This window comes from Lolium rigidum, chromosome 2 (assembly GCF_022539505.1).
Source record: "Lolium rigidum isolate FL_2022 chromosome 2, APGP_CSIRO_Lrig_0.1, whole genome shotgun sequence".
In the NCBI taxonomy this organism is placed as follows: Eukaryota; Viridiplantae; Streptophyta; class Magnoliopsida; order Poales; family Poaceae; genus Lolium; species Lolium rigidum.
This window is the reverse complement of record NC_061509.1, coordinates 101418675-101488888: the sequence shown is the minus strand read 5'-3', so window position 1 is coordinate 101488888 and position 70214 is coordinate 101418675. Positions and strand designations below refer to the sequence as shown.

The 70214-nt window shown below is 43.3% G+C and overlaps 5 protein-coding genes and 1 long non-coding RNA gene across 12 annotated transcripts; 3 read left to right on the top strand and 3 right to left on the bottom strand.

The window, feature by feature from the left end:
• Positions 1-7682: 7682 nt before the first annotated feature.
• Positions 7683-20594, top strand: LOC124692156 (uridine kinase-like protein 3). Of its 2 annotated transcripts, none has more exons than XM_047225465.1 (16): positions 7683-7925; positions 8168-8339; positions 8449-8543; positions 9612-9681; positions 9783-9898; positions 10316-10412; positions 10837-10916; positions 11420-11614; positions 11765-11848; positions 11928-11988; positions 16282-16342; positions 16670-16763; positions 16843-16915; positions 19686-19768; positions 20079-20269; positions 20406-20594. In XM_047225465.1, the coding sequence occupies exons 2-16, from the start codon at positions 8177-8179 to the stop codon at positions 20413-20415; spliced, it is 1473 nt and encodes a 490-aa protein (XP_047081421.1). In that variant the 5' UTR covers positions 7683-7925; positions 8168-8176; the 3' UTR covers positions 20416-20594. The 2 variants fall into 2 exon arrangements, with proteins under 2 accessions (XP_047081421.1, XP_047081422.1); XM_047225466.1 differs by having other exon boundaries at positions 8165-8339.
• A 25844-nt stretch (positions 20595-46438) lies between these two features.
• LOC124692155 (TOM1-like protein 9) lies at positions 46439-50694 on the top strand. Its single transcript, XM_047225464.1, has 9 exons — positions 46439-46828; positions 47407-47485; positions 47658-47756; positions 47838-47951; positions 48185-48336; positions 48874-48955; positions 49058-49143; positions 49608-49772; positions 49973-50694. The coding sequence occupies exons 1-9, from the start codon at positions 46470-46472 to the stop codon at positions 50490-50492; spliced, it is 1656 nt and encodes a 551-aa protein (XP_047081420.1). The 5' UTR covers positions 46439-46469; the 3' UTR covers positions 50493-50694.
• A 1312-nt stretch (positions 50695-52006) lies between these two features.
• Positions 52007-52559, bottom strand: LOC124692154. Its single transcript, XR_006999358.1, has 2 exons — positions 52526-52559; positions 52007-52319 (listed from the first exon to the last, which is right to left on the bottom strand). It is a non-coding gene; the product is annotated as an uncharacterized LOC124692154 (long non-coding RNA).
• A 7-nt stretch (positions 52560-52566) lies between these two features.
• LOC124692152 (proteinaceous RNase P 1, chloroplastic/mitochondrial-like) lies at positions 52567-57172 on the bottom strand. 6 transcript variants are annotated; one of them, XM_047225459.1, is made up of 6 exons: positions 55549-57166; positions 54602-54688; positions 54344-54525; positions 53841-53961; positions 53298-53366; positions 52567-52710 (listed from the first exon to the last, which is right to left on the bottom strand). In XM_047225459.1, the coding sequence occupies exons 1-6, from the start codon at positions 57118-57120 to the stop codon at positions 52576-52578; spliced, it is 2166 nt and encodes a 721-aa protein (XP_047081415.1). In that variant the 5' UTR covers positions 57121-57166; the 3' UTR covers positions 52567-52575. The 6 variants fall into 6 exon arrangements, 4 of the variants coding, with proteins under 4 accessions (XP_047081415.1, XP_047081416.1, XP_047081418.1 ...); XM_047225460.1 differs by lacking the exon at positions 53298-53366 and having other exon boundaries at positions 55549-57170; XR_006999357.1 differs by lacking the exon at positions 53298-53366 and having other exon boundaries at positions 52597-52710; positions 53841-53966; positions 55549-57171.
• Positions 57173-58893: 1721 nt separating this feature from the next.
• Positions 58894-60463, bottom strand: LOC124687012. Its single transcript, XM_047220868.1, has 3 exons — positions 60348-60463; positions 60157-60275; positions 58894-59162 (listed from the first exon to the last, which is right to left on the bottom strand). Exons 1-3 carry the CDS (start codon positions 60461-60463, stop codon positions 59143-59145), a joined length of 255 nt encoding a protein of 84 aa, XP_047076824.1. The 3' UTR covers positions 58894-59142.
• A 916-nt stretch (positions 60464-61379) lies between these two features.
• On the top strand, positions 61380-64199 carry LOC124689990 (protein FERTILITY RESTORER RF2, mitochondrial-like). The gene is made up of 4 exons (XM_047223439.1): positions 61380-61449; positions 63208-63284; positions 63671-63752; positions 63853-64199. The coding sequence occupies exons 1-4, from the start codon at positions 61380-61382 to the stop codon at positions 64098-64100; spliced, it is 477 nt and encodes a 158-aa protein (XP_047079395.1). The 3' UTR covers positions 64101-64199.
• The last annotated feature ends 6015 nt before the right edge of the window (positions 64200-70214 follow it).

Below are 70214 nucleotides of genomic sequence, written 5' to 3'. Positions count from 1 at the left end.
CTTGATTTCGTCCAATTCCGAGAATATTTTGTTACTAGGATTTCTGAAACCAAAAACAGCAGAAAACAGCAACTGGCTCTTCGGCATCTTGTTAATAGGTTAGTTCCGGAAAGTGCACGAATATGACATAAAGTGTGCATAAAACATGTAGGTATCATCAATAATATGGCATGGAACATAAGAAATTATCGATACGTCGGAGACGTATCAGCCTCCCGCCGCTGCTGACGGTGTGCACGCCATTGCTCTTCCCGGGCCGCTGCTGAGGGGTCAGTGTCGACCTGCATTTCCGGGACTGCAAGTGGAGGAGACGGCGGTGGAGGGAAGTGGCCAGCGCCGGGGCGGTTCGCCATTGCCACTGGTGGTGGAGGAGACGGCGGTGGAGCGACGAGGGCTGTGTTTGTTGCCGGCGGGGTGTGGTGGCTACCATTGAGCCGGGAGACCTTTTATAGACGCCGGCGTCGGGAAGAAAGCGCGGGAACAGGCGAGAAGAGGCGGGAAGATCGCGCGGGAACGGGCGGTGGCGTGCGAACGCCGGCGACGCGTGGAGGCTGCGCAACACCGACGAGACGTCTCGCTTGCCCCTCCGTCGCCATTAAGGCAAAGATGCCGCCGTGTGTCACTGCGCGCGAATAACTTCCGTCGCGAGGTAGGCGACGGTTAGGTTAAAATTAACTGTGCCGCTGACGGGTCGACCCCGCCACTCCCCGCCTCGCTTTTCGTTGTGTCCGGCGTGCCCGGAGCCCCCTGTGGGACGGGGACGGGCTCGGGGCGCCGGACACCGCATGGGGGCGCGCCGGACAAAAATGGGCTTTGGGGGACGCGGCTGGAACGGTTTTTTTCCGGCGCGCCCCAAATCCCTTTGGGGGACGCTTTGGGGGACGCGGCTGGAGATGCTCTTAGTCTTTTGTTGGATGTACGACCACCTTTTTTGAATTGAAAGTTGGCTCGCTGTTACTATGAATTCCAAAGGGAGCATGTAGTCGACGCTCGTGAATATCTTGGGTGACCTTCCTCCAATATGCATTGCATTTCTACTCAGCACCACATATATGTTCTTGGCTAGTTTGCAGCCAAGCTTGGCACAACACGAGGTCCTCCTTGTCGGTGTACCCAACGGTCCTTTGGCTCGCTCCATTCTTCTTTCCATTGCTGGAGCCCTCAACCTCGGCCCCGATCTCACCCTCGTCAAAGCCAAAGCCCTCGCCGTCATCAAGCACAACTGTGTCTTGGTCCAAAGGTTGGCCAAATTGGAAAAACAATGGCGCCTCGTTGATGTCGTACCCTTGCGTTTGTCCCTCGGTCCCAGGGCCGTCATCCGAGATGAAGCCACCGCCATTGAGCATGGCCTGCATGTAAGTCTTGTCAGGACCGCTCTCTCCCCAGTCGTCATCTCTTTCTTTGGCACCTTGGCCTCCTGCTTACACCTGACGGCGTGATTTGCAAATTGGGTTGCGGCGCAGGAGCTGGAGTTGTGGCGGCGTAGGGTCAACGTCCATGGCGGTGATGATGTCCATCACGGGGTAGGGTTTGGTGCCGGCCAAATATTTCCTTTTGGATGGCGAGTGTGTCTGGTGGATGGGCCATATAGATATAAGAGAGATGCGTGTGGACGCGCTTGCTGTCTACGCTGACTCATTTTAAGTCTAAATTTTAACCACGAATGCGTCAAGAGACAAATTGATCACTTTGCGTCAAACAACGAAGGTTAAATTTTACCGATTTTATATCCACGTGAACTATAACGGACACATATAATTCGTTTGCATCGGGCTGCTCGACGTGCTTTCGTGTCGACGGAGTGGCGTAGGAAAACGAGTTGAAAAGGAAATCCTTCGAAATGGCCGGCGTATCTTATCTGTAAAATTCCGTGGTCATCTTGGATGGATCTGCACACGTGGTACGCACATAGCGCTAGATTGAGGAGTGTTTTGGTTTGGCTTGTGACTGCCGCTAGACGACATGATTCTACTTCCCGACCGATAGCACGTGCCTACAAGATGCGGTCATAGGCGTTCTCACCTCGCAAACAAATATCATTCACGTAGCAAGCATGTGACTAGGTGGAAGGTTTTTTTTAACCTTTCTTAATTGAGCACCGGTGTTACCGGTTACCAGAAATGCCGACACAGATTTTTCAAACAAAATTTAAATTCTGTCCAGAATTTATCTAAATTATAAAAAAATTGGTAAATACCGGTCGCTATTATCTTATACCATACCCGTAGGCACCAAAAAATTGGATACCGACAAAATTTTAAATATATCGTCCGGGAAAAACATATTGTACTTGTGATGCCCACAGGTGCCCGATCACTCGGCAAGACATAAGCTTTCTGACGGACATCACCAAAATAACACACGGCAAGAAGAAGACAACGTAAAAGGCCAAAACTCACAGAGGCCGCTGTCTCCACACACCACCAAGGAGCCGCCATCAGAGAGGGGATTTCCCCCACACACCAAGGCCAAGGGTGCCATCACGCAGATAAGCAGTACTATATGTGGAAGGAGAAACATATCTCACCGACGACATTGTCGTTTTAGACAAGGTTATGGTTAAGATTTTCAAAAGTTGGCTACTGATATTTTTGGATAAATTTGGATAGCTTACTTGGCAGGTTTGGAATTAACACTTTGACAATAGAATACTTGTTCATCTTCATCATATCTTCTTCGTGATCCAATAACTAGCATATTTCTTCCACGGAGCTAATGATTTCTCAACCTACATTTGACTGTGTTCAAACAACTCCCAACAATATTGGAGCACAAGGGTTTTCCTCTGGATGCCGACATTTGCTGGTACCTTTCAAGTGCATTGGGATCCTACATTTGCAACAAAAAACAAGTGTGAGCACATTCATAGTAACACGGTCACAAATACTTAAAACAAATCGATAGCGAACTCATGTGTAGGCATCAATGACGCGACCACTTGGAGGTGTCTTTCTCACTTGCTACGAATAGCGACTCCAGTGGCTATAGTGTTGCTTGATCTCATCATGCTTCCTTGGAGTGATATCAATGTGTGTGTCGATGGTATCGGCTTCAACAGATGAAACTTGTCTCAGATTTGTTGCCAATAGTTTCTTTCTGGATTGATCATTGCCTCTCACCGCATTAAGTGGCACACACTCTCATGCCTCAACTTCGTTGTGATTCAAAGGTCTATTTCTTTGGGTCAGTTGAGAATATCAAAAGCCTCCTCCTTGATCTCTTCCGCATCATTTTCATCAACCTCCTCATCATCACCCTCTTCCATGTCGCCATCAAATGCAGAGAGTAACGCACCATGGATGTTGGCAACATTCTCCTCCAACATATTCGCAAACGATGTAGGAACCAAATGCAACTTGAAGCTACACAACAAAAAACCGAGAAAGCTCATCCAATTTGGCACACACTCGGCGATGGGGCAAAAATTTATACCATTTTGATGTTTTCTCGAGCACATGTCGGTTGGCACATTCGTTGATGGTCGGGGCCGTCATCCCGAATGACAAATGTGGTGGAGCAGGTGTCGGTCCTTGAGTTGTCGCCTTCTTCGGGCAAAACGAGGCTTTTGGCCACCCCTAAGAGGGCCACGAGCACGGATGCGACGGACCCCAACACCACCACCGTGGGAGGAAGCCTGGATGACGCGAAAACTAGGGAACTAGCTCTCTTGACGATTTGGTTGCCTTGCCATTTTGAGAGCGACAGTGGTCGGAGCGGGCAGAGGAACGGGGAGAACGACGACGGAAGGTGCGGGAGCGATGAGAGGCTGTAATTCGGGTCGCTGGACCTCGGGGCCAATGGGACGGGCGCACAAGAAGCTCCATGGGAAAGTTTGGGTGGCACCACGAGGCTGGATTTTGTGGGGCCGATGACATCGGTGGTGGTGGTGTGGTAGCTAGAAAGGCAAGCTGAAATGTCCCTCCCGCAAAGTTGCTAGCGTGCATATGCGATACTGAAAATTCCGACAACAACCCCAACTATGTGAGGAGTTTCGCTCACTAGGTAATTTATTTCAAAGAAAACCGTATAATTGCCAAATTTTAAGGGTCGGGTCGTTTACGGATCAGCTAGAGATGCTCTAAGGGCATCCTAGCAGATCCGTTAAAACGTCGCGACTTTTAAAATACATATTATTTTATGTTTAGGATGAAAAATTGTCCCGACTAGGTATATTGAAACCGCCTGGCCCTTAATTTTTTTAAGGGGTTAGAAAACTCGATGCCCCTGCCCATATGTAGCATAGGAACCCTTAGTGACACATTTCAGTTTGAGTGCTTCCAACCTCCTTCACCGCTGTCACATGTTGCCTTTGATTTCAGCCTCCCTTCTTTGATTTTGGCCACCAAAAGGTTGTCCACCACGCCCATTCCCCACTTGTGGGAGCTCACCGTGCATAGTTCTGTGGGGTTCCATCTGAATAGGTGCTACCAAATTTTTAGTTCTTTTTCAATTTGGGCTTGAGACAAAGGTAAATTCTTTAGGTATGCATCTAAGTGAATTTACCTAGATGAGAAGATACACAACTAAGAAAGCTACCACTAATCAAGATACAACAAACACAATAAAGGATAGAGGTAACCGAGAGTGGAGCACGCAGAGACACAAAAGATAATTCCCGTAGTTTCATCCTTTTGAGGGGAAGTACATCTACGTTGGAGGGTGTGGTAGACACAAAGTCTTCACCCTATTTTCCGGTGAGCAACGCCACAAAGGTGCGGCCTAGCTCACTTGTCCACTAAGAGATTTCCTCGCGGCGAAAACCGGTCCTTTTCAAGGTTCTTGGGCACACATCCACAATTGAATTGGATGCTCCCAAGGCTCTTACAATACAACAACAATAAGTTATCAATAAAGTAAACAACAACTAGGGTTTCCAAAGAAACACTAGCCAAAGGGGCTCTCAAGGGGGAAATGCAAATCGCTTTGGTGAAGATGTAGATCAGAATCTTCTCCTTCGATTCTCCAAAGATCAAGAGGGTGGTTGTTGAGGGAGGAGATTAAGTGATTTTGGTGGCTCAACTATTAGGGTTCTTCTTATGGGGGACGAGTAGCTTGAAGTTTGGGGATGAAGTGTTGTATTTATACCCCCTTCGAAACGGAGCCGTTGGAGAAATCTGGGTCCGGATTATCCGGCCTGATGAAATCTCCAGCCTACTCAAAACATGCGGCCAATAATCCGGGGATATACCGAGAGCAATTTCGTTAAGTCCTTAGCAGGTTTTTAGGGACCGGATATTTCCAAATAATCCTGTCCACAATATCCGGCCTACTAAATAATCTGTCCAATAATCCTGTCAAAAAACGGGGGCCTATACCGAGAGCAAATCCGCATAGTCTTTAGCCGAAAATTGGAGGCCGGATATTTTGCAATAATCCGGTCCACAATATCCGGCCTGGTGAATTTTCCTGCATCTTCCATTTCAACATAGATTGAATACATTTTGAGTTCGATGCTCCTGAGCTAAATATAATATGCATATCCTACACCACTTAGCATATAGTTAAAACATCGCTAATGGTGTCATCTAACATACAAAACCATAATGGTAGGAAAATATTCTTTCACCATCCGCGGCGGAAGGTGATGATCTCGTGGCCGTCATTGATCCCCTGCATAGCCCCACGCTGTGCCCCAAATGGGTTGCACTGTATCAGACAGTAGCCATCATCGCTTCCGCTCATTTGATGGAAGTCGTTCCGAATTGTCCTCGACGGCTGTCGGTTCCCTGCATAGTGCGTACCTGAAGTTAATTTTTCTTCAGTTTCTCTATGTTTTAGGTTCCTCCATATTTGGGTTAGGTTTCTTGCTGCGATTTGAGTTTTGCACGGGATTTTTCACCTATTGTAGACGAGCTCAAGCTCAAGTCTGAGCGCCTAGTTTTTTTTTCCGAAGAATCGTCGTCATCAGACCGCTTTGACATTGAAGAGTTGATCGAGGATGATATCGAGCAAATGATTGTGGCCCTAACTTGCGGTGAAGGTGCTCAAGGATAGATAGAAAAAGAAGCGGTTGTCGGCCGTGTTTGCATCCCTTAGAACCGCGCGCTCAACCACAATATGCTCATGCAAGATTATTTCTCCAAGGTACCCACCTACCAGATCATCTCTTTCGTAAGCTTTATCGAATGCGGAAGCTTGTGGAGGCTAAGTCTTGCTTTTTTACTCGCCGGGGAACGCCGTCGGCCTTATTGGGTTTAGAGAGCGTCATAAGATCTCGCCAGCTATGCAAGGGATTACATATGGCATCACGATGGACTATGCCGACAAGTATCTTCGCATTGGCGAATATACTAATATTGAGTATGTGTGGAGGTTCGCGAAGGTCATGATCTAGGTCTTTGGTTGAGAGTATCTCTGAGCTCCCAAAGAAGGGGATACAAAGATACTAATGAAGATCAATGAGGAAAGAGGTTGGCAGAGCATGCTTGCGAGCATTGTCGATATGCATTTGAGGTGAAAGGACAGCTCAAAGGCATGGCACAAACAATAACGCTGAAAGAGTGGTGATCCAACTATTGTGCTTGAGGCTGTCAGTTCGAGGACTTGTGGATTTGACATTATTTCTTTGGTTTGCCCGGTTCTCTTAATAACATCAATATCACCATAGGTCTTTCGCTAGGCTAGATAATGGTGATGCTTTGGCTTGCAACTACACCGCCAATGGGCATTAGAACACAATGGACTACTATCTTGTCGACGACATCTATCCTTCATGGTCAACATTTGTGAAGACCTTCCCGACCCTAACAATAAGGAATCAATTTTTTTCTTTTTGCCGCAACCCAAGAGGCCCGCTGAGCTGTCAGTATTTTACAAGCTTGTTTTGCTATTGTTCATGGTCCTAGTCATTTCTGGGACAAGAAAATCCTCAACAACATCACAATGACATGTGTGATTCTTGCAAAACATGATCATCCAGGATGAGATGGATTTGAATTTGAAGTTCTTCTGTGATAATGTTCATAGTCATGTTAAGGCAACAAGAAATCCGCATTGTATCAAAGCACTTCTTGAGACACCTGCATATTGAAGACTCTGGCATGCTTACCTAGCATCAACATGATCTCAATGAGCACAACTAACAGTTGCGTTGGCCATTTGATTCATTTTCTTTTATTTTCATTCAAGTGTGATTTGAACCATTATTTGCATTAGGGATCATTCATTATTTGATTAATTATTTAGATTTAAACTATTGATGTAATTTGGATTTTGTTGTGTTATGTGATGTGTAAAACATTCACAATTTAGTTTATATTGCTATCATATTTACATTTTATTATCCTAAATCAGATATATGTGTTGACATGCTGAAAAATTAGTTTTCGATTTTATCATTTGCCTTTGTTGGATCTGTTCGTCCGGAGCCTGTGTGAAACCTTAAAACAGTTTTACCTCGGCCACAATATATGTGTTTTAAAGACCAGCATTTTAAGATGTCTTCTTTCAAACATATAGGTGAAAAAAAACCTTTCAAACCGAGATACCGCAAAATTCACAGTTCAAGCATGGGCATATCGATAACTGTTCATCTCTCTAGCTTTTGTCCTTGTTTAAAATATCAAATTTTCTGAAAATTGTTTTGCATTTTCTAAATCAGTCTATCTAAAGGAGAAAAATTAAAAAAATTGTTTTCTGCTCTCCATTCCATCCCCGTCAAAATCCATCTCTTCCACAGCGATTTTTCCTCTCCACCATACCGTGCTTTTCCTGTTCCTCTCCTCACCTATCTCTGTTCTGATCTCCAAAGTTTCAACCCGACTCAATGCGGCTATAAACTCTCTCGTAGTCTTCCGCCGCAGTACCCTAGAGCCGCCGCCACAGTGCTGTAGCTTAGCGTCACCGCCGACGCCTCACCACCAACCCATCCGCCTCTCGCGCGCGTCGCCGCCATCGCCGTTCCCACTTCGACATTGGTTTTTGAGGTAGGAGCTTAAGCCATCCAGTGATTATACTTAAACCCAACCCAACTAGCCTCCACAAATTTTTGCTGCACACCATGTATAGATCCGCCTCCGCCAGCGGTCACTCTCACGATTCGGTTCTACCGACTGCGTCTGTGGTTGTAGGCCTTGATTTGTGCAATTCACCTAATTGAGAGTTTGTCAATCGCTGCCATTCCGTAAGATTCCCTCTTTTTCTTTTGACATCCCTGTGATTGTAGCAGGTTCGTGGAATGGGATCAAAATCTGTGGACGAAGTGCTTGATGCCGCCGCTGCCGGGGTTCACTACTCAGCATTCCGTTTAGAAGAGCTGAACCTCCAAGCCTCTTTGTCCGGGGTGGAACAACCAACCACATCAGGCCTGGAGAATGGGCACCAGGAGCCATTTGTCATTGGTCAGTAGTGCTGATTGCTGCCTGGAAATGGATAAATCTGGACTTATGCATATACCATAGCTTATTTGTCTCCAAATGTGCTGCACCTTGATCTGGTTCCGGATTGCAGGTGTTGCTGGGGGTGCATCCTCAGGTAAAAGTACCGTATGCAAGATGATCATTGATCAGCTGCGTGATCAGCGTGGCGTCGTTGTTGTGACCCAGGTTCGTATTTTACAGCCTGGGTTTTGTTTATGATCGCAGTTTCCTTCCGATGGCACTTACACCACCACTTTTCATTCTATAAAATGCAAATGATGTTCTTAATATCTTCTTGTATTTTATTTGTATGTTTCTATGGTATTGAGAATTTGAGATGAAATATATAATTATTATCGCAGTTCTTTTTCTTACCTTGTTGCTGATGTCATGCATCACAACTACAAAAAAAACCTTTGCATTTCGTAGTTACTAGAGGTTTAACTGGATGAGACTAGGATTGCTGTAGCACGAAGCAATTTTCTGCATTAAATATAGTTCATATGTTGGTAATCATGTGTAGATCAAACCAATTATGGCTGCAAAGCTATCGTTGGAGCACCAGTTTTATTTTAAAATAAGTTTATGCTATAATTTTTTTATAATTTTTTACTCTAGTACTAGTATGCCACATGGCACCATAATTCAGTATGCTGCTGAAATTTTAGATCTTATTATTCTGTGAATGAGGAACTAGCACACAAAGTCTATCAAAAAATATTATTGGAGCAAAAAAGAGCAAATTTTTATATATTCTCGTCCCTGTCCTCTTCAAAGCACCATGGTGAAAAATACGAGATGTATTGTCTTCTGTGTTGACAGCGATGACCATCAATTAATTAAGACTCTAGGCTTTCATATTTCCAGTTGCTCCTTTGTTACTTCTTTGTACTGGCATTGTTGAGCTTTGCTTGCTACTTTATCGATGCTGTATCTGGAGAATTATTCCTGTTTAAAAATCTTGTAACATGGTTACTTGTGATGATCTCATGCAGTCATATTTGTATCCAGTTTTATCTGATAACCGTTGTTTTTTGTAATATACAGAACACCTGCTCTTAATGATCTGTACTGTGTGAAACTACAAAAAGTTAGTTTGATTTTATAACATACAAGTTCAAATATTTACTAACCGGCATATCATGCCATATTGCTGGACAACAAAATATACCCCTCGATGCTAAATATCACATTGTCACCATATGCCATTTTCAACCATACAAGCAATAAGACTGCCTATCTGAAATATTGCAGGAGTCTTTTTATTATGGACTATCTGATGAGGAATTGGTCCATGTTCATGATTATAACTTCGACCATCCAGGTAGAGTGCATGCTTTCACTAGAATTTTATGTCTTAGTATGCTTCTTGAGAGATGCAAAACTGATCCTGCCGCCACACTGTGGCTTTTCTCCTAATTTCAGATGCGTTTGATACGGATTTGCTGCTCTCTTGTATAGAAAATTTGAAACACGGCAAAGCTGTTGATATTCCTAATTATAGCTTTAAAACATATAAGAGTGCCCCGAGCGAAAGGAAGGTACAACTTTGCTTTTTGTGCTCTATGATTCACCCACCTAGTAAACTGGAGGTTTCCTGGTCCCTAGTTGGATTTACAGCCTCAAGTTTAACTGTTGGATTCCTTGTTCCTAGTTGGGTTTACAGCCTCAAGTTCCTGAATCCAATCCATAACTGTCCTTTGTGCTGGTTATTTTACAGTGTTATGTCTCTTTTAATGATAGCTTCTGCAAAAGTAAAATTATAATCCTAAAATATAGTGCGTGCTGCCAAAATATCTTTCTATAGCATTGCACTGTTATTTGCTTCATGATTCCATCTTGCTATATTTTCTCCAAGAATACCAGTTCACTGCTTACAAAGTATTGAAAACTAACTTTATTTATAATTTATTATTGGTACTATGTTGAGCAACCCTAATTTTATTATTGAATTCCAGGTTGATCCTTCAGATGTTATTATTCTGGTAGGAATTCTAGTTTTCCATGATTCGCGTGTCCGTGATTTGATGAACATGAAGATCTTTGTTGATACAGGTAATATTTTGCCTGGAAAGATATCTTCAGTTACAAGTTTTTTTTAATTCACAGAGGATTTGGGTTATTCTCTTGTTAATTTTGATGCGCTGTTGACTGTTCGCATAAAGTTTATTTTAGTCTTGATGGTCTATCTAATCTAAGATAAGAAACATTTTAGGGTTCAAGAAAGTTTCTGTTTTTTAGTGTGGTGCAGCCAAACATCTATAACACATTCCTTTCAATTCCTCGATCCAAGGTCCCACTGGCCATTTTAAGGGATATTGTTCCAACCTCTTTTCATGTAAATTTCCTTCTTTACAGTTAAGTTAGTATTGTCTCTCAGTAGACCACGACTTAGAAAGAGTTGCTTTGTACCATATACATTGCATTCTGAGAATGTTCCATCTCTGGTTACTGAACTTAATTCTTATTAACTTCCCAGATGCTGATGTGCGATTAACAAGGAGGATCCGTCGTGACACCATTGAGAAGGGCAGAGATATCAAAACTGTATTAGATCAGGTCACAGCCTCAGCTAGTATCTATTTCTTTTTTAGAGAAAAAGCACAAGGCCCTACTTTTTGATTAAAAAGCAATGATGTCTGTTACAAGAATTCTTGCTGGGGACGTTCAGCTTTTACAGATAAGATAACACAACTCATCGAACATAGACATCTCCACATTCAAATGCTTGCAGCTACAACAGCTTAGAGATCATCTATAGCTTGGAAGACAAACAAAACAAGCGAGCACCATAATACGTCCAGATATGTCAGAGAGATCGATTAGCTCATGAGCACATTAGCTCAGAAGCAAACTCCCAAAACTCCAAGCACTCCCAAGCTACTATCTATTTCTTCACCATTAGTTTTGACAAGATTCAGCCTATGTAGAGTTTCTTGTTTCTCATCACCAAAGAAATTCAAATTCACATCCTTCCCCCCCAAAAGACAACTTATTATGTACACATGTCCTCTTTTGTTTATGTTGGTAATTTTAACATTGATGTAACTCCCTTTTAACAGTACTCGAAATTCGTTAAGCCTGCCTTTGACGACTTTATCCTCCCAACGAAGAAGTATGCTGATATTATCATCCCACGAGGCGGAGATAACAATGTGGCAATTGATCTAATCGTTCAGCATATTCGCACTAAGCTTGGTCAACACGATCTATGCAAAATACACCCCAATTTGTATGTCATCCAAACTACTTATCAGGTATCTAATGTAAACATAATTATTTTTCTATTTTTTTGTAAATGTTAATTGCATGTTGTTTAATGTCACATAGTAATTTGAACATAGTCTACAATTTATTTTTTATTTTTATCATGTCACTATTTATTGATATATGCTGCTTTCTTTCAGATACGAGGCATGCACACAATAATACGAGATGCTGCCACAACAACACATGATTTTATATTTTATGCTGATCGGTTGATTCGATTGGTCAGTATGCACCTGTATTTGATGTTTTTTTTGTAAATATGGTTTCCTGTGGTGGCTTGAACTTCCCTGTTGAAAATAGGTTGTTGAGCATGGCCTTGGTCATCTTCCTTTCCAAGAAAAGCAGGTCATAACTCCGACTGGTAAGTAGTATTTCTCATCTGCTTATGTTCTCCTGGATTGTTTCTCTAATATCAGTTACATATTTAAATGCATTGGGGATTTCACCTGCTGTTAATTTGCGTTAAGTTAATGCATGATTGGATTCAAGTTAGATTTTACATTATCTCATCTTCTAGTGTTCCCAATCATAACCATCCTGTATGTACTTCAATACGGCACCTTATCCTGCTTTATCTGTATAATATCGGCTGTACAATGCTTCTGTATTTCTTCTTTCTTCATCGTGCATTTAGTACTGTGCACATGCATCTGCTTGTCTGAGTCATAAAGTTAAAATTCTAAGCATACAGATGGTCAGTTGGAAGTATAACCATTTTTGTTTCGTTCTAAAATTCGTTTGATAACGGTGATGTTGTATTTACGGTGCGGGATATGTACAACCTGTACTGTACGGAGAAGAAGCTGTTTTCAAATGGTGATGTTGTCACAACCATCGGCATTAGGGAGACTGGGAAGAAGTCCCTGACTTGTTTTTAAGTACCAAGTTGGTGATAAAAGCATGTTTTGGTGTGATTCTCAGGACTACGGTGACGTGGTGGTGTTTGACAACCACATACAAGATGAATCAGTATGGAATGACATTCTTTTGTTTTGTCAGTCTGAATACAACAACAACAACAAAGCCTTTATTCCCAAACAAGTTAGGGTAGGCTAGAGGTGAAACCCATAAGATCTCGTAACCAACTCATGGTTCTGGCAAATGGATAGCAAGCTTCCACGCGGCTCTTTCCATGGCTAGTTCTTTGGTGATACTTCAGTCCTTCAGATCTCTCTTTACGGACTCCTCCCATGTCAAGTGTGGTCTACCGCGTCCTCTCTTGACATTATCAGCACACTTTAGCCGTCCACTATGCACCGGAGCTTCTGGAGGCCTGCGCTGAATATGCCCAAACCATCTTAGACGATGTTGGACAAGCTTCTCTGCAATCGGTGCTACCCAACTCTGAATAATCACCATAAGACTGAATAATCACCATAAGACTACGGCGTTTCGGCGTGTCGTCGCATGAGATGAGACCGAAGATACATATATTTGACTGTTAAAAACAATTCTGAGAGCAATATGTTGGCAGAAGCCAAAGGCTATAATCACGGATGCGGGCACCATATATGTTCATGGCACGTTGAAAAAATATGCAGAAACACCTAAGTCACAAGCCATTAAAAGCTCTGGTCTCTTTTATATTACACCAACTCGTATGCCACCTTTGAGGAAAGATGACGCACGTTTGTTAGAAAATGGCAGTATGATAAAACCAAAACTTGGCTGAAGATGATGTATAAGAAGAGACTATGATCCACCCCATATTTCTCATGGATTTTTGCTTGGTATGCAAACTAACTAGAGGAGTGAAAGTTTGAACTCGTGCCTTCATCTTCACCTTGACAGAGAAATGACCCTAGCTGATATGAGTGTGCACTACGAGAATGCCATTGCCTGCCTTCCTGAGAACGAGGTGCGAGATGACTGCACAGCTTCACCGACTTTATTGGTGCCAGTTACTAACTCCAAGGAAATCGAGGTTTTTGTTGTAAGATATAGAAGTTTGCCAGAGTGAAGGCGTGGGAACTAGCTAGCTCAATTTCCTTGGAGTTAGTACTGGCACTGGGTTTTTTTCTTTTTTCGACAAAGAGTAAGTGCCTCTTCAGCCAAGTTTTGGTTTTATTTGATTGCCATTTTCTAACAAACGCTTGCCACTCTCCTCAAAGGGGGCCTACGAGGTGGTGTAATATAAAAGAGACTGGAACTTGCTCAATGATTTGTGACTTAGTGTTTCTGCATATTATTTTCAATGTGCCATGGACGTATATGGTGCTGCACATCCGTAAAGACTTTGCGATTAGTTCTGACTATCGCAGCGTCCGCATACATGATTATAGCATTTGGCTTCTGCCTACACATTGCTCTTAGGAATGTTATTAGCAGCAAAACATATGTACCTTCGGTATCGTCTGATACGATGACACCCAAATACCGTAGTCCTAAGGTGATTGTTAAGACTGACAGAAATAAAGAATGACATAACATACCGATTCATCTTGTATGTGTTGTCAAACACCACCACCTCACCATAGTCTTGACGTGACCGAGAATCACTCCAGAACATGCTTTTCAGACGGCCTTTATCATCAACTTGGTACTTAAAAAAGAAGTCATTGTCCTTCCCACTCTCCATAATGCAGCAGGCATAGGTTATACATATCCCGCCTCGTAAATCCTACATAGTGATGAAGGTATCCATAATCATGTGTTTCTAATCTTTGCGGCTCCCATTGGTAAGATCTAAGCTCGCTGAATATCTTTGATCTTTCTACGAGACCAAAGAAATGGGACTTCGTCCGGTCTAGCTAAGATATGATAATGATAGTCATCAAAACATCCAATAAACCAAACCCCAGGGGATCTATCACGCTCACGGTCAGATGCGCTTTGCAGTTGCAGTGAGACTTACCTCTAAGCCTAGGTCAAAAACATGTTTTGACGTTTCCCTTCTCTGTAAGGGACAAACTGGCTCAAACGTACTTCTCCTGAAAGACTTTGCCACGCTTCACCCTCTCATTTCTAATGATGAAGCCATGATCTTTAGCATAGTTGTTGTAGAAAACGAAATTAGCTGCTTCAGAAACAAATGTCATTTTTTTCTTCCCGTATGTATCCTGCTTATCTTCAGGATGCCCAATATCGTTGCCAGATTCCACCTTATATTCTCATTCTGAGCATATAATGTCACCTACACATTCAAAACAAGGCCATGTAAACTATAATTTCATTGCTTGTCATACAAAAAGAATCAGAGACATAGCTCACTCTTGTTTACTGAGTACGATTCCCCAAATCTGGTGCATCTTCAGCATGAGCGGTGTCCATGTCTGATTCACCTAAGAGTCATACACATTATGGCCGACTATTGGCTGAACAATTAAATACAAAGCCATATTTAATTATCATTTCATCATTGCATTCATTGCTTGTCATATAAAAATTGAACTCTACATACCTCAGTAATGTTTTCCGTGTCCGATTCATTAGGATTGCTCTGCGCATTATCAACACCGAAGGCCATCTACATGATTTTAAAACAACTATATATGAATTGCAATATTGTTGGTTGTCATAAAGAAAATTCAACATCATAACCTGGCTCACGTTATCATCGTCGGCTTTGTTCCCACCGAAAGGACCGTCCTTGGGAGGTACATATTCATAGACCGACCTATCCCCATGCTTCCAACTGGAGTCATCATTGCCCGCAAATCTGTTATCTTGCTCAATCCATCTGGACCTAGAGTCTAGCATCTCGAACACTACCTTAAGACTTCACGGATGAGGCATGTTAGACGGCCCGGATGATCCATAATCAAGGGTAACGCCGTGCCGCACCACCTTGTACAAACGACCGCCCGAAAGAACCATCACATGCGACGATGATCAGATCGTGCAAAGAACTGCCGCCAGCGACCGTGAGCGGCTAAAAGGGGCACGTTGAGCAGGCCGAGCTAGCGAAGGGGATTGGATCATGGCCGCATGTGGAGCTGCTACTTGGCCACCGAAGCCATCGACGATCGGGTATGAAAACCCTAGCGAGGAAGAGACCAAGCGGGCGACGTGGATCAGATCGATTGTGGCCGATCTGGAGCGGCGGCATGATCACCGAGGATCGCGAAGAGCACCCAGAGTGGAATCGATCCATGCCGTTGGACCAGCTGGCGACGATGACGACTCAAACACCGACGTGGCCGAGGGAGGTGGGTACGTGGAGTATACCTACCTCTACCAAGTATACCGATACAAGGGTATACAGGACTTGGATGTGGGCTTCGGTGGGCTAAAGGGAAAAAAACTACCGGGGCAAGCTTAGCCCTTCGAGTTTTTATTTGATGAAACCCACTATATTACGACCTGAGAATAACTATGATCTAATGCACATACTATTATCCTCATTCCTATCAACTAGGTAACTAGCTCAGTGTTGAGTTTTTATTTAACCTGCAAAAGATTCAAGATTTTTCACTAATAATTTCCTATATTTGTTTCGGATTGCTTGTTTGCTTGCTTAAAGTTCCATTGTTTACCATGATAGGGAAACAACTGCATGGTTGTTGCAAACAACCAGAGTCATTGTTTGCCCTGGTAGGGGCAGCAATTTATCTACCACCATAGTTCTATTCATTGTAATAAGCCTTTTCACCGTAGTTATATGCACTTCTACTCGTGCAAGTAATTTAGAATTTGTCCTTACTTATGCTTGCAGGATCAGTTTACACTGGTGTGGAGTTCTCTAAAAGGTTGTGTGGTATCTCAGTGATAAGGAGGTAAGAACTCCAAAATATTTGATCTTGGACTTTTGAGATTCTGATTGGTTGAATTACTTTGTGCCATGCTATGGTGTATGCCTGTAGTAGCATTGCTTGTATGCTTGAGATTTGGGAGATCCTACAGGTGCCACAATAGTAGTTTACATGTGCTCCACACCAGAAAGTGCTGGGATTTTTGTTTAAGTCTCCTTTAGCTTTGCTATGTGGGCTACCTTCCTATAGATATAATGGTTGTCTAGTAACTAGTGAACACTTCAAATTAATAATACTTCCTTGAATATAAGTGAATAGTCATATTAATGATTTGATTCAATTGTTTTCCAGTGGCGAAAGTATGGAGAATGCACTGCGGGCATGCTGTAAAGGTATAAAGATCGGGAAGATTCTTATTCATAGGGAGGGAGATAATGGGCAACAGGTATGGTTTCATCCACTTTCTAATTTTGCAGTAGGCGTTAGGGTTAGTTTAACTACTAAGCTCTTCATTTACGTTGCAGCTCATCTATCACAATTTGCCAAAAGATATTGCAAACAGACATGTTCTGTTGTTAGACCCCATACTGGGAACAGGTCTGTTATTGATTCTTACATTTTTATGCACTCCTGTACTTTCATGCAAATGTGATTATAATCTCTCTCATCTCTTTTGTTGGCGTAAAAACATTGAACCAATAAGAAGCTAATGTAGCTGTTCTACAAGTTCGTGTTTATGACCCATCAATATCCCCATTACCAATTCATATACATATACCGTGTTCTCAATGTAGTTTGCCCGTGCAGTGTACACTGTGTATGTACTCATATTGACTTACTGGGTCTTTCAAGATTTAAAATATTGACTTACTGAGTCAGCTCCACCACAATGATGTGATTCGTGTTCGATCGAGGCAAGGATCCAGGGACCTTCTACAAAGCCTGGTGGGCTACAATCAAGGATGACATAATTTCGGTCTTCAAAGCAATTCACCTTGGTCGCACACATGGATTTTCCAAGTTGAACAAAGCCCTTGTCACCCTCCTACCTAAGAAACAAGACGCAAACACTGTCCGTGATTATAGACCAATCAGCTTGGTCCATAGCATTGCCAACCTTGTTGCCAAAACCATGTCGCTCAGACTCGCTCCTCTGTTGCCAACCCTGATATCTCCTAACCAGTCTACCTTCATCAAGGGGCGTGCAATCCATGACAACTTTATGATGGTTCAGCAGCTGGCTGCTTTCCATGCCGCCAATTCGCCAACTGTTCTCCTGAAACTTGACATTGTACGCGCTTTCGACACGGTATCCTGGCCTTTTCTCTTTGAGCTGATGCAATACCTCGGCTTTGGGCACGCTTGGATCAACCTTGTCTGCCTCCCGCTATATTCTGAATCCACTAGGGTTCTTGTCAACAGCAGGCCAGGTGATGAGATCTACCAGACTACCACCATTGTGGCGTCAGACAAGGTGACCCCATTGCTCCAATGCTATTTGTTCTGGTCATGGAAGTCTTCCATCGTCTTGTCGACATTGCAGCATGTCTTGGTCTGCTCGCCAATCTCCAGGGCTCCAAAGGAGCATGTCGCACCTCTCTACGCTGACGACACAGTGTTTTTTCTGAAGCCAGCTCAGCAAGATTGTGAGACCATTCGTGAATTGCTGCGTCTCTTCGGTACATTCTGAATAGCTCCGCCACGCCGATCAGATGCAGCGACCAAGAGCGTGACCTTATCACCCAATGCCTGCACTGCCCAATAAAGGACTTCCCAATCTCATACCTAGGCGTTCCCTTGTCCATCTGGCGACTCAAAGCTGACGACTTGCAGCCATTGATCGACAAGTTGCATAATCAGCTCTCAGGTCGACGAGCTGGCCTCCTCTCCAAGGGTGACAAACTGGTTTTAGTCAAGTCTGTCCTTGCTGCTACCCCAATACACACCATGCTAGCCGCTGACATGCCCAAGGCTATCAAAGAGGCAATTATCAAATGTCTACGATCCTTTTTCTGGGCAGATGGCCACGATGATAATGGTGGAAACTGTGCAGTGGCATGGTATGGGCCTCAGCGTCCTTGACCTGAAACACATGAGCTGGGCCTTGCGTGCCAGATGGTCCTGGCTTGGTCGTGTCGACTCCTCCAAACCCTGGGCTGATTTCCCTGTGAAAGTCAATCGGCACATTGCTGCTCTTGTGCACGCAGCAACCAAAGTAGTCCTGGGAAATGGCACCAAGATCTTCTTCTGGACCGACAAATGGATCGCCGGTCAGAGCATCGCCGAGCTCGCGTCTGATTCTTTGCAGCTGTGAGACCCCGAACCATCAAGCAAAGAATGGTCGGGGCGAAGCAAGCGATAGAGATGAGGAAGCGCCTGCTCTGATTGGAAACAGTTGGATCCGGGACATTTCTGTTACCCTTTCTATTGCTGGGATCAACTAATTCCTGCACCTGGCTGAAATCGTCGAGGCACAGCAGCTAGACCAAAATTCTGAAGATGTGATAACCTGGAGCCTCTCCCCTTCAGGTGACTACACATCCAAATCTGCTTACTCTGCACTCTTTGAAGGATCACCCAGGTCGCCATATCACATTCCAATTTGGAAATTTTGGGACCCGCTCAAATGCAAAATCTTTGTTTGGCTTGCCACCCTTGATTGGTGCTGGACTGCCCAGCTTAGAATGCGTCACGGCCTCGTCAACGATGGCACATGCGCCTTCTGTGACCAGGAGTCTGAAACCATTGCCCATCTGCTCACTCAATGCTCGTTTGCACAGTAGATTTGGCATGACGTCCTTGGACAAGTAAGCCTGCAAGGCTACTTGCAAAGGACTGACGAGGAGCTCAACCTGCAGTTCAAAAAGGAGCCAGATTAGTCATCATCCTGACCCTATGGAGACTGTGGAAAGCTTGCAGTGATATAGTTTTCAGAGAAGCTACCCCTAATTGTCGAGAACTTGTGCTCTCAATTCTTGAAGAGGCCAAACTCTGGTTACTTGCTGGTGCTAAGGCTCTGCGCCAACTGCCCTTACACACGCAGTGAGGCCTCCTGATGCTGCCTACTGCGAGAGAGTTGGCCGGCAAAGTCGGTCATGTGCAGCTTCAGTTTTAGGTTCTCTGTTTTTCTTCCTCTTTCTTTCTTTCCTTTTTGAACCTTCTGTTTTCTTTTGGTAGCCTTGCTACATTCCTGTATGCTCCCGTCTTCTGGACGGTTTTCTTCTAATATACTAAGATACATGCTTAGGCGTGTGTTTGAGATTCTTTTTATATATTAAAGAAAATGTTTTTCCAGAAGGCACTCCTTTTGAACTGTTGGATATTCATCTCACATTATCATATCCTTCCATTTCATCATCATCTTCAGGAAATTCAGCTGTTCAAGCTATATCCCTGCTCTTGAAGAAGGGTGTCCAGGAAGCAAATATTATCTTCCTTAATCTTATATCAGTAAGTCTTCTGGAGTGTTGGGTATTTGCCATCTTTGAATTTTTCATGTAGACTTTTGTGCCTCTATAATTAGACTCTCATTTTGTTGTTATAGGATCATGGTTCACCAGAACTTATTCTGATCTTGCTATGTTCTAATTGTATTTCTTCCATTTCGAATCTCTAACGTGAATCTAGTCACTTAAGTATTTCTCACCATTGTTGTTCGTGACTGTCATATTGAGTTGGTGTACCTCTACAGTTAGCATGTGGTCTGCAGGTAGTTGAAAACCAATTAACTATTCACTAAAACTTTTTGCTATTGTTCCAGGCTCCCCAAGGGGTACACGTAGTCAGCAAGAAATTTCCGAGACTCAAGATTGTGACATCAGAAATTGAGTTTGGTCTAAATGACGATTTCCGCGTCGTCCCTGGGATGGGTGAGTTTGGAGACAGGTACTTTGGAACAGATGATTATGAGTCATCGACACCATTCTTCTGCGATGACAAAAATCGCGTGAGGTAAGCTGTTGTATTTCTATAGATAGACCTAATGGGCTCTTCTATCCAACATATTCTACTTTAGCACTTAGCCAGTCTTGCAAGAAGTTAACCCTAGAAAAGAAGTTGATCGCCTCTCGCTTTCAATACCGTGCAGGCTTTTGTGAGCATTTGCCCAGACACACCAAGCCTTGGCTGTGGCATCATCACCATTTTTCTCCTGCGAATTCACCTTGTAAACTCTCAGATCCCACATATTGATGTATTCCTTGTCAGAAAAATATGTACCATGGAACTTTACAAACAGAATATGTCTCACAGCATAATTGGAGCAAATCCTTTTTTTGTGTGTGTGCGAGTAAAGTCCTCCCGGATTTTCTTGGATTTTCTAGAAGCATCTTTGCTTTATAGAAGAGAAACTGCTATACAATGGCTACATGGAGCAGCAGGCTCCGACGCTCAATAAGCAACGCTAAAGCTAAATGCTGAAAAACAAGCGTAAAGATAAGCGAAAGCAACTACCAGCAATCTAGCTGTTCTAGTTTTGTAGAGTGTCATGTACTTGTATCAAGTTTTGGCTTTGAAAGACTCAAAGGTTGGAAAGAGAAATTTTTGTCCATGGGAGGAAAGGAGATCCTCTTGAAAGCAATTATACAATCAATCTCAGTTTTTGCTATGGGTGTTTTCAAAATACCAAAAGGCTTATGCAAGGAGATAAATGATGCCATGTCAGGTTTCAGAAGAGAATGCAATGATTTTCTTGGTGGAAAATGTGACATGGGGGCATGGGCTTCCGTGATCTTCATGCTTTTAACCTGGCTATGTTATCAAAACAGGTGTGGCGGTTGATAAATAGATCAGACACTTTATGTGCCCAAATTCTGAAAGCAAAGTACTAACAGCCAGGGGACAATGCTTACTCCGAAAGGTTAATGAGCTAATCGATGCAGCAACAAATACATGGGATGAAGTGTTGATTAGAGACAATTTCATTCCAATTGATGCATAGCGAATCCTAAAAATTCCTCTGAGCGAACACAAGAGGATTTTGTTGTGTGGCATAAAACAAAAACATACTCTTTCTCAGTTCGTTCGGCGTACTATACTGAATGGCAACATCAGTTTGGGGGTCGTATGCGGCGAGAAGATGGACAAGGAGCAGCAGCAATCAACCCAGTTTGGAAGATACTTTGGAAGCTGGAAGTCCCGAGCAAAGTCAATTTTTTTATTTGCAGAGCTTTACATGGAGTGGTGCCATGAAGATCAATTTTTGCTGACAGACATATTAAAGTGCCACCCCAATGCCCAGTATGTCATGTAGGCCCTGAAGATATTCGACATCCCCTCTTCACTTGTCCGCGTGCTCGGGAAATCTGGAGATCTGGAGTAATTTGGGTCTTTCCACGTACATTGATCACGGAGCGTTCGGGGTCTACCATTTTAGAGGATCTGTTACGTCGTTCGACAACGGATCCACCAGTGCTAGGCACACTGAAGTTGGTGGAAACAATTGTTGTGGCCTGCTGGTACGTGTGGTGGGAACGAAGAGAAATTGTTAAAGGAAACTGTGGCAGGACCGGCTCGGACAGTGTTTGCCATACATGCGATAACAACCAACTTTGTACAAGCGGCTAAGGGACACTCGACGATGAAAGAAGTGATATGGAGGAAACCAGCCCGCGGTGAGTATTAGCTAAATATTGACGCCTCCTTTCATTCTAATGGGAGAGGCTCGGTGGGCGTTGTTCTTCTGAATGATAGAGGAGAAGCTCTCGCTGGGTATGCTGGCCGTTGAATCATCTTCTTGACGCTGCAATGGCAGAAGCACCGGCTTTGTTAAAAGGTCTGGATTTCCTAGAACAATTGGGCATTTAATTTGCCATAATTGAATCAGATTGCCTAGAACTTATACAAGCTTGTAATGCAGAAGTGGAAGTTTGGAATCCATCCGCATCGATTTTTGCAGAGTGTTTTATGAAAGCCCAAGCCTTTGATTTGATTCGCTATGTTCATTGCAGTCGAGGGGCCAACAAAGTAGCTCATGAATTAGCTAGAAGTTCTTTTAGTACAAATTCAGTTCTGAGGTGGACTGATGTTCCGCCAAATTTTATTATCCCCTTTGTACTAAATAATGTAACTCTCCTGGATTCGTAGCAGCAAGTTTATTACGCAGTCTTTTCCTTACCATGTATCTGAGGGGACTGAAAAGATTTTAATTAGGCGGCTTGCTTGCTTGGTTAATATATTGTATTTCAAAAAAAAACTGAGTAATGCACCAAACAAATTAGGGCAATGACGAGAATATAATTTCGTGGGATATTTTAATCCACACTTTATATCGATTTATTAGTTCATGGTTAAGCTCAAACCTTGGAAAGAATATATTTTTTCAGGGAAAATCTTGAAATATCTTTTTTAGAGGAAAACCTTGAAATGTCCAGGAGGCAGGAGCCATATAAACTACCACATGAAAACACCAACTAGGGGCCTTAAGTGTTGGGGCAGTCATCCGTGGGAAACGGAATAGAAACTTTCTACCCATTTCCGCAGAAAAAGGAAATAGAAAGCAAAAAAATGGAAACATAGGTATCCCCCGTTGCTAGATATAAGGTGTATTTTTCTGAGAACATAATGTGTATTGCGTTGCATAACTTGTTTGGACAAACTTTTTTAAAAAAATTGAGTGCCTTTCCTTATCTTTTGCAAATTTCTCTATTTTGTCACGTAAATTATTCACGGGTAATCCCACCCAAACCTCACGTAATTTTTTCTCAACTTGGGTTTTTAAATTTTCGTGTCAAAAACTATACACTAGAAACTAGAAATGGAGAGAGTATTTTATAGGAAAGAAACGGAAACAAAATATCTTAATAACATAGAAATTCTAGAAAACAGAATAACATTTTTTTTCTTCAAAATATGACCCAAGCCTGTGTATTTCTCCAAGTCGGTGATTCCTTTGGTGTTCACTCGAGCACGATTGTATATTGCACCGTGTCCTGGAGTAGTACAATTTACTAAAGCATCTCTAACAGAGCTCGTAAACAGCTGAACTGAAAATTGGGAGTTCAGTTCACCAATCTCATGTTTATGAGCCGAGAAAGAGGTGGCACGGAACATAGCCTATAAACCAAAACTGTAAAATAAAATTACAATTTTGGTTTACGGGCTCTGTTCCACGAGAGCAGCTTTCGAAACCGTAATCACAGGGTTTTTCATAGAATCGGCATATTACCAAATGCAAAGTGATGCATAGTTTACACCAAATCGCCACCGCACAATTATAGCAAACCATCCATAGTTCATAGCAAAAAGTTGCCGCATCTCCTCCCCATCTCCTCTCACCACCTGCATCAAACGGAGATATGACCATCGTCATCATCATCACCACCTCCATGTGTAGCCGATGCACCACCACTTGCCCCTTCACGAGCTATTCTCCGTCTCTCCATGATCTCCAGCGAGGCCTCCTTTCACCACTCCATTTGTTGCTCATTCATGTCCTTTGTAGTCATCATCATGATCTCCCTCTCTTCGGCCAATAGTTGTTTCATTGCTTTGGCTTTATTCACATCGATCTTCATCTCCTCCAATTTGGCCTTGTTCCTTGCTTCCTCTCGGTTGGCTTCAACCTTTGCAAGTTTCACCTCTTTCTTCTTCTCGGTAATGACAAGATTTGTGTGCAAAGTCTTCGCCGCTATCACCTCCTTCAACTTCATCATTTGATCAAATTTGTCCCTCAACAATGCTGCCCCCCTCCTCATGGTTCAGCCTCTCTTTTGTTTCCCTCGGGCTTGTCATTGTTCCGACCCTCTTTCTCATCCTCAGTATCGTCCAGTGCTACCATTGCAACTTTCTTGGGTGTCGTTTCTTCATCCCTCAATTGCCACTTGGGGAGGTGTTGGAGCACATCAAAGCAATGTCTCATTGTAAAGATCTTGCCCTTCCTGCCAACCATGTCTCTATACCTAGCATCGGCAATGCGGTCCTACATTTGCAAAACAAAGATGAAATAGTCTAAGTGTTGTCACCAAACCAAACACAAAATGTGCAAACACAAAGTAATTCACTCATATATTCGTCCACAGTTACGCCCATGGGAGGATTGGACTGTACTTGATCCATTGCCGCTGCCCAACGGCTACATGCCGGTTTAATCGCGTCCCAACGACCTTGGAGGGATCGGTACGTGCGGTCGACCAGATGACGAACGTGAGGCATCAATTTATGGAAATTGTCCTTGATGTGTTGCCAGTACCGCTTACCGGTTTTATCGGTTCTGGAGACTGCATCCATCCCCACGATGGCCCAATCTTGACACAACATTGCGTCTTCTATTTCCGTGTAGTTGTTGGCCCTTCTTTTCTTCTTCTTTCCATTGGCCTCGACCTCAACCACACCTTCCTCGCCTTCATCTTCTTCCCCTTCGTCCCCTTCTCCCTCTTCATCCTCGTCTTCCTCCCCATCTCCAGCCATACCAGCGTCGAACGAAGCGAGTGGAGCAATGTCAACCTCCTCTAACATCTCCATGTACGAGGCGTTGCCGTTCCTACCAATAATCGGGCTCAATTTCTGCTCACAATTTAAACCGATTTGTAGTTGAAATTTTATTTTTACCTTGTTGACCCGTCGTCGAGCACGTCGTGGGTGTCGTTCGCGTTGGCACCCGCCGGCGGTGATGTGGTAGGGAGCGGGACCATCCCACCACGGATCGTCGTGGTCTTCAACTTCGTCCTCTTCGACCCCGAAGTCTTCGATTTGGCGCGGGATGTCTTCGTCGTCGTCGTTAGCTTGGCTGCGGTGGCCCCTTTGGCCCGACCGGGGACACGGGACAGCCAGGATAGCAGCGGTGGCTGCAACACCTGCTTGCGGGACCACGTGCGTTCCTGCGCACCGCCGCTTGAGGAAGCTCGTGGACGCGACTAGGTTCACGACGTCGGCGGAGGTGGGTGGGGTGCCGGGAGCTACGACGGCCACAGGAGAGGGTGGTGGGGCCTGCGAGCTAGCTCCGGTGGCCGGCGGGGTTAATTTGAGACTCATGCCGGCGAGATCGGACGACGGTGGCGCAACTAACGGTGAGGGTATGCAGATTGGTGGCGACGTTGGAAGTTAGGAGGAGGTGAAGTTTTCGTCGCGCGTAAACTAGGGGTTTCGTTCCGGTTGCGTTCGGTTCGCTCGTTCGACCCCTACAAATATAGGCCGAGTTGGGGTTTCGGTCTCGGCCTGAAACTTTTTTTCGGTTTTGACTAGTTTATGGTCCTGATCTGCGCCACTTTTCGAACCGAACCCCTAAACTAGCGGCCATTATTTGGTTTTCGGCGGTTTACGGGCTCTCTGAGAGATACTCTTGGGACCGTGAGTGACTTGGTGTCTATGTGAAAGTACAACTCCATGTGTTGAGATAAGGGCATCTTCAGGGGATGCCCGGAAGTCCATATACGCAATCCGCATGGTCTAATGCGAGCCCAACAGTAAATCATAAATGAATTGTGTAGTTATTTGTGTAAGTTTGGCTTCCATTTTCAACCTAAATTTGGGTTGCCAGCGCGTTGCCTACTTGTAAGGGTACATTGCCCCTAAGTGTATTTTTGGTAATTAATGACAATTCTCTATGGACTATTGTTTCTTTGTGATTATATGAAGAAATATTTCATATGTATTTCTTGAAGTCCTTATGTTGTGTGGATGCCATGAATGTAGTGTTATATCTTTGGTATTGGCATCGAGTATGGATGTCATCAAGATTAAGAAGGGAAAGTTCAAGATGAGCACATCGAAGATATCCTACTTGAAGCTTGTCGTCTATTTTGTGATAATGGACATGTGAAGATGTGCCTCAATGAAGCTATCCCGTCATGGTGTATGAGGGAGACTTTGTGAGTCTTCACGAAGCAACAATGATCAAGTGAGACATTCCGGCTTGAGTGAAGCTTGAAGTGTTGTCATCAAGATCAAGCGGGATGCACAAGGAAAATGTATGACCTTGCTAGGTTTTCCTTTTACCAGTCCCAAGGTAATTGTTGGGATACCGGGTTATAGGATAGATAGCCGCATTATCAAGAGCCGCATTATCACATCATCTTAGGGAGCTCAATCATTTGCATACTTTGCATCCTTATATTCTTGTTGCTTCTTGGTGTTTCTCTGTGTGAGGTTCTTGGGCTTGTTGCTAGCTTTCCAACAAGCCCAAGTTCATCGAAAATGGAATCCGTATGCATCTTCTATTGCGTTTTCGAGTTTGGACGTCTTTATCGTTTCTTGACATTGGGAGGCTCCCTCTCTAAAACCATCTAAAAGTATTCTGTGAGGAGTCTCAATATTTCCAACAAAATTGGTTTCATCTCAATCGGAGTTCGAGAACTTTGTCAAAGTTAAGTTGTTTCGAGAAAACTGCGTTTGAGGGGTTCTGGCAATTTCGGCGCTAAAACCGGTGGTGCTGGCTCTCCTGCCGAAATATCTCGGCGAGCCAAAATGGTTCCGTTTTTGTCGAAACACGTTCGAGTACGCTGTTCCGGCAAAACTGGTTTCGTTCCGGTGAGCCGGTCTTGTTCCGGCGAGGGAACCGGTGTGCCGGTTTCAGAACCGATCCAGCCTCGTGTGCTGGAGATTTCCGGCGGTGGTTTCGGTCAGCCGGTTTGCTCGCCGGACCATTCCGGCGTGTTAACAGGTGGTGCCGGTTTTACCGTCGGTACGGGTCGTAGGAATTCCCCAAACGGCTAGTTTTCCCCCTTGGACTGTAAATCGTCCTTCTTTCTCCTTGAGGAGGTAAGGTCAATTATTCTATTTGCTCTCTCTCTCTCTGTCTCTCCTACTCCATTGTTGAACCTCAAAAACTTGCTTCCTCTCCATCCCTCCTATGCTTGCATATTCTCGAGGGTTTTGAAAGAGGAGATCTAGATCTACAACTCCACCAATCCATTTCTCCTCTTTGTGAGGGCAACTCTTGGGATCTAGATCTTGGAGTCATTTGTTGATTTCCTCATTTTTTCTTCCTCTCTATTTCCTCCCTAGCACTTGTTGCTTTGGTGGGATTTGAGTGTGAGGGATTTGAACACCTTTGGTGTTCTTGCTTTTGCATTCTTGCATAAGTGTTGAGCTCTCCATTACGATTAGTTCGAGTGAGAGCCCGTGAGTTTGTTACTCTTGGAGGGGTGCACTAGTAACATATGGGTCTTCTATAACGATTTTAGTTCATCAGCGAAAGGGAAAAATCCGTCATGGAGGCCTCATACTGACGGTTTGGAATTCCGTGGCAAATCTCGCGTCACAGATGGCCAGACTGACGGTTAGATTTTTCCGTCATGGATCCTGATGGCCAAGCCCACACCCAAAGCCCACCCGGCCCGGTACGTCATGACGGGCATAACCGTCATGCGGCTGCCTCCCCAATCGAGACCACCGTGTCAGACCAATCATTGAGCTGTCGGTCCAATAATTAAAGGCGCATGATGTCATCTTCGTCGTCTAGCTGACCACTCCGGACGAACCTCCTCCCACCATGTGGCCATGTAGATTTGCACTCGAAGGTCGACACGTGCCTAGAGTGTCGTCATTGGCATGTCGACACGTGTCACCCGGAATACAAGCATTTGCGTGTAGAAGACCCAATACCATCTCGACACGTGGCGCAATGAAATGCCGACACGTGGACATCGGGGGCCCACATGCAGGAACACACGTGGCACTACTGGACTTTGGGCCCAGGTTATTGCGGCCCATTAAAACACGGTCCGTTTATAACTGCCAGCTAGGCACATGGCCTATTTGCGGCGGCCCATTATGGTAAGCCCGTTAACCGTGGCCCTTTATAGGCCCACTCACGACCGGCCTTTTGCCAGCGTAAATGTGCGGCCTTACTGTCCTGGCCCGTTATTGTGTTGCAACGTCCCAAAAAATCAATTGCAAAACGGCCCGTTACTTCAAGCCCATCAACGCACCAGCCTAAATGTGTGACGTCCTAGTTGGCTTTGCAGTTGGTGCTCCGGTGACCTCTTCGTGAAAGATTGTGCAGAGGCCCGGGCTTCTCCTTCGTGGAGCTTGTGAAGTGGTTGTGGAGCTTGCCATCTCCGGAGTGGAGGAAAAGCTAGCCATAAGGGAAAAGCCTTTATCCTTTGTGGTATTGGCTTGGAGAAGAAGGTGAGCCTTTGTGGCGTTCGGGATACCTTCGTGGTAGCCCGCATCTCTCCAACGTGACGTACCTCACCTTGTGTGGGGAACACGGGAATACATCTTCGTCTTCGCGTGCCTCGATTATCTCTATACCCGAGTTTACTTTCCTTGTGATAGCCATCGTACTTGATGTACTTATATCTTGCTATCACTTGTGTTACATATATCTTGTGCCTATCTTGCTTAGCTTGAGTTGTTGTTGTTGCACTTAGTTGAGCCTAGCATATTTAGGTTTTGTGCTTGTAAAATAAACGCTAGTTTAATTCCGCATTCTTACAAACAAAATCTGTAATAGTTTTTAAAACGCCTATTCACCCCCCTCTAGGCAACATCTCGTCCTTTCACTACCTTAGTCTTTCCAGATCCACACGTAGCGATCAAAGGAGGGGAACAAACATGGGTCCACACGGTCCACGCACCACATGCTCTCTCTTCATGGGAACCTGTCGTTCTCGAGCCCCCATCCACACTCCCTCCCAAATCTTACAAACCCTACCTCGTTCAAACCCTCGGCCTCGTCTCAATGTCGAAGGGTAACCGTGGTTCCGCCCCAGCTAGGCCACCATGACCACCACCCACACCATGCTCTGAGCGGCGCGTGCACGTGGAGGTTGAGGCGGCGCGGCAGCTCGCCGAGCTGGACCAGCCGCACTACATGGACAGATGTCCACGTGCTCCACGGGTGTAAGTGTATGCCCTCAATATTATTTTGGTGTTTGGTGACATGGGTATTGTGATGCCCCGAAACCGGTACCTTGAGGATATCCAGCGAACCCGCAGAAATCCGCACGATATCGATTCTTGGACGCCCTCCGACACGACGTGCGCGACGAGTCACACACGTGATACCAGAGGAATTAACACGAACTGTATCATTACAACAAGATTATAGTAGAGCCCACAAGAAACATATATATTACAACAACGACTCCAATGAGTCACGATACAAATAGATACAAGTCCGAATCATACAGAAATGTCGAATGCATCAGAGTACGGACAAGATACAAATTGGACTAAGAGTCCTGAGATAATCAGTGACGTCCATAACCCTGCCCATGCCAAGTCGGAAGGGTAACCTTGCTAACATCGTCATCTTGTACCTGTCGAAGTCGGGCCATCGGTTGCCGACAAAAGGGGGAGGAGACAAAAGAAGAAAGGCGAGGGTAAGTACCATGGCACGTACTTGTGAGACAAGACCAGCTGTGCTCACTAGTGGGCGATATAAACATCGCTCGGCTATATGTGGAGTTTAGCGGCAGCAAAGCAACTAACCAATAGAGACACGCTACAACACTCGTCTAATCAGAGGAGATAAGAGAGCACATAAGGTAACAATTCTATACTCTGCAAACATAACCCAACCGATGTGTTCCCCCCCTTCACAAAGGAAGTACTTGCAAGGGCACTCACACTGTTGACAAGTTTTATTGTATAACAGTTGTAGTGATGCTAAATTACTACGCCAGTTATTAACAAGTTATAGCAGCAATCATAAAGGTGTAAGTTATTCCATGACCAAGTTAAATAGCTCCAAGTCGTCCATAACCGCGGACACGGCTTATCGATAAGATGTACACCCTGCAGGGGTTGCCCAAATGTAACCATACGCATGCTTGACCCGCTTCTTACAGGCGATGTCTCACAACAAGACTGTTCCCAGTTCAACAAGAAAGTCTAGGGGGCCACCCAACTAAGCTACCCGTGATGAAGTTCGGCCGTACTCCGAGATGGACTCAGAGTTTTGCGCCGGCGGCTAGGCGTGCAAACCACATGCTTCGCTAAATGTCCCGCAAGGTACAATACAGAATATAAACCACCCGAAGCCAACAGAATGTAAACACCCGAAGACAACAGTAAGTAAAGCATGGCATACATGGTATAGGTAAATAAAAACAAAGTCGTGGCCCCCCTTTTCAACATACTTGAGAAAACGTAATGGGTGAGGGGGGTCCCAGTAACAATCCCCACGTACGGGTAGAGCGCTCAATCTCGGAACAGATAACAAGAACTCGGGTCCTAGGGGATATTAGCAATTCAAAGTTCCGATGCTTTCGCAAAGGGGCTCACAGATGCCTCTGCTTACAATTTTAGTTGTTAACAATATAGTAGGACATGAGTATCTCGAACAACTGATATAGCATGTGATTACCTCGCAACAAACCCAACATATATAAAGATAACATCAAATCCCTAAATATGCGCTACGACCCGTAAAGGCTCAAACAACAAACAACGGCGATAGGTAGAAGATATTTGACACGGCTCATATGGGTAACAGTGGAATAGGACACGTGACACAATAGAATAACACATAAGGATAGCAGGAGATCAACGAGACAGAAACTGTAAAATGGGTGAAGAGGTGGGCTCGCCTGTGAAAAGCTGAAGAAGAACTTGTCGGAGAGCTCGTCGTATCTCACCACACCACTTCGTGTTCCTATCCGGGAAAAAGCAGATGCTGGACAAACAACAGGTGCAAGTCTTACTACTACGGATAAATAACCGGCATGAGCAAGATGCACGCCTGCATGACATGGCAGATATGATGCGATGCAACTTATCCATTTAAGCGGAGTTGGAACCCCGGACAAACATATTAGGTTGAGGTTGCATTTTCTACCGACAAAGTTAAAGTTTGTTTAACATGGAAAGCATGGCAGGGGTGTGCTACTTCAAGTTTAAACGGAGCGGGGAAAACCAGGTCGGTGTCCGAAATACTCCGTTGTTCATTAGGGTGAAACATACACGAGCTACATGTCAGGACATGATGCGATATGCAAACAGATGAATGGATGAAATATTCATGTTCCTTGCATTTTTCTGATCAATTTTCATATATAACACATTTCATTTTGATTTACCATTTAAAAGTTATTAAGAAAATAGTTTTTTAGCATTTTAATTTATAGAAAACAGATTTTATTAATTAGAAAAGGATCTGGAAATAATTTTCATATGGGGGGAGGACCCCAGGTATATTTGAAAAAGGTCCAGGTTTTTTTTTGCAAAGGTTGACAGGGGCAGGGGCGCCGGGTTGGTTTTCAAAAGGGATAGGGGGTATCTGAAAAAGGTTCCAGATCTGGAAAGGTGGAGGATTTCTCACCGGATGCGGCTTGACCCGCGGTCGCTGACGAGCGGGCCTGGCGGTGCTGATGTGGCAGACGGCGTGGCAACCTTGCCCGCGTGCCCCGAAGGTGTTTGATGAAAAGGACACCACGCGCGTTCCCGACGGTGACCACCGACGGCTCGGGTTCGTTGCGCGCAGGCGCCTCGGCGCGTCCCCGGAGGCGAGGCTTGGCGCGTCGGGTGCAGCTCGATGCCGTGAACCAAGAAGTGGCAGCTCGGGTTGAAGGGAGGCACCGGGGAGTCGCCGCCGATGATGCTCTGCGGTGGTGGTACGGGTCAGAGACAAGGACGGGAACCATGACGGGACTGATGGCGTGTATTTCACACGTTCGTTGGGAACCCCAAGAGGAAGGTATGATGCGCACAGCAGCAAGTTTTCCCTCAGAAAGAAACCAAGGTTTATCGAACCAGGAGGAGCCAAGAAGCACGTTGAAGGTTGATGGCGGCGGGATGTAGTGCGGCGCAACACCGGGGATTCCGGCGCCAACGTGGAACCCGCACAACACAACCAAAGTACTTTGCCCCAACGAAACAGAGTGAGGTTGTCAATCTCACCGGCTTGCTGTAACAAAGGGTTAACCGTATTGTGTGGAAGATGATTGTTTGCAGAGAAAATAGTAAAACAAGTATTGCAGCAGATTTGTATTTCGAGTATAAAAGAATGGACCGGGGTCCACAGTTCACTAGAGGTGTCTCTCCCATAAGATAAAAGCATGTTGGGTGAACAAATTACAGTCGGGCAATTGACAAATAGAGAGGGCATAACAATGCACATACATGGCATGATAAGTATAGTGAGATTTAATTGGGCATTACGACAAAGTACATAGACCGCCATCCAACCGCATCTATGCCTAAAAAGTCCACCTTCGAGGTTATCGTCCGAACCCCTTCCAAGTATTAAGTTGCTAACAACGGACAATTGCATTAAGTATGGTGCGTAATGTAATCAATAACTACATCCTCGGACATAGCATCAATGTTTTATCCCTAGTGGCAACAAGACACAGCACAACCTTAGAACTTTCGTCATCTGTCCCGAGTGTCAATGCAGGCATGAACCCACTATCGAGCATAAATACTCCCTCTTGGAGTTACTAGCATCAATTTGGCCAGAGCCTCTACTAATAACGGAGAGCATGCAAGATCATAAACAACACATATGCAATAACTTGATAATTAACATAACATGGTATTCTCTATCCATCGGATCCCGACAAACACAACATAGAGTATTACAGATAGATGATCTTGATCATGTTAGGCAGCTCACAAGATCCAACAATGAAGCACAATGAGGAGAAGACAACCATCTAGCTACTGCTATGGACCCATAGTCCAGGGGTGAACTACCCACTCATCACTCCGGAGGCGACCATGGCGGTGTAGAGTCCTCCGGGAGATGAATCCCCTCTCCGGCAGAGTGCCGGAGGAGATCTCCAGAATCCCCCGAGATGGGATTGGCGGCGGCGGCGTCTCTGGAAGGTTTTCCGTATCGTGGTTTTTCGCCTCAGGGGTTTCGCGACGGAGGCTTTAAGTAGGCGGAAGGGCAACGTGGGGGGCCACACGGGGGCCACACGGGGGCCCCACACCACAGGTCGGCGCGGCCAAGGGCTGGGCCGCGCCGCCCTATGGTGGCAGCCCCTCGTGGCCCCACTTCGTATCCCCTTCGGTCTTCTGGAAGGTTCGTGGCAAAATAGGACCCTGGGTCTTGATTTCGTCCATTTCCGAGAATATTTCGTTACTAGGATTTCTGAAACCAAAAACAACAGAAAAACGAGCAAGCGGCACTTCTGCATCTTGTTAATAGGTTAGTTCCAGAAAATGCACGAATATGACAAAAAGTGTGCATAAAACATGTAGGTATCATCAATAATATGGCATGGAACATAAGAAATTATCGATACGTCGGAGACGTATCAAGCATCCCCAAGCTTAGTTCTCGCTCGTCCCGAGCGAGGTAAAACGATAACAAAGATAATTTCTGAAGTGACATGCCATCATAACCTTGATCATACTATTTGTAAACATATGTAATGAATGCAGCGATCAAAACAATGGTAATGACATGAGTAAACAAGTGAATCATAAAGCAAAGACTTTTCATGAATAGTACTTCAAGACAAGCATCAATAAGTCTTGCATAAGAGTTAACTCATAAAGCAATAAATCAAAGTAAAGGTATTGAAGCAACACAAAGGAAGATTAAGTTTCAGAGGTTGCTTTCAACTTGTAACATGAATATCTCATGGATAATTGTCTACATAGAGTAATATAACAAGTACAATATGCAAGTATGTAAGAATCAATGCACAGTTCACACAAGTGTTTGCTTCTTGAGGTGGAGAGAGATAGGTGAACTGACTCAACATAAAAGTAAAAGAATGGTCCTTCAAAGAGGAAAGCATCGATTGCTATATTTGTGCTAGATCTTTTATTTTGAAAACATGAAACAATTTTGTCAACGGTAGTAATAAAGCATATGAGTTATGTAAATTATATCTTACAAGTTGCAAGCCTCATGCATAGTATACTAATAGTGCCCGCACCTTGTCCTAATTAGCTTGGACTACCGGATCTTTGCAATGCACATGTTTTAACCAAGTGTCACAATGGGGTACCTCCATGCCGCCTGTACAAAGGTCTAAGGAGAAAGCTCGCATTTTGGATTTCTCGCTTTTGATTATTCTCAACTTAGACATCCATACCGGGACAAATAGCTTCCATACCGGGACAAAGCCATGACTCAACAGATAATGGACTCCTCTTTAATGCATAAGCATGTGGCAACAATTATTATTCTCATATGAGATTGAGGATATATGTCCAAAACTGAAACTTCCACCATGAGTCATGGCTTTAGTTAGCGGCCCAATGTTCTTCTCTAACAATATGCATGCTCCAACCATAAAGGTGGTAGATCTCTCTTACTTCAGACAAGACGGACATGCATAGCAACTCACATGATATTCAACAAAGAATAGTTGATGGCGTCCCCGAAGCATGGTTATCGCACAACAAGCAACTTAATAAGAGATAAAGTGCATAAGTACATATTCAATACCACAATAGTTTTTAAGCTATTTGTCCCATGAGCTATATATTGCAAAGGTGGATGATGGAATTTTAAAGGTAGCACTCAAGCAATTTACTTTGGAATGGCGGATAAATACCATGTAGTAGGTAGGTATGGTGGACACAAATGGCTTAGTGGTTGGCTCAAGTATTTTGGATGCATGAGAAGTATTCCCTCTCGATACAAGGTTTAGGCTAGCAAGGTTATTTGAAACAAACACAAGGATGAACCGGTGCAGAAAAACTCACATAAAAGACACATTGTAAACATTATAGGACTCCACACCGTCTTCCTTGTTGTTCAAAACTCAATACTAGATGTTATCTAGACTCTAGAGAAACCAAATATGCAAACCAAATTAGCAAGCTCTAAGTATTTCTTCATTAATGGGTGCAAAGTATATGATGCAAGAGCTTAAACATGAGCACAACAATTGCAAAGTATCAAATTATCCAAGACATTTTAGAGTTACTACATGTAGCATTTTCCAATTCCAACCATATAACAATTTAACGAAGAAGAAACTTCGCCATGAATACTATGAGTAGAGCCTAAGGACATACTTGTCCATATGCTACAGCGGAGCGTGTCTCTCTCCCACAAAGTGAATGCTAGGATCCATTTTATTCAAACAAAAACAAAAAAACAAAAACAAACCGACGCTCCAAGCAAAGTGCATAAGATGTGACGGAATAAAAATATAGTTTCGGGGGAGGAACTCGATAATGTTGTCAATGAAGAAGGGGATGCCTTGGGCATCCCCAAGCTTAGACGCTTGAGTCTTCTTATAATATGCAGGGGTGAACCACCGGGGCATCCCCAAGCTTAGAGCTTTCACTCTCCTTGATCATATCGCATCATACTCCTCTTTTGATCCTTGAAAACTTCCTCCACACCAAACTCGAAACAACTCATTAGAGGGTTAGTGCACAATAAAAATTAACATGTTCAGAGGTGACACAATCATTATTAACACTTCTGGACATTGCATAAAGCTACTTGGACATTAATGGATCAAAGAAATTCATCCAACATAGCAAAAGAGGCAATGCGAAATAAAAAGGCAGAATCTGTCAAAACAGAACAGTCCGTAAAGATGGATTTTATTAGGCCACCAGACTTGCTCAAATGAAAATGCTCAAATTGACTGAAAGTTGCGTACATATCTGAGGATCATGCACGTAAATTGGCTTAATTTTCTGAGCTACCTACAGGGAGGTAGACCCAGATTCATGACAGCAAAGAAATCTGGAACTGCGCAGTAATCCAAATCTAGTACTTACTTTACTATCAAAGACTTTACTTGGCACAACAAAACTCAAAACTAAGATAAGGAGAGGTTGCTACAGTAGTAAACAACTTCCAAGACACAAATATAAAACAAAGATACTGTAGTAAAAACATGGGTTGTCTCCCATAAGCGTTTTTCTTTAACGCCTTTCAGCTAGGCGCAGAAAGTGTATCTCAAGTATTATCAAAAGGTGGTGCATCTACAGCGGGGTTTGGAGTTTTCTCAACAATGCATAGTATATTGGATACATAAGTTTCAGCGTCTCCCTTCTCATTAGTCTTGGGCTTGCTACTTTCATCGAACAAATTTTCAGGAACAAGCCAAGCATAGTTATTTTCTAGTGCATCATTCATAGCTAGGAGTTTACATGGTATTGGTGCTTTGATCTCCCCACCATCATTAGCATTATTAGTGTACCTTATTCTATCCATGTCCATTTTTTCAAGGAGACTAACAAAATTAGTATGAGAACCAAGCATATTAAATTTAGCAAAGACCTTTCTAGCCTCTCTTGCTAGACCACCAAATTCTCTAAGAAGGGTTTCTAAAACAAAATCTTTCTTTTCCCCCTCTTCCAAATCACCAAGTGTAAGAAACATGTGTTGGATTATAGGATTGAGATTAACAAATTTAGTTTCCAACATGCGAACTAAAGCAGCAGCAGCAATTTCATAAGTAGGAGCAAGTTCTACCAAGTGTCTATCTTCAAAATCTTCAACGGTACTAACATGACTGAAGAATTCTTCTATATTGTTTCTCCCAATGATAGACCCGCGTCCTACCGGTATGTTTTTTGTGGTAAAATTAAAAGGAAACATGATGAATCAAGTAAAGTAAAATGCAAGTAAATTTTTTTTTTGTGTTTTTGATATAGCGAACAAGACAGTAAATAAAGTAAAGCTAGCAACTAATTTTTTTGTGTTTTGATATAAGTGCAGCAAACAAAGTAGTAAATAAAATAAAGCAAGACAAAAACAAAGTAAAGAGATTGAGAAGTGGAGACTCCCCTTGCAGCGTGTCTTGATCTCCCCGGCAACGGCGCCAAAAAATATGCTTGATGGCGTGTATTTCACACGTTCGTTGGGAACCCCAAGAGGAAGGTATGATGCGCACAGCGGCAAGTTTTCCCTCAGAAAGAAACCAAGGTTTATCGAACCAGGAGGAGCCAAGAAGCACGTTGAAGGTTGATGGCGGCGGGATGTAGTGCGGCGCAACACCGGGGATTTCGGCGCCAACGTGGAACCTGCACAACACAACCAAAGTACTTTGCCCCAACGAAACGAGTGAGGTTGTCAATCTCACCGGCTTGCTGTAACAAAGGGTTAACCGTATTGTGTGGAAGATGATTGTTTGCAGAGTAAATAGTAAAACAAGTATTGCAACAGATTTGTATTTCAGTATAAAAGAATGGACCGGGGTCCACAGTTCACTAGAGGTGTCTCTCCCATAAGATAAAAGCATGTTGGGTGAACAAATTACAGTCGGGCAATTGACAAATAGAGAGGGCATAACAATGCACATACATGGCATGATAAGTATAGTGAGATTTAATTGGGCATTACGACAAAGTACATAGACCGCCATCCAACCGCATCTATGCCTAAAAAGTCCACCTTCAGAGTTATCGTCCGAACCCCTTCCAGTATTAAGTTGCTAACAACAGACAATTGCATTAAGTATGGTGCGTAATGTAATCAATAACTACATCCTCGGACATAGCATCAATGTTTTATCCCTAGTGGCAACAGACACAGCACAACCTTAGAACTTTACGTCACTTGTCCCGGTGTCAATGCAGGCATGAACCCACTATCGAGCATAAATACTCCCTCTTGTAGTTACTAGCATCAACTTGGCCAGAGCCTCTACTAATAACGGAGAGCATGCAAGATCATAAACAACACATATGCAATAACTTGATAATTAACATAACATGGTATTCTCTATCCATCGGATCCCGACAAACACAACATAGAGTATTACGGATAGATGATCTTGATCATGTTAGGCAGCTCACAAGATCCAACAATGAAGCACAATGAGGAGAAGACAACCATCTAGCTACTGCTATGGACCCATAGTCCAGGGGTGAACTACTCACTCATCACTCCGGAGGCGACCATGGCGGTGTAGAGTCCTCCGGGAGATGAATCCCCTCTCCGGCGAGGTGCCGGAGGAGATCTCCAGAATCCCCCGAGATGGGATTGGCGGCGGTAGCGTCTCTGGAAGGTTTTCCGTATCGTGGTTTTTCGCCTCAGGGGTTTCGCGACGGAGGCTTTAAGTAGGCGGAAGGGCAACGTGGGGGGCCACACGGGGTCCCCACACCATAGGTCGGCGCGGCCAAGGGCTGGGCCGCGCCGCCCTATGGTGGCAGCCCCTCGTGGCCCCAGTTCGTATCCCCTTCGGTCTTCTGGAAGGTTCGTGGCAAAATAGGACCCTGGGTCTTGATTTCGTCCAATTCCGAGAATATTTCGTTACTAGGATTTCTGAAACCAAAAACAGCGAGAAAACAAGAATCGGCACTTCGGCATCTTGTTAATAGGTTAGTTCCAGAAAATGCACGAATATGACAAAAAGTGTGCATAAAACATGTAGGTATCATCAATAATATGGCATGGAACATAAGAAATTATCGATACGTCGGAGACGTATTAGGGAAGGTGAAGGGGAAGTAGTCCAGGGGGTTCGTGGGCTCACCCCGGAGCTCAACGTGTCGACGCTGTGGCCAGAGGAGGAAGGGGTTCACCGGAATTTGTGGAAGACGCCGACGGCTGGGTTTGAGGAAGGAGGTCCGAGGCGACGTTGTGGGGTTTCCCGGCTCGATTCCGTCAGCGTTGAGGGAGAGGGGATCAAGGCGGGGCTGGTGGTGGCTTCGGCGTGGCGCGGGGTGGCCGGATTCGATGGGGCACTGGCGAGGTAGGTGCGGTGGCTCTGAAAGAAAAGAAGGGAAGCGAAATTAGGTGGCGGCGGCGTGGAGATGAAGAAGGGGGCAGGGTTAGGGTTTCAGGAGCGGTCTCGGTGGGGATAAGAAGGGGAGGGAGGAAGTGAGGTGGAGCATGTGCGGTGGTCACGCACCGTGCATACTCTCTCTCTGAAGTCGCTGTCGAGCAAGGAAGAAAAAGAAGGGATGAAGAGGTACGGGCCAGATCGGGCTGGGCCGAGAAGGAGGGGAGAGGTGGGCCTTCGGGGATGGGAGGGGGAAATGGGTTGGGCTGCTCCGAGTTGGGTTAGTTGGGTTAGGTTTTGCTATTTCTTTTATTTCGTTTTCTCCTTTGTTTTGAAAACTGTTTTCTATTTGAAAACAAACCAAAAACAAACTAGGTTTTTGTTTTTGAAACCAAAAAACAGAAAACACTGAAATAATTTTATTTTGTTTAAAAATAGTTTGTGTTATGATTTTGTTAAAGAATAGAAAGAGGGGGGTTATTATAGAGACCATATGAGGGAAAACAAAATAAGTAGGGATTATAAAAATAATTTTGTTTGTTGAAAACATGTATATGGAGCATGCATGATGCCATGATGATGCACAAAAGAAAAAGAACAAACAAGAATCTATAGGGGTACTACCCTGGCCGTTACAGGTATACTATATTGGGTACTCGACATGGGAAACCCTGATGCGGATTTAGGAATGAGCATACAAGGCCCAAGAGGCCCAAGAAGAGTCCAAGGATAGGAGCTATATGAAAATTAGGCAAGTATTAGCCATATCGGGTAAACCGACATAGATCATTGTAACCGAACCGGATGTGGACTTTGAGACCTACACCACAATATCAGGTCTAGGACGAGCCAACGGAGAGGGCATCGAAACCCTTGTAACCTCACGCATTGTTGCAAACCCTAGTTCTAACACGACTTTAGCATCCAACTCGTTTTTCGTCAGATACCTAGTTTGTCTGAAAAGTCCTCGAAACCACCAGCCCTCTCTCTTTCCTGAAAACTCAAGTCCATACTTATGGGCATTGCCGAGGTTAACCCTCGTCATTTGGTGAATAGAAGGTTACAGAGGACTAACATTTCATAAGTGTGTGGGGGAGTTCATTTATCTCTCCTCCCATTTTAATTTTGCGACCTTTAACCTTGTTGTCACCAAAAAACAATAAGGGGGAGATTGTAAGGGTATGTATGCCCTCAATATTATTTTGGTGTTCGGTGAATACAAGGTTACAGAGGACTAACATTTCCGTCAAGATCATCTACATGTTTAGTCCCCTTTCCCTCTTATGCCGCCGGCTCGTAAACGCAAAAGAAAAGAAGAAATGAGGAACAGACTCGAAGCCCGAGTCCGGGTGAGTGCTTCACGATAGCCGGACCTATGCGATGGTAGATCTTCTTTTTCGGTTTGTCTTTTGAGTATAGGACCCTGCACTATTAGGAGGGGATCGAAGTTTTTATTTGACTACTTGGCTCAAATCTTTTCCTCCCCGTTTGGCATCTTTTATCCACCACATCGTTGCCACCATGTTTCATCTTTTGGTTTTCTTCATCTCGTGCTTGTTATGTTTGTGTCAAAGGAGAGGAAAATGAATGTAGAAAGAAAAGGAGAAAGAAGGAAGAAGAAATGAAAAACAAAAAGAAAAACAAAAGAAGAAAGAGAAAAAAGAAAAAAGAGGAAGCCAAAACAGTAGTTCCAGCCGATCATACCGAGCCTCAGGCTTATTGTATAAAGCCTATACACAAGAGAAGGATAAAACAACAAGTCAAACTTATTATGAATCAGATGGGTACCTATACACAAGAGGTAACTTTTTATATTGTATAAAGAAAAACCCAATCTGTACGACTAGCCAAATTGACAAAGAAACACTAGCCTCCTATAATATTAATTAAAGGTTATTCATGTACTCCCTCCTCCTACGAAACATATCTTAACTTTGTCTAAATTTAGATGTATCTAAATGCTAAATAGTATCTAGATACATCTAAATTTAGGAAAAGTTAAGGGTTCCTTTGATTCATATAATTCGTATAGAAATTATGTAGGATTTGGATCCTATGAGAAAAGTTCCTACATAGGTTATTTGATTCATAGAAACATATCCTATAGGAAGTAATCCTATAGAAACCTTTTAGTGTTTTGTTTTTCGATAAGGGGACATCCCCGGCCTCTGCATCAATTGATGCATGCAACCCTTTATTACTTTATTAAAAGTATGAAACACCAAAGTATTACAAATCACGGATCACTCAAAGTCTCAACATAGATAAGCCAGAGGAAAATAATAAAAAAGACTAGACGCCACAAGATCTTCATGTGTGACGTCTCTTAGAACGCCAGCCGCACCGGCTGTATAAATCCCGTGCTACCGTCACCAAACGGTTGCACCCAATATCCATGTCCTGGCGCACATTCTCCGGCTGAAGATAGGACCACATATGAATCCAGTGGGTAACCAAGAGAATAAACTGCATAAAAGATGGAAAGCTTTTTTTGTTAAAGATAAAATCATTTCTAACATTCCAGATAGCCCATAGCATAGCAGAAACCTTTTAGTGTAAATCCTACAGGATTTAAACCTTTTAGTGTAAATCATATAGGAAAAAAAACCATTAGCTCATACCTCATGAAAAATTCCTTTGCTACAATTAAACACATTTCATCTTCCCATAGGATTTAAGTAGGCATAATATTTCAATCATATGATTTTTCTATTCATATGCCTTTTCTATCTTATAACTTAAAGGATCCCTAAAACATATTTCATTGGGACGGAGAATGTATATCAAATAGGACATTCATGTCAATTTTCAATGTGATGGCACCGGTGAAATGTAATCCTCCATTTTTAAGAAGCCGTTCTTCAATATTACTATGACGAATAAAGATAGTCACCTCATAATCTTTAAATATATTTCACCATCCATGAATTTTTTTTTCCAAACGATCCAAAAGGATCGAATTTTCATTATCATCAGATAACGAAAATACAACAGGATCAGGCACTCACAGGGGAGGATCGCCGCCTAATGCTAGCGTTCAGGCGAAAGACTAGAACAAGTTTAAAAGTATTACAGAACATAACACCCCTGCCTAAAGCATAAGGGATAACAACCAGGGTAAACGAAAAGCAGCTAGCTAACATGAGGCTAGACAACATCTACAAAAGCATCACGACCCCCAGGAGAAACTTCTTAGTGATTTCCATCAAGATTTCTGTCATCAGGGCTCCTATTCTCCAGACGAAGGCGATTTCCATTATCAGCGTTTCCAGAAGAAGCTCCATATGTGCCAACAGACGCGGCAAGCCTTAGCAAACCGTCAGCACCAGCACAGAGCTCCAGAGCATCTTGTTCACCATGGAGACCTGACCAGTATTTCATAAAGACAACAGCATAGTTGATTAGTTCAGCAGGCGAATTAATGAGCTTATTCTCAAAACAGGCTCTGTTTCTAAGTTTCCAAATGGACCGAGCATATAGTCGCAAGTCCGAGCAATTTGAGTGTTGCGGCTAGCGGGGACAAATTGGGGAAACCACCAAAAAAATTGGGAGAAACTCCCGGGGCGCGTGGGAGATTTAATGGCGTAGCAACGAGTGCTCCGGACAAACTTGGTCGCAGAGCAACCAAAGAATAAATGATTGATTGTTTCCTGTGCATTACAAAGCCGGCAGGTGGGATTACCAGACCAATTTCTTTTGAGGAGATTGTCTTTTGTAGCAATGGCATTATGCCAAATTAGCCAAAGCCAGATTTTGATTTTAAGTGGTATCTTGCTTTTCCAGAGATGCTTAAAAGATCTATCCAAACCATTCCTGCACAAATGCTTATACACAGATTTCACAGTAAACTCCCCATTTTTGGACCACTTCCAGCAAGGAGAATCTTTTTCCTGTGACAAGTTAATCTGACTCATCAAACGAATCAGACCAGCCTCCTGGATGATCAAGTCAGGTGTCAGCCATCTTCTGTAGGTGAATCTCCAACCCATATCAGCTGCTTCAGCAACAGTAACATTTTGATTGTTGCAAACATCAAATAGAACTGGGAACATGTCCTTGAGAGGGCTAATGCTACACCAAGAGTCACCCCAGAAGCTAGTCAAATTGCCATTCCCAACTCTCATTCTTCTGCCACAGAGATAAATGTTCCTGACTTGCAACATATCAGACCAGAGAGGGGAGTCTCCAGGTCTATGTTTAGCATAATACACATCTTTGCCTCTCAGATACTTTGCTCTCATGAAATCCTGCCAGGGACCATTACTATGTTCCAGTTTCCACCACCATTTACACATCAGGCTGATGTTGAATTTGAACAAATCCTTGACTCCCAAGCCACCTTTCTGTTTAGGTCTGCAAATCCACTTCCATTTAACAAAGTGATACTTTCTTTTATCAGCACTACCAGCCCAAAAAAAGGATCTAATTGGCTTGTCCATTTGCTCTAGATTTGTTTTATGCAAAATTCTCAGAGACATCTGGTATACAGCAGTACTGGACAGACATGCATCAATCTTGACTAGCCTCCCACCAATAGACATAGAGTTGCCAATCCAACCACTCATCTTTTTCTTGGTTTTTTCTCCCAGAAATTTCATCTCAGAAACAGAGGTTCTTCTGGCACAAACAGGAGTTCCTAAGTACTTAATGGGCCAAGTGCCCTTCTGGCAATTGAACAGTTCTGAATAAAAATTCTGCTTGTCATCATCTTCCAGGATCATCAACACTTCACTCTTTTCAAAGTTGATTTTCAGACCAGACATAGCCTCAAAAATATACAGCAGCAATTTCAAATTCACAGCTTGATGAGCAACATCCTGAATCAGCAGAATGGTATCATCAGCATACTGAAGGATTGCAATACCATTGGTCACAAGATTATCTGCCAGTCCTGTGATCAAACCATTGGATTGAGCTAGCTGAACCATTTTTCCTAAGCTGTTGGCTGCCATATTAAACAGGAATGGGGCAAAGGGATCACCTTGCCTGACTCCTTTATGACTGGTAAAATATGGGCCCACTGTATCATTAACTTTGACACTGAGGGTCCCACCAGCAACTACTTTTTTAATCCAAGTCAACCAGTTGTTACTGAAACCTTTTTGTTTACAACAGTCAAACAGGAATCTCCAATTTACCTTATCATAAGCTTTCTCAAAATCAATTTTCAGCACCACACCTTGATTTTTTCTATATTTCTCTTCTCTCAACACTTCCTGAAGCAACATCACTCCATCTGTGATAAATCTCCCTTTGATGAAGGCTGTTTGGCATGGCAGGAGAAGCTTGTTCATAACAGGATTTGCCCTAACAGTCAAGGTTTTTGTTACAATCTTGAAAAAGACTTGCAACAGACAAATGGGCCTAAATTTCTGAATTACATCAGCATCATCAGACTTAGGAATTAGAGTAACAACTCCATAATTGATTCTGTCAAGATCAATCTTGTGGTCAAACAAATCATTGAAAACTTGCAAAATGTCAAACTTAATGATATCCCAGCAAGATTGAAAGAACTCAATGGGGAAACCATCAGGACCAGGTGCTTTATTTTTCTCCATATGATCAATAGTGTCTTTAATTTCCTCCAAGGAAAAGTGTTTGTCCATAGCAGTACAATCAAGATTGTCCAGTTTTTCATCATCTGTCCAGACATCCTCTCTCAATCTGATACCTGTATCAATTACAGGACCAAAAAGCTCTTTATAAAAAGCAGTAGCATGCTCCAGAAGAGCTGCATCTCCTTGAATAATAGAATCACCTTTTCTCAAGGAGAAAATGGTCCTTTTCCTTTTACAACCATTAGCTGCTCTGTGAAAGAAAGCAGTGTTACTGTCACCCTGGAGAAGCCAATTTTCTCTTGATCTCTGTCTCCAGAAGGACTCCTCCTTCTCTAAGATTTTCAACATCTCTTGCTGTAAGTGAATCTTTCTATCCCTCTGAGATAGGGATAGAGGCCCCAACTCCTCCATCCCTTCCAGCTCCTTCAATTCATTAGAAATGTCTTTTTTCTTTTTAATATCAGCACCTCTCAAGTTGGCACCCCAACCTTTCAGGGATTTTTTGACATTTTTAAACTTTTTCAACAACCTGTCCAAACCATCCATGAAAATGTCAGTGTGTTTCAGAAAAAGAAAAAAATATCACCTAATTCGTTAAGATGTCCAATACTCCACCTGAGAATATGATAACTTTCTCGTGGACAATGTAATTTGTCACTATCCGTACAAACAAATACCGATTTGTCTGCCCTTGCATTTTCTCATCAATTATTGCGTGCAAATACTGTTTTTTCCGCCCTTGCATTTTCTCATCAGTTATTGCGATTTTCTTTTGCCTTTGCATTTCATATTCCTGTACTGTGCACCTCTCGTTACATCATCATACTCCCTCCATTGTAAAATAAGTGTCTTAATTTTTTATAGATACGTACTCCTTCTGGTTGTCATTAATTGACACCGGACACTGCCTGCGCATGTACGCTTCTGCGTTGATTAAACATGATCGGAGGTATTATATCTAAACAAAACTTAAACACTTATTTTCGGAGGGAGCAATAGCTCCTAACGCAACCATCTGAACTGAAAAGGAGCAAACAGTCGGTGCCCAGTGGCCGGGAGCGGTTGTGTGCAACCAACTTTTACTAGTAAACGGCAGGCTGGACTCCATTATCCATGCTACTACATATTCCTAGTCATTGCCGGCGCTAAACAAAAAGGAGGCCGCCGCCGTGTGGAGTAGGTTCGCTTGCCTGTCGTCGTCACCCGCCATCCATTGTTGATCCAATCACCCAACTGCTTTGAAAATGCCTGTCGAAATTCGTCATTGACTCTTCGTATTCGTGTTTTTGTTGCTATCTCGTGACCACCTGTAGTTGCCTAGTTGGCGGAATGGGGTTCATTGGCCGGCAAACACATGACAGGTCAACGAGGAGCAGGAGATTCCACGCTGAATGCAGCAAGAGGTGGTGATTTTGATGTATGCTTTTGAGTCTCAAGTGCAATTTCTACCCTAGTATATGAGGAACCTGAGACTCTAACAAGTGACTCAACTCTTTCTAGATATTGATATATCTACACATTAAAACATATCTAGACACAACTATATCTAGACAACTTAATCATCAGTCCGCACCACATCATCTAAGTTTACTTTGATGATCAATAACATCAAAAAGATATATAGCTAAAAACAGGAAAATTGTTTCAGCTCTCCGGCTCATCTTCTCTTGAAATCTCGGCCGACTAGTTTATCTGAAACTTTTGGACTTTTTTGTTCAAACTTTTAGAATTTTTCAAAAAAAACATGCTATGTGTAACTCCAGCTATACTTGTGGCTTCCGTTGAACATAGGAGTGCACATGTTCAGGTAAAAAAAAAAAAGAGTGTACATGTTTGCATGTGAGCGACTGTGTTTTAAAATAAAAGAAACCAAATTCAACACACTTGAATAAGTGAAAACGGACTCCTTACCGAGCACACAAATGCCGCTTCACGGTGCGTAAGGAGTAGTGTAGTACAGTACATGATTTGGTCAAAATATTTTTTGTTGGCAGTTGAAAAAATACAAAAAAGGGAATGGAAAAGAACACCTAGTAGGGGACGAGAAGCATGAAGGACAACCACCCGATCGCAAACGACACAAGGAACCAAACGGAAGAGGACGACGAACAACGTCAGAATTATCGAATCATCGTTGCCCCCGCCCTGGAACGAAGCCATCCCATCCCGGAGCGCGAATCCTCCTTTCCACGATCTTACTTGCCTTCCTCCGCCCGCGGGACAAAAGGGTCTTCCATTTCTTGGCTTTACCTGGTCAGGAGGGAGAGAAGGGAGGAGGAATTATCGTGGCCAACAGAGAAGATGCCGTCGTCGTCGTCGTCGGTGGTCCGCGCGACGAGCGACGTGCTCATCGGCCCCGATTGGGCCATGAACCTGGAGATCTGCGACACGCTCAACCGCGATCCCGGGTGAGGACGCACAACGATTAATTTTCCCTCTCCCTCTCCTATGTATTTTTTCATGGTGCTGATTCTGTTCTTGTATTGGCTAATTCTGTTGAAGAAACTTACATATTTTGCGACTCAATTTTGGCTTCAAGTTTTCTCCTTACGGGAAACCTTAGGATTTCTACTGCACATATTTATAAAATTTTGTTTTGTATAAGTACAGAGAGGAAGAAAGAAACAAAAAAAATTAACAAGTTAACAAAAGGTTGCTGTTCTAATAAATCTGGCCACCCAGGGTTATGTTGAGCACTAACAAAAACTGCCTTTCGTGATTAATTTCCACGGATTCATGCTTGACAGATCGATCTTCTTGACAGGTCTCGTTTTAGATTATGACTCTGTGACTTAAGCTAGCCTTGCTTTTTTTTTTAACTCAATATTTGCACTGGGGGTGTGTCCAACAGTTGATCAATTAAAGGTGTTTTTCTTTGTTAGGCTGCACTGCTATACCTTTAGTCAGCTCAGACAAAGACTACCAAGTAATTTTGATGTGCCGTTATCAGTTTGTTGTAAATGTCTTTATATTGTTATATTCATAGGCAAACAAAAGATGTCCTGAAGTCCCTCAAGAAACGCATTGTGCACAAGAACTCCAAGGTCCAGCTTCTTGCTCTCACGGTAAGTATCTTAAAACCCAATATTTTCGTATATGCATTCTAAACTGCCATTCCAGTAGAAGGGTAAGCGCAGATGTTGCAGACGTCTGCATTTGAGGTGCTTTAATACTGTGGGAATGTTTAAGCAATCCTTTACTCGACTACTGATCAGTGCACTGGTTTGCTTATCTCAGTTGCTGGAGACAATGATTAAAAATTGTGGGGACATTGTCCATATGCAAGTTGCCGAGAGAGACATACTTCATGACATGGTGAAGATATCCAAGAAAAGGGTATGTATGAGCAGTTCCAACTTCAACATGTACTGGCTTTCCGTAATAAGTCTAATTTCTTTATGTGTGTGCTGTTTCTAGCCTGATTATCATGTAAAAGACAAGATTCTTACGCTGATAGACACTTGGCAAGAAGTTTTCGGTGGCGCGCGTGCAAGATATCCACAATACTATGCAGCATACCAGGAGCTCTTGGTAAATTACAAGCATCAAATATCTTGTGATCATTTAATAACGTCAGATTTTTTTTTCAATCTCAATTTCCCCATAAAGGTTGCCATCTTCCAAAACGGCTGTAACAGAAATAAGCTACATTTATCTTTGATTTTAAGCTGACAATTGCTGATTATGCAATAATGTAGTTATGTTGTTTCTAAATTATCAAAATTTGTGAACTAATCCAACGCCAACCTCCATCTATATTCCAGCGTGCTGGAACTGTATTTCCTCTAAGATCAGAGGGTTCTGTGCCAGTACTTACTCCTCCACAGACTCAGCCTCTACAAAACTATCCTCCTGCTTTACGTGATGTTCCTCACGATGCCCCTGAATCGTCAGTGCAGGATTTTCCTGCCATAAGGTATGCCAAATTAAACTTCAATCATACAATTGACATGTATGAAAATGCTATCATACTACTCAACTGAAGAGTAACGAACAAATTTGAAGAACAATGCAAAATATATTCATCAATTTTTGTTGTGCAAACACAGTTTCCTCCTTACATCTGTTGTAATAATGTATTTATTACGGAGTATCTCTGTTATTTTGGTTGTTTCTGTAAGTTGGTGACTGTTCGAGACTATTCTTTGACCATGTATAGTACTTTTCCCATGAATCGTTTCTAACAAACATCCCAACTCGGCAAGAAGATTTTAAGAATTTATGTAACACTTTTGTTTCTGGTGGTTGGGTTTTATTTCCTTCTACTTTCATCGTATAGTCGTATTGCTTCTCAGTTTGCTTTCATATGGTTGTGTACGAGATTGCTTTCTGTTTCGTTACCTGTTTTTGGAAGTACAAAGTTTTGTGAACTTCTTCTTGTTATTCCTTGTTTGCAACTTATTGAAATCTGAACCTCTGCTTCTTTTGGAAACGTCCATTGTCATTTCACTAGCATGACAGAAATTCAGAATGCACGAGGTATCATGGACGTTCTTTCAGAGATGCTGAATGCTTTAGATCCAAGTAAAAAAGAGGTACATTCCCGATGCACCTGAATTTACCAGTCATACATCAACAAAAGAATAACTGTAATCAATCTAGCAGAGCAGGTAAAAAAAGTTACACTGAATATGCAGGAACTTCGGCAGGAGGTCATCATTGACCTTGTGGATCAGTGTCGTTCTTACAAGCAGAGGGCGGTGCAGCTTGTCAACAGCTCCTCGTATGTTTATTGATCGTCTCTTGCCAGTTCGCAGGCGTTTTAAGTGTTCATTTATCATAAATATTGCTGATAATTCATCTAGTGATGCACCCAATATGGTGCCAATAGGGGATTTATTTATTTCTGGTATGAATGAACCACATGTTATTAGTGTGAGATGCAACTGAAAGGGAAAAAAATACATTTGTGATGTATATATTCTATGTTTTATGAAATGTCTGCAGTGACCTCTGAGCGTCTATTTACGTCTTGACGACAATTCCAGCTGCCTATAATAGTAAACTAGTATGTAGTAGAGCCTGTACGTTACTGGGCTGTGTGTTTTATGCAGTGCTAAAAAAAATCTAAACAGCGAGTCTTGAAAAGTGATTCCTTTCTGCAGCTGATTTTATCGCTGGCATTTTGTAATCTGTTAATTTTGTGCCAGTAAAAAGCTTCTTATTTCAGATACTGAATTGATACAGGGATGAGGAGTTGCTCAGCCAGGGTCTTTCTCTGAATGATGATTTGCAGCGTGTTCTAGGAAAACACGATGCTATCGCTGCAGGCATAGCAGTTCGGGTAGAGAAGCCGAGGCCGCTCCAGTCCCAGAATGGCCATTCTCAGACTACTAAAGAACCAGTTCAAAGGTTGGCAAATTATGTCAAGCATTTTGTTCAACAAATTATACTAGAAATATACACCAGTAAGAAAATTCTCAAGAACAGCTGCAAGTTGGAATTGAGTGTGAAATTATTTTGGCACTCAAGTTTTTTCGTAATCATCTGGGTTCTCCCCTGACAAAGCTGCTGTTGCTTCATAAAACATTAACTTATCTTTCGTTTTTCAGGTCCTCGGCAACTACAAGTGCAAGCAAGCAAGCACCCTTTGAGCAACTAGCACTTCCTGCGCCTCCATCATCCAGCACTTCAAAAGCTGTCGCAACACGAGCTCCCAATATCGACCTCCTTAGCGGAGACGAGTACATCAAACCTGAACCTGCAAATTCACTGGCGCTCGTTCCAGTCAGTGAATATTCAGCTTCAGACCAGAATGTATTAGCCCTTGCAGACATGTTCCAACAAAACACCGCTTCCAACAACAACAAGCATAACCTTACAAACTCTTCGACTCCAAATTCTACTTTCCCTTCATCTCAAGCATATCATGCTGCAGTGCAACCTATGCTGCCTCAGCAGCCCACTGCTTACTCAAATGGGGATATGACCAATGCCATCGTGCCATACGGTCAGCACTCTCAACCGAAATCCACAAGTTCATGGGATGGCCAGCCTGCTTATGGAATGAATTCCCAACAGCAGGCACTAAGTTATGGTACACTGCTTTCCTTATCCCAAGTGCTTTGCTAGGCCTACAATAGTATTATTATGTGTCTGTTAATCTGAAACTGTAGGCAAAACACTCGCCGCGTCCTTAATCGATGGATTATATAGTTTAAAATAGTGCCTACAAATATAGCACAGGGTCGGTGTAAAATATCTCACGCTGAACAAAACATGTAGTCCTGTATTCGTGTACATGTAATTCAGTATGTGCCTAGACACCACACTGTTAGGGCTAATACATTGTCAACTTTTTTTAGCCCTTCAGCTTGGTCCAGAAAGTATGTGCACCTTCTTTCCATTTCAAATAGCTCCATGAGCATCTGACAATCTCCTATTAACAGGTGTAGAGAATCAAAATGGAGACCTTCCACCACCACCCTGGGAAATTCAACAGTCCATGGGTAACCAGCCCCAGTACAGCCAAGTGGGTGCGATGTCATTGCAGCCTGTCAGCATGCCACCCCAATCAACACAAATAGGCCAAGGATTCATTTCAACGCAACAAATCGCGAGGGCACAACCAGGAGAAATGCATCCGCAACCAGTGCCAGGCATGCCACATGGGGCTCTACAATCACCACAGTATGTGCCAAACATGCAACATGGGGGCATGTATCATTCAATGCAAATTAACCAAGGAATGGGCATGTATTCTCAACCGATGGCTGGTGGACAGTTTTATGGGATGAACCATCAACAGTTATATGCTGTTCAAATGGCCGGTTATGGGTATGGGCAGCAATCTGGAGGCTACTATATCCCGAATGCCGCATACGCGTATACCAGTGCGAATGAACTTTCCCAGAGAATGAATGGGCTTTCTGTTCAAGATGGTACTTCGAATGGAGCAGCGACGCCCTTTTCTCTGAAGCAGCAGAATAAATCAAGCAGACCCGAAGACTCGCTATTTGGTGATCTTCTTAGTATCGCCAAACTGAAGCAGACCAAACCTGCAGCTGGGAAAGTTGGTGGCTTGTAAGAAGAATGGTTGAGGAGATGATTGATTGTGCTTCATTTGCTACCAGCAGAAGCTCCACCTCACAGTTAATAATTCCTTTTGCCACTTTTTGTACAATGGCAGATGGATTATTGATATAATTTCCCTTTTTAGAAAGTAGTGCAGCTATCAGTTTTAGTGTCATCGACATCTATCTGTACAAAAATCAGGCAGTGACCAAGAGTTTCCAGTATATCCCGTTCCATTTTACTATAGCTTTCTAGCAAGAGGGATATTAGCAGTTCATATTTCATCTTGATATTCTCTGCACCCTCTTGCCAATCTGATAGGACGAGGGTGACTTTGCCTGTTTCTATCTCGTCGAGTTGCATCTTTTAAGCTACATGGGGTGTTTTTCTCTTAGTATTATGCGACGCAATTTAATACTTACTATAAATGCTTAGCTTTGTAGGCTAGCTTAGTTTGCTATAATGGAAATGTACTTCCTCCGTCCCACGAAACATCTAAATTTAGACAAATCAAAGACATGTTTCATGGTACGGAGGGAGTATAACATGTTTGAACAGAAAACACAATACTATTATGCTGATGTCAATAAGAGAGATTCCCCAAAAGAGTTGATAAAAGAGAAGGAATTGATAGTTGCAGTAGCTAAAATCTTAAGGAACAAATGTAGCGAAATGACAGTTCCCAAGAAAACGGACAAACATGGTGAGACAAACCAAGCCATATATATACCTACAGATGGAATTAAAACTAACCCTATTAATCTTACAACTTTAAACTACATTATAACAACAAATTTTAGTCCTTTTCCTATCATGTGGGAGAGTCACTTGTTTAGCGGTGCCAAATGAAAAGAGTAGAAGAAATGCTGCCTTTGAGAAGAGATCCTGTTTCAAGCAGAAGGCAATCATCAACAACATTGCTTATATAGGGAAAAATAACTAACTTAGCCAGATAACATGGTTCATCTGTTATCCTGAAAATATATTATGGTTGGTCCCATATCTAGTTACCCTCAAGCTTAGGATCCAAAAACTGCCGTACAATTCTATGCACAGATAGTAGATAAATAGAGACCAAATGAGATACTAACCTCATACTTCAGAAAAGAATGGTCAACATTTAGCTGACATCATGCTTCATTCAGAAGTTTTGAATCAACTCCTGATTCATTATATTATGCATGTGATTACGGCGTGTCATGCATAACCAGGTCTGTTCTCCATCTGGCGAACCTTCCTTGGTGACAGGGATATGCCAATGGCCTTTCTCCGATTCCTGGGATTTAGGGGTAATGGCAGAACAATTACAAAGTCTGACCAGATAGAGAACAATGAGCTACATGAATCTGATTGAAGCATTGAAAACAAAAGAAAATCCTGTCTGTGCATAAAATTGTTCAAGAATTCGGTCAAATCACCGATTAAATGGCCAGTTAATCGCTACTCAGTGGCTCACTGAGTAGCCGATAAATGCTGATTACCCGATTAATCGGCCGATTAACTGGCGAATTGGCCGACTAATCGCTATTCAGTGGCCGAGCGAGCCATTACCAGTTAACGAATTCCTGAACAATATATGCCTGATTAATTATTGCAAGCTAAAGGTTGAAGCTAGAACTACAGATGTTACAGATGTACTACCTAAAAGACCCATTCAATACGAGCCTTTTATCAATGCTAAACGATGGTATCTCGGTATCTGAGATCATACAGCAATGATGATCTTCCTAGATTCTCCTTAACCATCTTGAGAAATTATGATATAAATCAATCAACGAATCAAATAACTACAGTATGGTGCTTCAAGTAGAGGAATTGGTTCACTTAATTCTTCAGTCGATGGCTAAATAGCTAAATTCAAACCTGAATCACAACCGAGCAAGGAGGTGGCATTTGAAATGTAACACAGTTGTCCCCAAAAGTGAAGTGTACCTGTTAGTAAAGATGACACTGTGAATGAGCAAGCACTTTATTTTGTCATATCTGTTAATGTTCTTTAATAAGTAATGATTACGGAAAAAGATAGTGTGTGTTAATGAAAATATCAAGTGCTAATGTGCTACAGAGTTTGGCTCTGAAACCTCGTGCGGAACATATTTCTTTGTATATGTATTTTTTTAACATATAGCATGTACATGCAAATACATGTTATACCAATTCCATGGCCATCTAGTTTCTTTAGATGTTTGAGTACATGTCACCTCAAGTTGTTACAGTCGCATTCGTCTTTATCTTCAACATGTTCAAACATTCAGATGGAAGTGTTTTATTTTCCCATAACGTAGCTTGTTAGTTTTGCTAGATCCATGCTAAAAAGTATCAACATCATAATTGACAGAGGAAAAGTAGAATTAGCCTAGACTATTCATAAATAAAACACTTTTCTATTAAATACATGGTCCAAACCTGATGCCTTTCCTTCCATTTGGGGAAAAAGTCTTTCTCCAGGAGCTGAAATGTGTGGTCTCTCATTTCATCATTTGTAATCATCAAGCATTTCCATCTGATAGCAGCAAACAACCAGTACCTGAACTACATTCCCACAATATTACTTACACATATTCGCAAAAAACTAATTTACTTACTTCACAAGAGCAGGATATACCATAACAAATATTTTATGGATAGCACCAAGGTAACCGGCAAAAGCGAGAATTTTGAATACTTTGGCCATGTAGAACCAAGACGACAACCACTCGGTAAGGAACAAAGAGCACTACATTACACGGTTAATGGTTTATCACAAACAAGTTCTTTTCGTTTAGATTAATGTTCAAAACATTGATAACTCAAAACAGATAATAAAACTAGACATCAATAAAGCAAACTGAGCTTCTTGAAGGAGCTAATTTCTACCTTCAGAGGAAAGTTATTGTAGACGTTCCTAGAGGCATCTCAAAAGCGCTTACCAATCATCGTTTGAGCCAGTGGGGGTTTCATATACAGCATTTGCTTGCTTCCACTTTTGAACCAACTTCTGATTAGCAGGGTTTTTCATGTGCTTTCCAGCGAGATGTCTGTTATGCACAACTATCAAAGGCCACTTTCTTGATGGAAACCTTTTCTGTGTGGCATCAGCAATAGCACTGACCTGCTAGTGAACTGATGAGTGAGTTACTTTTCTTAAACTAGCCCAAATAGAAGAAGATGTGTTGCAACATACTCGCCTTACTCAAGGAAAGATGACTCTGGCTAAGACCAACATTGGCAGCATCCATAACTGCATCAAAAGGGCCATGCTTTTCCAGCCATTTCTGAATAAGAAAAATAAGGTGCAAACGGTAAGATATATACTTAATGAGAAGCAGCACCATATATGCTGGGCTCCATTATAGCGCAGCTATTATATGGAAGCTTGGGTGGATAAGCAAGAAGCATGCTTACTTCCAATGTATCAGGTACAAACAGTGCTAACACTAGTTTTAAAAGTGTCAAACTAGTTTCGATTTTAAGATTTTTTATTTAAATGTAGCATTTGGCAGGTCTACAGAAAAAAATCATTCGGTGCAGAATTAAGATATTACAGAATATTTGCAAATCTTTTTTTTTTTGCGAATGAGAATATTTGCAAATCTATTTCCACATTTCGTTGTAAAAAGCAAAACAAGATGGAGAACTACAAGATAGAAGTTACAATAAGGTTGCGCATGCTGGAATTTTGTTATTGTTGGATATTTACTTCACACGCAATGCGGATTTATCTTTGAATTGAAAACTATTTCGCTGTACCCCTAGAAGGATGTCAATCGGTCATGAACTTATGGCATTCCATTCACCTACTCTACTTCTCCCCTCTTGATGTGATCAGTTGGATCTGCTGCAAGCGTTTGAGATTGTTGTTATGTTTGCCACCAAAGTAGGAATCAAATTACTTGAAAAAACCAATAATATGTAAGATGCAACAATGAGGCTGTTGCAGGATCAGATTGGCGTCACCGGTGGTCCGACCTATTGCTTAGTCTAGTTTGTTTTATCCATCGTAAGTTCGCAACACATGATTATTTAGCATGCATGTATGTGGTGTTATCAATTCTGTATCATATTGGTGGTAAGTGGTAACACATATGTATCTACATAGTTAAAAAGCGAACGAAATGGCAATCAAAGGTATTACCTGAAATTTCTCAAAGTTTGAGTTCTTCACTCTCTTGAGAGCTAGTTTTGCCACCATTGTGGCAAAATCCTCTGTCTCTTTTGGATCAAGGTCTATAATAGCCAACTTTTCTCCACAAGCAAGGCAGACACCATTCTTGTCAATGTGGGAGCGTGTTATGATCCATTTTCCCCTCCCTAACCAACCCAAACCATGCCAACCCCCTCCATTATTTTCAATTGCTTCTGCTAAAACAGAGCTATCCCACTTTCTCTTCCCCACTTTGGATGCTGTTGAGCTACTAAACCAAGCCTCTAACAATTTGGCTGTAGATTGAGATACCTGTCTTACAGTAGTCCTGAACTTATGCAGCAAATAATAGACCCTATCACCTTGCCTGGCGACCACAGAAGCACTAAGAAGCATCCCCAATTCAGGCTCTTCAGGTATGACCCCAGACTCCAACATATGGGCCTCTACTTCAAATGCCTTATCAACATCGCCGCTGCTGCAAAATGCTGTTAATGCAGGGCCATATGAGCGCAACTTTGGTGCTATACCCAGCTCTTTCATTTGTTTGACAGTTTCAAAGGCCATGTCACCGTTCCCCATGGACATCGCCATACGGGCAACTGCAGTCAACGCAGCCTCACTCATCAGAACCCTCTGTTTCTCCGAGCGCATTTTGTCAAATATCTCAAACCCTCGAGTCCGTGCATACTCTTTGATCTCATCACTTATTGGTATGCCGCTAGTTGTTTCCTCCAAACGGAACAAATTGAACTTATTTCTCTCCTGATCATGAACATGGTCTTCATGCATATTGTTGTCCTCTGAATAACCCGAGCTTTCAGCCGATGCAGAATCTAACTTGGTGCCACTTTTTGCCGGTTGCACAGTTCCAAGGGCGGCAGAAGAGCACAGGTAAAGCAGCACATTGTAATGGTGCTGCCCCATCCTGACCCCCTCCTTCACCGCAGAATCATACAGGTCGATCGCTCCCATAACATCTCCTCTCTTTGAGCACATGTCCAGCTCAACTCTCAGCTTGACTCCGCGCTCACCGCCCTTCGACCGCTTCCCCCTCTTACTCACATTTCCTACTCCTCTATCTTCACCACTTGTTGCCAAATTTACAGCCTTCACGGGTTCCTGCACCCGCATTCCCCCTCTCATCCAGCGTCTGCCCCGCCCGCGCCCTTCAGATCCACCGGTACTTCCATGTCCTCCCGTCCAACCCTTCTGTACAACTCCTCCCTCCGGGCTTTCTCCGAGCACAAGCCTGTCACTCCTTCTTATCCAGCGCCTTGCCGCACAGTTCCTTCCCTGACTCGCAGACAGGCTTGCCTCCCGTGTCACTCCACCCTGAGCCATTGTACGTGGGACGCTGACCGAGCCTGCTCCACCTTTCTCGGTTCTTGGGGGGTTGCCGTTTGCAACGACGTCCGAGTTACCGTCGCTTTGGGGTAATACGTCGAACAGGTTGCGGGCATGGCATGCAAGTGGAGGAAGGACTCGCTTGAGGGAGACAGAGGACGAGGAGGCTGCGGCGAGGCGGGTGGGGAGAGGGTGAGGTGTGAGGAGATACGCCATGGCTCGCTGCCATGAGAGCGGGAGGGAGGGGAAGCGTGTGGACACGGGGGCTTTTTGAAAGGAGGCTAGGGCGGAGCAGCGATAAGGTGACAGTATTGTGCACGCATTTGAAATGTGCCCTTCTTTTGAAAAAAATGAAATTTGTATTTTGAAATTTAAAAAAAATACCAAAATAAATGCAGGAATACATATACATGGTTCATTTATCCGTGGGAAGTTTTGGTAGAAAACTGGTTTTGTTTATGGAAAGAAAAAAAAATTCTCAGAGAGTGTAGGATTTATCAGAAATTTGTCATTTTTAGTTTCCAAAATACAACATATTTTTAAAATAAATTTATATCGTATAATCTGTATGTACATATCTAGCTATATATACTTTTTACAGATTATTTGGAGACTTAAAAATGCATGTTATAATTTTTTCAAAAAGAAGGGCTCACTGGTGCTAAGACCACCGATGAGTTTTCAAATAGTATCTGGTATTCTCTCCCTCCAGAATCCAGATTGGTAAATCTCCTATCCGAATTTAACTTTGACCATAAATTTTGAATAGTTAAGTATGAGTAATTTGACCTTATTTTAGATAGTGTATATGTGTTAAAAAAGTAGTGTATATTACTAAATGTGGCGTACAACTTATATTTTACTCCCTCCATATTTGAACTTATTGTTGTCGTTGATTTGAATGTATCCAGACACATTTTATTTTGTGTATAGATGCATTCAGATCTGCGCCAACTGACATGGAACAGAGGGAGTATTTGTCAAAATCCATATAGTTAAAATGGAGTTAGTAATGGTAGTTCATCCCATCTTCTCAACAGCAAATAAAAATTTATTTTAGACTGTAAGAAATGAGAATGCCACAGTAAATAAAATTGTTTTAGATTAAATAAAAGGGAGTCATTAGTGGTTGTTCATCTGCCCTCCTCTCCCTCTTGGAATCTCACACCCATTAATGGCCACCTCGAAATCAAGGTCGACTTCAGCTCAGGAACATGAGGGACTAGCGGGAATGGGTTCGGGTCACCTTCTCTACCACCTCTAGGGCTTGAACGAGTCGGATTCGCAACCGGCAATGCTGAATTGATGAGATCTGGTCACCATGGATTAAAGTACATTTAAGCTTTTCGCATAGTATTTTAATGTTGTGCATACATGCATTAAAAAGTTATAAAAAACTCGTATGCATTTTGTCCATATTACTAATTTACACAGCAAGCGCGGAGGCACAAAGAATTTACAAAAGCAGACCCGTAAAGAGAAGGCGACTGCTTGTCCAATGCAGCATGAAACTTCTGAGCATAGACAATGAGGCTGCTCAATTTAGACCCAGTATCTAACCATATCATACAACATGCGTATAACAAGACACGCCTGACGTCTCCAAAGTCAGATTGAGCACAATGAATACTGAGCAAAGGCACACAGAAGGATTGAGCAAGAATCCTTGAACAAAATAAAAGACAGTTTCTGCACAACCCGACTTACACTAAACAAAATGGATGTTTCAATGGGCAACTATTTTCTACCATTTTGGTACTCTTATGGCCAGAAGCCTATAGTCAACCAAATGGTAAAGAGAAGAAAAGACAAGTGTGGGGCGTTCCACTTACCGCTTTGGAAACATCTATTGCTTACATGAAATAACTTGCTGAACTAGTTTTTTTTTTGAAACACTTGCTGAACTAGTTGAGCACAAGAAGATGCTTTCAATTTAAAAATAACCAAAGAGACACTTCAAGGAAGATGACATAATTCAATGTTACTCTGGATAGCATTGACCGCAATACGCGATCACGTGAGCATGACATTAAACAGTGCGATATAGCACAGAAAATAATCCACAGATTTATCCATTTATCTGTTAACATCACTGCAAGATAGCTTGATGCACCCTCATTCCTAGATTCATAGGAAGACAGCTTCTCGTAAGCTCAACCACGGTCTAACATTACGATAATTCAAAAGGTTGCCAAATGTTTGGATGGTTACAACATCAAGTGGGGAAATGGTGTGCTTTCATAAAGGCATGCAGTTTCCTGCACAACACAAGACAAAAATATTCTTCAGGTACAATGTAGTGGTGCAGTTTATTTGTTGTGGAAAGCAAGGTTGAAGGTGCCAAACAACATACACGTATTTTGTTAATCCAACCAGTAAAGCACAAAAGAAAACATATATATAATATAATTTTACTGAGAAATTAGCTAATGTCTCAAGCAAGATTAGGACAAAGGATTGGCGTTAAGGTTAATACTATTAACAGAAGTGCTAATGTCTCAGAAATCAGCTAACTTCATTGGTAAGTCATATCTACAAGCATCATTGCTCCATTCCTGTACGTTTTCTTTTGGATGGATAATTACATATTATAATCTCATGTCGACCCAAATTTAACCAACCGTGAAACTAAGTGCACACTGCAGTCATTTTCTTCATTCACTCTATCTACTTGCACAACACCAAAAAAACCTAACAAGCCAATAACCATCTCCCATGAAGGGTATCAAAAGAGACCGACACTTCCAACAAATCGGAAAAGGTTCCAAGCTTTGCTAAGGGGAGTTTCTAAGAGACTGGGAATCCCAATCATTTAACTGCGATGATTGTAACCGCTTCACCATTATCTTAAAACTAAAGAGCTTCGTGTAAAGAACATAGCATTTCTTTTCGAGGAATGAGAACATAACAATTGCCTACAGAGCTAGGATACAGATCATATAATCTAATTTCGACATGTAGCAGTTTTAACCCTAGTAGCAATCTTGAAGAACAAGAGAACGTGGTGAACAATAACTAATTTCTCCTTTTCCAGGTACACCATAACCATATGAACAACGGGAGCAGCGAGTAGTAGTACACATGCAGATGCAGTTCATCACTGCTCCTTGGAAATTCAACCCCTCCACAGCTACGGTGCCTTACAGTGTCTACCCACAATCTAGATAGGAGCACTGTACTAAAACCCACCAACGCAATCCATTCCAATCCAAACAGGCGCAAAGCAGAGCAGAGCAGAGCAGAGAGGCGCACCTTGGGGGACCAACCCCCAGCTCTGGGACTCGGGGGCGATCGCGGAGCGTAACCGCGCGGACGCGATGGCGCTGTGAAGAGGGAGCGCGGAGAGCAACGTCCCGGACACCAGGGGCAACCTGCCACGAGAGCACGGGGTCAGAAGGGGGCTCGCATGGTGGACGGAAGCGGACGCGTTGCGGGACCTTTACCTGTTGATGCAGGAGGCGCGGCGGGCGGTGGGGAGGACGCCGGCGCGGCCAAGGAGGGAGGAGGAGAGGACACGCGCTACGGCCCTAGATCGGGCGCCGACGGCCGAGATCGCCATTTTTTGCAGGCGAAGGTGCGCAGCCAGGGAGGAGAGGATTACGGAGAGGTCTGGGGTTTAGCCGCAGATGATGACCTACTGGGCTGCCGGCCACGCGTAGTGGGCCTCAAATTGTGGCCCAGAAGGCCCAGAAAATCCAGTAAACCGTGGCCCGGCCCAGACGCTTGCTCACGCGCGCCGCCACCTGCGACGGCCGGTCGTCCAGGCGATGCCCCGTCTGCCGATCCGTCGATTGTCCGCACGCGAAGCCCTCCTCCTCCTCTCCGCCGGCGCTCCCGATTCCAGCGCCGAGATCAATTCATCACCGCTTCCCTCCCGCGGCGGCCGTCGTTCGTTCGTGCGTGCGTACCACTGCCCCCCCTCTCTCGTGTTTCAATTTTTTTCTGGTTTGATTCGGCAAGCCGTGGCCTCGCCTCTCGCCTCTCGCCTCAGCTAGTTCGTGATCTGCGGTCGAGAAATCACGCGGCTTCCTGCTGGTATTACGCGTAGGTTTTGTGCTGAATTCGTACCGAATCGACCCGCCCCCAAATATCGAAAACAGTTTTGCTCAATACTTTTTTTTGGTAGCGGGGAAGTTTTGTTCAATCTGTTGGCCCGCCGTGATGCTTCCTAGTAGCATAATAAGCGAGTTAAGTGCCAAAGTGAGTAAGCCTGTAGGATGGGAAACTTTAGACTGTTTACACCTTGGGCAGTCACATTTTGTGAACATCATCAATTATTTTGGAACTTGGAGTGAAAGTAATTCTTTTTTTTCCAAACAAATTTGATAACCACCACACCACCAGATCCTCTGATACGTGTTCTCCGCCATGTTTAGCTGCAGTTCTGGTGAGCCCCAACACCACCTTGTTTCATTTGTCAAGTCTAACTATGGTTTCATGTGTTCAGGCATTGCAGGTCTTGACTTGTCGACACCATGTCATCGCTTGCCACAGGCTTGTTGCCAGGAACCGTGGTCACGAATGGTTTTACTAGGAGAATTCAAGGTAACCAAGTCATGAATGGTTCAAGTTCTATGTCAATTCTTGTGATCATTGAGCCCGTGGAGGGATTTGTGTGCCATATGATTGGATGTTGACGGATGGGTAAAACAAAGTCTGATTCATACTTGATAAAAATTGACTCACCTTACAAATACATAGCTTATCTACTATTTTACATGTTGTGTCTGTTTAGCTAATTACTATTGTATGCTAGTGTATTTTAATATTTGGGTGTACATGTCGTGACAGTTTCTCTTCTTAGTGTGAAAGTTTTACCTGATCCAGCATCATCCAGTATGAGACCTAATAATCATAAAGATAAATGAAAGTGGTAATTTTACATTTTCCCCAACCATGGAGAACTTCCTGAGTCTTGCCAGGATTGAACTATTTTCTGTGAAGTTTCTGTATTATGAACGGACCCTAACAATTTCCTTTTCTTTGCAATCTTCCTGATGTAGCCTTGACCTTTGAGTTACTTTAGCAAAAGGTCCGGAGGCTGCGAATGAGTTTTCTTATACTCAATTTTGTCGATATATGTTTTCTCCGATTATTCTTTGGATTCCTTGTTGGCTTCTTACTATTCTAGATTATAGAAACAGGTACTTTCGCGATTCTAAGAACCACCAGAAATAGTTGTTCAACTGTAGGACAAAAAATGTAGTGTTCGTAAGTGAAACAATTACTAATGTATTGAGGTAGTTATGTTAAGGTTATCCTTAAACTAGTCTATCACTCTCAAATCACTACTTCGTTAAGTGATTTCACAGTGTTCCTCTCCTTTCCTCAATGCCCGCATTAATTGTTTCGCCTTCTCTCTGTGAGAAAAGTTATTTGGTTACAACGTTTGGAAAGCTTTTTTCATTATCTGCTAGTTTGCAGTACCAGCTTATCTTAGTTTCATTCTTTTTATTGCCTCTTTCACAACTCTACAACCCTCATGATTTTGTTCAGGAAACTTGGTACAACTATGGTACTCCCTGCGTTCATTATTTTACGGTGTATTAGTTTTCTGATGAAAAGTCAAACTACACTAACTTTGACCTAGTGTTTTGAAAAAACTATCAATGCCTACTATATTAAATAATAAATAAAATACTAAAATATACCACTTCATGACAAATCTAAGGTACGGATTTGATGTTATGGAAGTTGATAGTTTTTTTCTAGCAAGTTGGTCGAAGCTAGTATAGTTTGACTTTCCAGAAAACTAATAGACCTTATGATAAGGAATGGAGTGAGTATTTTTTTTGAGAGGAATAGGCTGCATTTTATTTAAACATCGTCACACAGATCATCAGCAAGCGCAGCTACAATAAAGTCCGGCGCCTGACTAAACCAAGTCTTACACAACTTATTACCGCAGCCTACCTTAGCTAACTTATCAGCCACTACATTAGCTGTGCGGCGCACAGCTCTGATCTTGACCTGATCGAAATCTCGAAGAGCAAGCTTCAGATCTTCTATCAATGGCCCATGTATCGATCTGTCCCTTCCATCCTCCTTCAATGGAGTGAGTATTGAAAGATTAAGATTACACCATTTCGCTTCTGAGCAGTTATAGGTCTTATCACATGAGAACATGGCCTGAATGCTGTCTTGCCTAGCATTTTCATATTTGGTACTCCCTCTAGCCATACATTAAAATATGCTATGTCCAGTTTAAATCCGTGTCAATTAAATGGGGTCAGAGGGAGTATTTGTTTTTATCCCTAACGTGTGTCATTTGAGATGTTTATGATTATGTTACTGCTTGTGTAGGTTCACAATTTCAGAGAACTCAAGTTAACTGCATCTCGTTTAAAGGGGAATTTTCTACTAATAAAGCAACAGTGAGGGTAAGTCAGAATATTTGATGGTACCATATCTGTTTGGATCAGCCTACTCGTAAATTGAGTGGACAACGTTCAGAGCTTAACACTCAAATTTGATTAGAGTATTTCTTTTTAGATTGTTAAAATCTAATTTAGAAGGAGTATATATTATGATATTTTCATGTCCAAAATGTGAAGTTGGGAGTAGAAAAGATCATAGGCCTCTCATGGTTCACTTTCTACCTAGTGATTTTAGAGCTTTGTGAAATATAAATGTATTGTATCAGGCGACTTGTGATGCTTTTCTTCAGTTCTGAACGCCCAAATTGGAAGGGAAAGGGCCAGCTTGGTCAATTGCTTATGACCTGCTTCAGTATAGATTCTTTAGTTAACAACTCTATTTGCTGCAGAGTGTAAGATGCAAAGCTGCTCAAACCCAGAGTGTTCAGCGCAAATCTTCAACTGCGACTGCCAAGAGATCTGATCCCAAAGGTGCTGCTTTTTCTTGCAGTTCTCACACTGCAAGAACTTTTTTCTACCCATCATAGCGGGCAATCGACTAGAACTTACTAGTTTCTTTCCTGTGACATAGGTAAAACTCAAGCACCTAAACTGGACGATGGAAGCGGTGGGTTCCCTCCGTTCCGTTTCGGCAAAGGAGGCGGCGGGGGTGGAGGGGGTGGTGGCGGCGGCAACTACTTTGGTGGGTTCCTTCTCTTCACCATCGTGCTGCTCCTGGATTACCTGAAGGAGTTTGAGAAGTACCTGCTTGCTCGAAAGCATCGTGCCAGATATGATGAAGACGACGCGAGCAGTGGGCTGCTAGAGCCATCATCATGAGTCTTATTCACACTAGCAGTCTCTAGCGTTTGATCTGCAAGATCTTTTCATGTCTGTCCTTAGAACCGCATCATATAACAGCCCTATATTTTTAAGCTATCCCAGTCTTGGTAAGTTACGTGATTGTGCCTAAGATGCTGAAACTTCATGCCATATGGCTGCTGTACTAGAGAGATGCCGAAACTTCATGTCATCTGGCTGCTGCACTAGAAACATAAGAGTAGTGCGGTATAATCCAGATTGATTGTAATGCTTGGCTGCTTCTCATAGCTGGAGAATGTTTGTACTGGAAACATAAGAGTAGTGATCCAGATTGAGTGGAATGCTTGACGGCGATCTCTTTTTCATTGCATGAATCGGGGGATGGAACATGGAATTACCCTAGGCAATCATTTTGGAGGAAAGAAAAGGATTGACACAACTGGGTGGATGTTCTTTTGGTAGTCCTCGTCTGATATCTACCCCACGAATATTCTGTCTGGAGCTGTAGGTTTCGGTGGTGATGTGATTCAGTTGAATCGCAATCTCGCCAACCAACCATGACGCCATGATTTGTGAACGCTTTGACCTGAAGGCCAGAACACACGGCCGTTGACCTTGTTGCAAGACGCGCGGTTGTTGCAGTTTTCAGGACGACTTCCCGCCTGAATTCGACGCACTCAGTGTCTCAGTCGGGCCTGGGCACATGCATGCTGTGACCTGTTCAATGGTCATGTCTTTTTTTCGTTAAGTACTGTGCTCTCACGTCTTGTACTGTACTTTCTATTGCTATTTTTCTTGACGTATAGACAGTATAGTCTTTCCATGTGCCTTACTCACACTGAGTCAATCAAACCAGGTTAGGTATGAGTGTATAATAATTAACCAGGCGCGTCTGAACTAGAGATTTGGTTGTGTCTGCTTGAGGATAATCAACGGAAACGGGAAGGAACTGGTGATTGTTGACCTCGTATATTGAGAGGGAGTGTGTTTGGTGGACGACAATGAGTGTGTTTGGTGGTGACAAAAGCCTACGTGTACGGTCGTGATTCGTGAAGATGTAGTACCGGTGTTCATGTACTCATACGTACACGAAGAGGAAACCGGGGTGCATAGTTCGGATACTATACGCTAGTACCGTGAAAAAAAAGGAAACTACTGTACTATACGTGAGCTGCAAGCAATTACATATCTATTCCGATTCCGATCTTCCTCGTGCTTCTGAGCACTTTACTCCCACCGCGACGATCGATCCCTATACCTGCCACGGAGAGTAGCCGCCGCAAGGACAGCATATTAATCCGTTCTACTTCCTCCGTTCTAAAATAACTGTCGTAACTTTTTTCTAGATACGAAGGGAGTAAATCAGATCTAGGTTTAGTGGTGAGGTTTTGCGGCGTGTGTGTACTCGATCGTCCTAATCTGGTGTTCACAGGTAAATTTCAGAATAATAGTTTAGTTAAATTAGAAAACCTTCAACGCTCGAAATACTGCTGCACGAATTTTGGGTTGTAGAATACGTAGGGATTCTTATATGTTCCATGCTAAGCCTTAATGCAAACATGTTCATCCGATCCGTGACGAATCGGGCTCAAGCATAAGCATGTCGTCAAAATAATTTGTTTGGCAGGGACGCGGGTTTAATTTCGCCGCCATCATGGCCGTCCTTTGCCGGGTACCGACGCTGGAGGAGACGCTCGTCCAAGTCTGCGCCGAGGTCTGCACCTGCTGCCCTACCCTAAACGCAGCACAGGTTGCAGGTGCGTGAAAAACATATCATTATATCGTTTTTTTTTTTCTGTTTTATGATCCCATATGGCCATATGGATGTTGTTAGCTAGCCTTGTGTGTGCAACGACTATGTCTTCCTACCTGCATCATGATAATTAAGCTTCCGTGGACGCAGCAACGACTATGTCTAAATCAATTTTAGTGTAATGTGCCTGGGTTAGCAGGTTTGGATTCTTCCTTTGTTTTTCAAGAAATGGTGTAGCAGGTTTTGATGCTCCTTGTTGCTTCCTGTCACCTTCAAGTCCAAGTGTCCAACGCTACATTTTGTTAAGGGAGTAGGTGTCTGTGGGAGAATCAATTGGATATTAAATAAGTTTAGCGTTTGCAAGGAGTGCTGACCGTGTTTTGTTAGATTTTTTTACAATTTTTTTGTTAGATGTTTTATATGTCGCTTTTGCTAGTTCTTGGCTAAAGATTCATCTTAGCGCTCGGTCGATTGTTCTACCCTTGGATGGTTTGTCAAGATTCTGGCAGTCTGGCTGCTAGTGGCAGATCTAGGATAATATCAGTGGGGTTGCAAAACTTAAAAGTTTCCCTATTGTATTCACATTGTCCTAAAATAGACGGGTTGCTTCACTAGTTTGGAGTTTTGACCACAATTATATGCCAGTCTAACTTGTTTGCACCTAATATACACGTGGGATTAACTCAAATACTAGACTAGGTAAAAGAGATTTTATATTTTCGGATCCGCCCTTGCTGACTAGAGTTGGTGGTTTTTGTTTGTTGTGGTTTGTTCTGGGCTGAATTGTTTGTGTTTGATTACAAAGGTTGATTTGTGGATCTTTCTGCCAGTGCTGGGGTGAGGCCCCTTTTGTCCTTTAGGTATTGTTTGTGCCCCTTTTTTCAATTGCATTTTTTTAATCCTCTTGTAAGTGCAGTTGCCACGAATGTTTCCCTTCATGTGTGCACTTGCAATAGCATATGGAACCATTGTGCAATAGCACATTCAGTTTTACCTGTAATTGCATTTTTTTTCTTCCTTTTTTTATAGTTCTAGTGGCCATTTTCCTAACTTTTCCAAGCGCTAGACGCATCCTTTACATATTCTGTGAAATAAGTTTGAAGCATTTTTTTTTCGTGGAAGCGCCTCTCAGATGTTATTTGTCTTGATCTGGGTTTTGTATACAACAGGTTGTGGGACTGTATTTTTAGTCTTGGTAGGAACCTTGCTTGGGTCACCACCTGCAACAAGCTCGCTTAGAGAAAGGAGACCTAATGATTTTCATTTGAAGAAGATCAAAACGACAAAGAGGACCACGACGCCAGCATACCCTGGTCTACGAGCAGTACACACTCCAGCGGTCACGCCGGTAGTCGGCTCCAGACGCATGACAGTGGCGGCGAGAAGAGGAACACACGCTTGTCTCGAGAAAGCGTTCGATGAGTCCATGCACACGCTGCAGGAAACGCCACTCATAGGCCAGAACATGGTTGGGATTCCAGGCGAGCATAGGCAGGTTCCGATGGGTGACATGGGTCTCCTTGCAGGGGCAGTCGGTCTTGTTCTCGTGGGCAAGATAGTTCACAAGGTAAATTATGCTACTCCCTTCTATTCATATTAATTGTTTCAAATATGAATGTACTTAGACACATTTTAATTCTAGACACATCCATAATAGCAACAAATAATATGCATCGGAGGGTGTAGTTTTTTATATTTAGCGATGTATTCCCTCCGTTTTTAATTTGTCTTGTGTTCAGTGAAAACCAAACCTAGTAAAGGTTAACTAAAAATATAGAAAAAACATCAATATTTACAATATAGAAATATAATTTATAATGATTTCGGAGTATCATTTATATGGTAGATATTAGTAATATTTTTCTAAGTATTTGATCACATTTTAAAAAGTTTAACTTTGACTAAAGCCAGTACGCAAGGTAAATAAAAACAGAGGGAAGATGCCAATTATGTCATATATTATTGTTTATGTTTACTTTGAAAATTTATGTTGCATCTTAATTAGGTTCTCGAAAGGATAGGTGCCGCCACACTTGAGGAGAACCGGGCAAAGCTAGAGCGGATCTTTCATAGTGACCACAGTCGGTCCCAAAATCTCGGCCGTCGTGGTTTGACGGAGAGTGCTCCAACATGCATCAAACTTGCGCCCGAACAGGCATCACCCATGACTTACAGTACTGGGACCATGATCCAAAAACCTACCCAAATAGTTAGAATGTAAAAAAAAAACATAGTTTGAATCTTGTTATCATGGAAAACATGGTAAATGACTGTATTATCTGACGAATATTTGCATGAGTAAGTTTCAACTCAGGATCCATGTACATTCTTACAACATTTTTTCTGTTTATTTATTTTTTGACCCAAGCAAGGTTCCTACCAGGACTAAAAATACAGTCCCACAAACCTGTTGTATACAAAACCCAGATAAAAACCAGACGCGTACGTATATTCGCGCACTAGCCCAACAAAATCAGTGGATGAGGTGCTGCAATATTCCCGTACTCGTGATAGCTGGGAACATTGGTGTTTGAAAACCACACCCAAGTGTGTTTGTGAAGGCTTGACCTCAACATGATGACGAACAGGCAGGCAGGAGCAGGACCGTGGGTCAACTCCGCCTCTTCGTCGAAAAGAGTCCTCTCCACAACTTCTAAATTTCCCATCAGCCTATGCAATCTATTGATAACTTTCCGTCTGATTTGCTCGGACTCAGACCGCGACAGGTTGACTGACCAGTCTGTTGGTCTCGTAGTCTTGTACGGGGAAAATCTGCATTTTGTAGGAAAATGCAGATCCTTTTCGTCGGAAGGCAGAGGGGATTCGAGCGTGCCGTCATACAATTCATAGGTTGGTGGAGGCGGCGAAGCGGAAGGGATGTGCCTGAGACAATTCAAGGGAAATGGTTCGTGATCATTAACTCTGAAGATTATGGTTGTCGACGAGCGAGTCTGAAAACTACATCCAAGGGTGCTTTGTGAAGGTTTTTGACCTGAACAAATGATGACCAACAAAGGAGCTGGGTCAGTCCGCTCCTTCGCTGTGGTTTCATGACAACTTCCCGTCTGAATTCCTAGCACTTGGACAGGCGGACTGGCCGGTCTGTTGGGGTCGTCATTTTCTACGGGCAATGTTCTCGTCTCGGTAGTCGGTCCTTGCCTTATTTTCTCTGACCCAGATCCCATGTGTGCCAGTGCGCGCCTTGACCCTCGAGTCTCGTCTGCGCCTGTTCCTACTCGCACATGTTCATCTTTGGGTCCAGCAAAATTAAGAAGTTAGTGTATCTCTAGCTGCCTGGCATATTTTAGACACTGTTTAAGTCGAGTAGCGGACATAATCGGTTGTGCCCCACCTTTATCTGTTTGGGCCAGGGCAACCATGTGGCCTGACGTAAAAAAATGATAATTTTTGTTGATAGAAAACTTAGTTTACATAGTTAAAAGGGGGGAAAACACTGGAACTAAAACGGACCGAAACCCTAGCCTAATCTACTACCCGTTGTTGTCTTCTTAGGTGAGGTCCACGATCACCGGCAAGTCCCATGGCCAATTGGGTGCCGGCACCACAAGAGGGTATACCAATGGTGGAGGAGGAGCAGCCGGGGGCAGGCGTGGAATACTGCTCCCATGGCCAGTTCAACGCCAATGACGACATAGGTTATGCCATCGAAGAAGGAGCGACTGGGGCATGCATGGGCCAATGATCCCACGACGACCATGTCGTGGGAGGGGGTGGTGCACGTGAGGCCTCCGTGACGAGCCTGGCAGCCTCTTCCTCAGACAGCCCTTCCGGCATATGGGTAGTGGCATAACAGGGGCATGCAGGGGCGGCCCATGCACATCGGAGTCCTTTGTGGCGAGCGATCTCCTGACACTGCTCTCAGCCCCTCCTCGGCTCCGGCGGCATCGACACCCTCCAAAAGTTGAGGAGCCACCAGCTGGTCCCCCCCAGTTGGTCTATTGTTGTAGAGCACCCGCGCTACATCCACATCGATGGGGATGCGGTTGTGTGGCTTCTTAGGCTTGTCTGTCGACGACCCAGCCTTGTGGGCGTGCTTGGGCTTCCTCCATGGCCACAATCCCCTTGCCCATGGTTGTCATGGAGGGTGCTGCGTGTTGTGGGCGATGGCAGGATGATGCCGCTGCCCTCAAAAGGGCGGAAGGCGCAGCAACTTTCAATGTTGGCGCTAGACTCCTAGAGAGTGCCATAGATGGCGGCGCAGATGACCAGTCATTGCCCGCTAGTCATGGAGAGGCCACAAATGTCGAAGTGTGTCATTGATGATGTCGCAGGGACCAACGAGCGGGAGGGGATCAGAAGCGTCCGCTGACCCAGCACTAGGTGGGCCCGATGCGACAAGACGTGGGCACACATGTGGT

What these genes read in the sequence shown, in the direction of transcription:
- LOC124687012 (XM_047220868.1), bottom strand. Translation starts at nt 60,463, where the DNA reads ATGGCGATCTCGGCCGTCGGCGCCCGATCTAGGGCCGTAGCGCGTGTC. An exon ending in CGCGCCTCCTGCATCAACAG is followed by an intron (nt 60,276 to 60,347) that starts GTAAAGGTCCCG and finishes CTCTCGTGGCAG; the next exon opens with GTTGCCCCTGGTGTCCGGGA. An exon ending in CTGGGGGTTGGTCCCCCAAG is followed by an intron (nt 59,163 to 60,156) that starts GTGCGCCTCTCT and finishes TGTGTTGTGCAG; the next exon opens with GAAACTGCATGCCTTTATGA.
- LOC124692155 (XM_047225464.1), top strand. Translation starts at nt 46,470, where the DNA reads ATGAAGGACAACCACCCGATCGCAAACGACACAAGGAACCAAACGGAA. An exon ending in TGAAGATATCCAAGAAAAGG is followed by an intron (nt 47,757 to 47,837) that starts GTATGTATGAGC and finishes TGCTGTTTCTAG; the next exon opens with CCTGATTATCATGTAAAAGA. An exon ending in ACTAAAGAACCAGTTCAAAG is followed by an intron (nt 49,773 to 49,972) that starts GTTGGCAAATTA and finishes TTCGTTTTTCAG; the next exon opens with GTCCTCGGCAACTACAAGTG.
- LOC124692152 (XM_047225459.1), bottom strand. Translation starts at nt 57,120, where the DNA reads ATGGCGTATCTCCTCACACCTCACCCTCTCCCCACCCGCCTCGCCGCA. An exon ending in ACTGGCTCAAACGATGATTG is followed by an intron (nt 53,962 to 54,343) that starts GTAAGCGCTTTT and finishes AATGTAGTTCAG; the next exon opens with GTACTGGTTGTTTGCTGCTA. An exon ending in CTTGCTCGGTTGTGATTCAG is followed by an intron (nt 52,711 to 53,297) that starts GTTTGAATTTAG and finishes CCTAAATCCCAG; the next exon opens with GAATCGGAGAAAGGCCATTG.
- LOC124689990 (XM_047223439.1), top strand. Translation starts at nt 61,380, where the DNA reads ATGTCATCGCTTGCCACAGGCTTGTTGCCAGGAACCGTGGTCACGAAT. An exon ending in TTTTACTAGGAGAATTCAAG is followed by an intron (nt 61,450 to 63,207) that starts GTAACCAAGTCA and finishes CTGCTTGTGTAG; the next exon opens with GTTCACAATTTCAGAGAACT. An exon ending in CTAATAAAGCAACAGTGAGG is followed by an intron (nt 63,285 to 63,670) that starts GTAAGTCAGAAT and finishes TATTTGCTGCAG; the next exon opens with AGTGTAAGATGCAAAGCTGC.
- LOC124692156 (XM_047225465.1), top strand. Translation starts at nt 8,177, where the DNA reads ATGGGATCAAAATCTGTGGACGAAGTGCTTGATGCCGCCGCTGCCGGG. An exon ending in AGGGAGATAATGGGCAACAG is followed by an intron (nt 16,764 to 16,842) that starts GTATGGTTTCAT and finishes TTTACGTTGCAG; the next exon opens with CTCATCTATCACAATTTGCC. An exon ending in TCTTCCTTAATCTTATATCA is followed by an intron (nt 19,769 to 20,078) that starts GTAAGTCTTCTG and finishes CTATTGTTCCAG; the next exon opens with GCTCCCCAAGGGGTACACGT.